This window comes from Musca autumnalis, unplaced genomic scaffold (genome assembly GCF_047663935.1).
Source record: "Musca autumnalis isolate F117 unplaced genomic scaffold, ASM4766393v1 scaffold_1, whole genome shotgun sequence".
Classification (NCBI taxonomy): Eukaryota; Metazoa; Arthropoda; class Insecta; order Diptera; family Muscidae; genus Musca; species Musca autumnalis.
The window spans coordinates 308365307-308437395 of record NW_027411644.1 but is presented as its reverse complement, the minus strand read 5'-3'; the positions used below and the strand labels follow the sequence as shown (position 1 = coordinate 308437395).

Genomic DNA, 72089 nt, shown 5'->3' with positions numbered 1-72089 from the left:
AAGCAAAACCTGCTAATCAAAGTAGAAAATATCACCTTTCTAACGACGTAAAGTAGGTTGTCGTAGGTGATCAAACAACGAATATATCACAATAGTCGCAAATAGAACCAAACTTTTAATTTCTAGTTATAATGACGAATATGGCAGATTTGGATGGGGACTTTCCAAAAACAAAGTCTGGGTATGAAAGTAGAAAATCACATCTTTACAATGATTCAAATAAGGTTGGCGTAGGTGGCCAACTAACGGAGGTATAGCAATTGTCGGTATGCATCCCATTTTCCGATTTTTTGTAATCACGCTACAGGTCGCAATTTTGATCGGATCGTCACGAAATTTTGGGGGTTAATGGGCGACCCACAGAGGAAAAAGTGTATTATGTTTGATGATAGTCGGATAATATTCAGGGGTCGGAATGGGCAAAAAAGTATTTGGAGCAAAGGTCAACGTTGTATTTCAAAGTCAATATCTCTGTTTTTTAAGAGGTATATCAAAAGCAAAACATGGTACGGAAAGTAGAAAATATCACCTTTACAATGATGTATAGTAGGTTGTCGAAGGTGGTCAAACAACAGATACATATATCGCAATAGTTGGTAATTTTCCGATTTGTTTGTAATCACAATTTTGGTTGATGCGGGACCCACAGAGGAAGAAGCCTATTCAGTTTTGTGATGGTCGGATAATATTCAGGAGTCGGAATAAGCTTATGCGGAGAAAACTCAGCGTTTTTTTCTTATGTATGTTTCTTATTTTCTTCTGGTAGGAGTATTCCAAAAGGATAGCCCGTCAATGGAAGAAGAAAAGATCTCCTTTATATTGCTGCAAAGGATGTTGGCGTAAGTGGGCAAACAACCGAGATATCACAAAAGTCATTAGTAGTATATCCAATTTTTCCATTTTTTGTAATAGCGCTACTGGTTCGAATTTTGATTGGATAGTCACGAAATTTTGGGGGTTGATGGTGGCCCCACAGAAGAAAAAGCATATTGATTTTGGATGGGGACTTTCCAAAAACAAAGTCTGGGTATGAAAGTAGAAAATCCCATCTTTACAATGATTCAAATAAGGTTGGCGTAGGTGGCCAACTAACGGAGGTATAGCAATTGTCGGTATGCATCCCATTTTCCGATTTTTTGTAATACGCTACAGGTCGCAATTTTGATCGGATCGTCACGAAATTTTGGGGGTTAATGGGCGACCCACAGAGGAAAAAGCGTATTATGTTTGATGATGGTCGGATAATATTCAGGGGTCGGAATGGGCAAAAAAGTATTTGGAGCAAAGGTCAACGTTGTATTTCAAAGTCAATATCTCTGTTTTTTAAGAGGTATATCAAAAGCAAAACATGGTACGGAAAGTAGAAAATATCACCTTTACAATGATGTATAGTAGGTTGTCGAAGGTGGTCAAACAACAGATACATATATCGCAATAGTTGGTAATTTTCCGATTTGTTTGTAATCACAATTTTGGTTGATGCGGGACCCACAGAGGAAGAAGCCTATTCAGTTTTGTGATGGTCGGATAATATTCAGGAGTCGGAATAAGCTTATGCGGAGAAAACTCAGCGTTTTTTTCTTATGTATGTTTCTTATTTTCTTCTGGTAGGAGTATTCCAAAATGATAGCCCGTCAATGGAAGAAGAAAAGATCTCCTTTATATTGCTGCAAAGGATGTTGGCGTAAGTGGGCAAACAACCGAGATATCACAAAAGTCATTAGTAGTATATCCAATTTTTCCATTTTTTGTAATAGCGCTACTGGTTGGAATTTTGATTGGATAGTCACGAAATTTTGGGGGTTGATGGTGGCCCCACAGAAGAAAAAGCATATTGATTTTGGTGATAGTCGGATAATATTAAGGGGTCGGAATGGGGAAAAAACTTATGGTGAGACAAAATCAACGTTTTATTCATTGTGAATACATCGGCTTCTAGTAGGGGTATTCCAACGGTAAAGTCTGGTAATGGAAGAATAAAATATGACCTTTATATTGGAGTAAAGTAGGTTGGTGAAGGTGGCCAAACAGGGAGATACAATAGTGGGTAATGCATCCAATTCTTACGTTTTTTTTCGTTACAGGTCGCAATTTTAATCGGATGGTCAGGAAATTTTGATTGCTTATGGGGGTCCCAGAGAGAAAAAGGGAATATTATTTTTGGTGGTAGTCGGATTATATTCCCTAAAAGAAATGTTTACCAGTGAAAAGCTTATGCAGAGGGGTAGTGGTGTAGGGTATCTCATGGGCGGCCCCGTCCCGCCTATAGCCTTTGCTCACTTGTTTTATGTAGTACCTTACAATAGAAATCTTAGGTTATAGTAAATACACCAATAAAACAGTAAAGAAAGGATCAAAGCTGGGCCGAGTCGAGTAAATAATACCCTACACCACTACTATTACAATACCATTTCGCGAAATTTTACTAGACCGAAAACCCCTAAAGATGTGACATTAGACCTTGATTTATGTAAAAATCCCTCCGACGAAAACTTTTTTTTTATACTCTTCACTATAGTGTGGAGGGTATATTAAGTTAATCATTTGCGACCACATAAAGTATATATATTCTTGCTCATATATATTCTGAGTCGATCTTGTAATCACTCTTGGGTCCGCTATAATTGAGCTAGAGCGATATATTCTTGCACCCGAGTGTCTTTTTTCCATTTCTTTTAGAAGATGGGCTACATCGCCCCAGCTTTTGGTATAGCCTCCATATAACGTTACCCACCCCCGGGCCTCCCCCGAAATGATTTTCGTTCCCATAGGATATTATCTTATGTTACACATTTTTTAATTTTTGAGTAAATTTTTAAACTATTTTAAAATTTTCAAGAAATATGTAAAGTATTTGGAGGAAGTATTACAGAGAATTATTTAACTACATTTGGTATACTTATTGTCCAACATATTTGAAAGTATAAAAATAATGAAAACTTTAGACTTTTTGAGCAATTTTCTGCAGAGTTGTTGTTAAGTTTTAAGGTGTTGTTTAAGCGTTTAATTGTAATTTTAGGCTGACTGTAAGTGTTACTGAGTTCAGAACAATACTTTTTTTTTGTATTTATTGAACGTTTGTAGCATATTACGTCCAATACTTTAGCTTATAAACAACATCTAGAAAAAACATCCTTGCGATCTTTTGTTTTTGAAACTTTTGAATAGAGCTATGAGTATATAGTCTTTAACACCTTTTTGTAATAAACTATTTTGATCATTATAACAATTACAAATTCTTTATTATGTTTGAAATTTGCAACAAATAAAACTATATCAATCATTTTTTATGATATATTTTTTATTCCACCGCAGTGTCGTCCGTTAAGATTATTTGAAACTCGTCTCTTCCTAAAAATTAGTAAATGTCTATTGTACAATAAAGCACTTTTCTGTCACATTTTATGTTTTGTTCGAGTCATTCCTTTTAAAAGATATTGCGCCCACAAGTCATTTTACTGCGTCACAGTATAATTATCAGTTTTTTCAAGAAAAAATATACACAGACAAAGAATACCGACCTTAAACTGCATTAAACAACTACTTTCAAGGTTTGTTGGGATGTACCCATTTACGAGCTAATACTAAGTTTAGACAATATATTACTAAAACCAATGTTTGGTACATATCTGTTGCTCCGTTCAAGATAAATCGCGCAAACCACTGTAGCTACAATTCTTGAATTTTGGGGTGGAAAAACCAGAAGGAGTAGACCGAAAATCACCATCTACGAACTTTATATAAGGCTCGCAGAAATATTGCTATAAACAATGTTTGGACCAACGCAGTATCCGGTTCGAAAGTTGTCGTGCGCACCAGCCACTACATATGATGGCCCTAGGCGTTCCTTACAGCTTTCGAGCCATTTTCTCTGGAAGTATGGGCATGTCCCTGAAAAAACTTCTATTGTAGTAATAGGGGTCCCGAGAACAATTGTTGCAAAAAAGCAAACCGTTTCCAAAGAGGTCTTTATAATTTATTTATATAATAATTTACATAATAATTTATTTATTTCATATTTTTAATTATAACTAAATTATTAGCATAAAGGAAGTGAAGCCATGAATACTGAGGTCTTAAGCTTACACAGGTATATTTACTAATTATCTAGAGAGGTCTTAAATTGTACTTCTCCGAAAAATTTTAAATACTCTGTGGAAGGTTATCGTAAGAGTGGATCGAATCTGTTGATCTGTTCCAGAATTATCGTGTTCTCCAGGCAGCCACCCAGACGGACGAACATAGCTAAGTCTACTCCAAAATTTCTGAAACAGGTTTCTTCCAAACACACTTTGGCCCTAAAACCATTATTTCGATGAGGCACATTTTGACTAATGGCTGAGAGTATAAAAAATGTAGATTGGGAAAAATTGTGTTCTTGGATTTTTGCTATAAATCTGGGCGCCAAAATTTCATTTTAAAATTATTGAAGATAAGAGTTTTCTTGTTTTCTGATCAATTTATGAGATAATCCACGATAGGAAACAAGAATTTCTATAAGAGAAGTGCGACGATTGGACTCCAAAATAGTCTATTGACAGATGCACGATTGGGCGACAGAATTTGTCAATACATACCCACGATTGGGTACTAGAATTTCATCATGGATAGACTCACTATTGCTCAGCATTAGTTCTCTATCAAGAAAACCACTACCATAGTCCGGTCAAAATAGACATTGAAATAGCAAAAATTCCCACAAAGCTGAATTTTGGTGGAAAGCTAGGGTTTGCCATTAGAAGCAACGTCCTAAAAGTCCCCTTCGATCCGATGTGTGCAAAACAAAATATTCGGGGTCAAAGGTCAAATTTTAAGGGTTTTTAGGTTTTCGGATTTATTTTTTGAAAACGGTTGTTCTAATCAAAAAGTGACTAAAGTAAACATTGTAGACAGAAACATTATCTATAAGATTGACCTTTATAATTTTTTTCCTAGAAGGAACCATTCTTGAGATATAGCTGTTCTAAAAAACACATGATTTTTATGCACTTATAAGGGAAATATGCACATATTCAGACGAACCGGCTAAAATAAGCGAAGTAATCGGGACTATCCCCCAAAAAAATATATATTTTCTTGAAGAGCGAAATTATAGCTATCTTCTAAAAAAAATTCCAACAAAATCGGAGCGTGTTTAGTAGAGTTATTCAATGTTAGATTCATTTTATGCAAAAATAGCCCATTTAACCCACATGTGTAATCGAAAGCCCAACGGGAACGACCCCAACGAAAACTCTCCGATTTTTTTCAAGTTTTGTCCGAAGGTAGGGTCTGTTTCGCTGATTACGGAAATGTATAATTTTCAACGGTTGCAGATCCGGTTCACCGGTTATTCGACCCGAAAGGCCAAATTTTAAAACCGGGTTAGACCCGGTTCTACTGAACCGATTACTGCAAAGTGGATATCGTTTGAAAGCTTACGGAATTATCTAACACATAGCGTCGTTACTTTAACCGGTTCGCCTCAGAATGTACTTACGCGGCTAATTTTTTATTTGACCTTTAGATCGCGATATCTCGAAAATGGTAAGTCTTTTTTAAGAATCATAAAGACCACTCTTGTAGACAATTATTAAATCTACAACTTTTACTTTAGACGGCTTTTGCTAAGTCTTACCGTTTTTGAGAAAAATTAAAAAAACTGAATAATGCCTCCAAAAATGACCTTTGACCCCGAATAACTTCTTTTGCACACATGGGATCGATGGGGACTTTTAGGACGTTGCTTCTAATGGCCAACCCCAGCTCTCCACCAAAATTCAGCTTTGTGGGAATTTTTGCTATTTCCCCCTTATACGCGTGTCTATTTTGATCGGACTACCAGCTTCAGAATTTCTTTGTGATAAGATCTACGATTGGACACCAAAATATCTTTAGGGAATAACTTCAATGGCAGTAACAGTAACAAGATAAAAGACAAGAAAAGAAGACACGTGTCTCGAAATTTGTTTCTTTTATTTATATAAAAATATAAAAAATACTAGTGGATAACGCCATGATATCCGAACGTTCCCTTTGCATAAATCAATTCTCTACTAATCCCATTTTCCTTCCATAAATCACTCAATAAAATTTGAGTGGAAAATTGAAGCCATGATTTTGAACTTTTGTGAAGTAGGAAACAAAGGAACACGGTGCTCTTGAAACAAATTTAAATGAAAGGTGCTTACTCCTCGCAAGTTTTTTGCGGATTCTGAAACTACAATGTTCATAAATAAGAAAAATCAAAAAACAAAAAATTGTCGTTGCGCTTTTTAAATAAATCGCGATTCAAGTATTATCGAAATGGGACTAAAGAAAATGTTGTAGCTATGAAAATTCTCTACATGATTGACTTTTATGTTGTCTTCATAGCTTTTACCGTTATTGAGATATAGAAGTTCAAATTAGGACACTAGATTGACTGTACCGCCTCCTTATAAAACAATGTCATTGCTGCAATTTCTCAACTTAAACTTATATATCTCAAAAATGGTACAACCTAGGAAAAAGTTACGAAAGCCAGTCTTGTAGAGAATTTCTTTAGTCCCATTTCGAAAAGATTTGCAGTATTCAGGCAGAATACTGAAGACCTAAGAAAAACATATGGATGTTTGATCTGAACCTCTATATCTCAAAAATGGTAAAACCTATGAAAAGATCAATCAGGCAATCTTGTACAGAATTTTCACTGCTACAACATTTTCTTTAGTCCGATTTCGATCGTGAAAACCTAAGAAACCCCCAAAAAATGTGAACTTTGATCGCGATTTATTAAAAATCCATGCAGTGATATTTTCTGGTTTTTAGATTTTTCTCATCTATAAGCATTGCAGTTTCAGAATCCACAAAAAATTTCGCTGGTGTAAGCGGTTTTCATTTAAAGTTAGTTAAGGTGCACTCTGCATAAGGAGGCGATACCGTCAATCTATTGTCCTAAGTTGAACATCGATATCTCAATAACGGTAAAAACAACGAAGATGTCATAAAAGACAATCTTGTAGAGAATCTTCATATCTATAACATTTTCCCTGGTCATATTTCGATTGGACTTGTGGTTTCCAAGCAAAATCGTGAAAACCTAAAAAATCCCTAAAAATGTCAACTTGAATCGCGATCTATTTAAAAAGCGGACCGGCGATTTTTTTGTTTTTTTATTTTTCTCATCTATGAACATTGTAGTTTCAAAATCTGCAAAAACTTCCCAGTGTAAGAACCTTCCGTTTCAATTTGTTTCAAAAGCACCGTGGGAAAGATTAAGATATTTCTAAGGTTTTCCTATTTTATACTCTTTCTTTTGGTCTTACCGAAGTGATATCACTGAATTACATAACATTCACTGTAGTTGTGAGTTATTTGATAAATGATACATCCAAAAGTATACGCGATTATTAATATATCTATAGTTTGAACATACATATATTAACTCTGATATATTGTCAAGAAAGTTCTGAAAAAAGGGAAATTGGCCAAGAAGTCTTACGTAATTTTAATTAAAAAATAGTAATGACAATTATTTGATGAGTAATATAAGTATAAAATAAGGTTTACATCATTGCTAAATAAGAAATTTTCGCTAACATGAACTTTCAAAATTTTGGTTAAGGGGGCCCCCCCCGAAATGAAATCCTGGCTACGTCCCTGACGTTACCTTCCGACTTCCTCTATTTTGAGGATTTTAGCTACCTTTTTTGACAAAAGTACCTGCAATTTGACGTTTGACATAGGTCCCTGTTTCTGTATAGCCCCCATATTACAGTACCTCCCGATTTTTGGTATTTTGAGGGATTAAGCTACATTTTCACCGAACAACTTGTAATTTAACATTTGAGGTTCCCGGAGCTCAAAAAAGTTATCCACCAATAAGTGTCAACATAGGTCCATGTTTTGGTATTGCGCCCATATAACGGTACGTTCCTATAGGCATTTCGTACATTTTAGCTACTTTTTTACCAAACTACTTGTTATTTGACATTTCTGGTTCCCAGTGCTCACAAATCTTCTCCACACAGAAAACAATTTTAGACACTTGATAAAAAAATTCAAAGATTCAATCACAAATTTATCGATTTTCCGGCGATAAAAAATTTTCATATTGACAAAATTCGATAAAATTATTTGATCACAAAGTAAAAATACAACTGATAAAATATTTCACATATTGACAAAAATATTTATCAAAATATTCCACAATGTCAATTTGTGAAATATAAAGTTCAATATAAAAAATCGATAAATACTTTAGGCAATACGTGAAATATTTTATAAAATCATTGACATATAGCCTAAAAATTTTTAGTAAGCAATGTTCTGATTCACAGAGAACCCGAAATAATAAATTAAGTTGAACTAAATATACTGAGAGTTGCAGGATTTTTTGGTGCTTTTGGGCCAATATCTCAAGAAGTATGTACTTAATCATGAAAAAATTTTACCATTGTAAAAGGGACCGTGAAAACAACCTTCTGAAAAAAAATCAAACAGATCCCTGACGAATCCTCAAACTACACTTTTCTCAAATTTTGAATGGGAGGTACCCGAAGGACATGATTGATTTGTCCATTTTCCAACTTGATACATGACTGGATGAAATAATACGGTAAATTTTGGACCAAATCCTCCTTTCGAGAGTTATCGTTCACACCAATTTAGAGAATATATTCCGAAACAAGCGAAATATACAGCTAATGACATTGGAAGCACATACTCTTGTTGTTCGTGCATAGTAATTTCTTAACAGATCACGGTGCGCCTTAACTAACTTTAAATGTATTATCATTTGGTACTTTTCGTACACTCATACTTTTTAAAAACCCTTTGGTACATCCTTTTTACTCTTCATCAGTGACCTTCAGTCCAAATTTGAGAAATCAAGCCCTATCCGTTCACCCCAATCAAAATTGTACTGAATTTAGTGCCATTTAGTACTCTTCGTACACTCATAGTTTCCAAAAACCATTTCCTCACACTCAGTCCAAATTAGAGGAATCAAACTGTATCCGTTCACCCAAATCCAAATTGTACCAAATTTAGTACCATTTAGTACTTTTAGCACCCATAACTACGAATTTCCAAACTTATCTCAATCTTACATTCCAACAATAATCTTAATTCTAAAATTGAAGATTCCAGGTCTTTTCGTTCACATAAATACCCATTATACAAAATTTAGTACCATTTAGTACTTTTCATACACATAAGTACGCATTTCCGAAACTTCCCCAATCCTACACTCCAACTGTAATCTCAATTCCAAATCCCTATTGTACCAAATTTAGTACCATTTAGTAATTTTCGTATACATACATAAGTACGAATTTCCTGAACTTCTTCCATATTTCAATCCTACATTCCTACAGTGATCCTTATTCCAAATGTCAGGATTCACACTCTATCCGTAAGCCAAATCCAAATTGTACCAAATTTAGTACCATTCAGTACTTTTTGTACAAATGAGTACACATTTCCAAAACCATATCCTTGTATCAACCCAACTTCTCAACCTTGATTCTCGTTCCAAATTTCAAGCGTCTAGCTCTATTCGTTCAGATAATACCAAATGGTACCAAATTTTTGAAAACCGTTCGGTACGTTTATTCTACATTCCATCAGTGACCCTCATTCCAAATTTCAGAATTCTAACTCTACCGGTTCGCCAAATACAAATGGTGCCATATTTAGTACCATTTAGTACTTTTCGCACCCATAACCAAAAATTTCCAAAACTTCTTCAATCCTACACTCCAACAGTAATCTTAATTCCAAATTTCAGAATTCCTGCTATATCCGTTCACCCAAATCTAAATTGTACTAAATTTAGTACCACTCAGTAGTTTTTGTACCCACAAGTACGAATTTAGTACTTTCCGTTGCCATAATTACGATTTTCCGAAAGTATCCCAATCCCACACTCCAATAGTTATCTTAATTCCAAATTTCACTATTCCAGCTCTATCCGATCACTTAAATTCAAATTGTAACAAATTTTGTACCATTTAGTACTTTTCGTACCCAAAAGTACTAATTTCCAAAATACCTTTATCCTAAACTCCGACGGTAATTACTGAGTACGAGGAATAGCATTTTCCTGTTTTTAATGCGTTTTTACTCCTCAACCACTATAAGTTATCCATTTTTTAACCGCTTTTAAAAAATGTAGCTTATTCGAAATGTATAAGTAGCCCATTTGCCGTTAGGTGGCTACGCCCATGTCACAAACGAGAGACAAACTTAATATACCCAATACCTCAATACTATGGTGGAGGGTATAACAATTTAAATTTAGGTCAACGTTATGGACCTGTTCCCTCAACATTCCCGAAGGGACATTCTCTCATATCACGAGTCTTACGACACCACTTGTAGATAAGTTTTTCTTGGCTGACATCCTCAAGATCTGAGTGCAAGGTGGCCTTGCTTGCCACAGCACCACGGTGGCTTTCATGTTTTGGTGCAGACCTCAGAAAATAACAAATTGGCCTGAGAATGCAAAACCCTTTTGGTGTTTTGCTATTAGTTGGTTTTCTTTTACGGAATTTTGCCGTACTCCACAATATCAGGCGTTAGCTGTCACTAGAAATTTGAAAAAAAAACATTAACCATAACAATTGATAACCTGACATTTGTAGATAACTGTTGCCATCACTACACGTGTCCGTTTTTTTTTTGAATGCTTTACTTTCTGTCTGATAACAGGTTCAAATATCTCGATTTTGACTTTAAAGCTATAACTTTGTACGATTGGGGGTTTTAGGGCAAGAACTTCTGAAAAGCCACGTGGTGTAAAAGATAAAATGCTTTGCTTAAAATTCATAACTACGACACAATGTAAATTTCTGCAATGAGTATATTGAACATTGTATATGCTATAGGACAGGTCTGGGGACAATCTATAATCGAATGCAAGAGGTCATTGATATCCCAACGTTTTGGGGTGTAGATTATTATTTATTTTATTGTTTCCTCACAATTCGGATGTCTGCAAAATGGTATAAATGCCATGGAAATGCAAGAGAATTTATTACAACAATTTTTAACCTCCTACCGTGAGTTACAACAAACAGTGTTCATCAAAATGAGAAATATTTGTAAAATTATCTTCTTAGCCCTCATTGTTGGCTGTATCAGTGGTAAGTGAACAGAGAAAACATACATATAGTATGTATATAAATGTAGATACATAAGTGTATATTTTTTTACAAAATCCTTTACATCCTTCTAGTACAATCTGATGGTGAAGTATACGATTATACATATGAAAATCAGGATAACTGGGGCGATAAGTATGAACAATGTGGAGCGGACAATCCATACTCACCACGTGACATACAAACGGCATTGGTATGTACATATATTAAATTAGTTTGTCTACATTAATTTATACTTATTTGTTTTTAACATGACATTAACGTTATCTTTAGGCTATACCGAAAATCGAAAGATCTCTGGTGTTCCTTAATTTCGACTTACCGGCTACTGTAGAAGCTTACAATACTGGTAACTTCATAGAACTGAAATTCAAGGGCCTTATACGACCACAGATAATCTTTTATGGTGTCATATACACATGCGAGAAAATGCGAATCCACAATAGGCATAATGGTGCACCATCGTCGGAACACTCTTTTGATGGCAAGAAAGGCGATTTGGAATTCCAATACTATTGCCACAATGAAATTCATGGTACCGTTGCTGTAGCTGTATTGGCTAAAATAGATCTGAACATCAAAGTGGGAGTGTTGGCTTCCCTTGTAAATATAGTTGGGAATTGCATTGTTCCTGGTGTCCGAATAACAGCTATAGTCCAACCTGGTATATTTTTAAATTTAATAAACAGATCCGATTTCTATTATTATACCGGTTGTGAGACCAGCCCACCTTGTCAAGCCCCCATTACATTTATTGTTATGGCTGGTATACGTGGAATTGCCCAAGCAGATGTTGATATACTCGCGCTATTGTGTGATGCAAATGGAAAACAGATCGGAACAAATTGTCGAAAACAAAATAACTCACATGGAGAAATTATTCATGTTATACCACAATAAGAAATATTTATACTATTGTAACATTATATATATATATATATATATATATATATATATATATATATATATATATATATATATATATATATATATATATATACTCCGCTACATACATATATTAAATTCTATATTATACACGCACACCTATGTATCAATTACAATTGCATTTTAATCAAATAAATTTATTCCTAAAACACCAATTACACTGTGCAACACTGAAAATGCAAACAACTTCTAGTATGGATTTTTTGAAAGTACATATTTAGACTACAAAAACCCTAGTTGAGTTTTGTCCTGTCAGATCCAGTTCGGATTTTATGGCCTCATCTAAACCGGGCTAAATCTACACTTTTTTGCATTTATCAGGGATTTATCTCAGAAACGCATAGGAATTTGGCCTTGCTATCTTTAGCAATATTGTAGCCCTAATATTGTAGCCCTAAACTAGTAGAACTTATCTCATAAGAAAACTCCATCTAGGGCTTGAAAATCTATAAAATATAGACAATTTTACATAATTGCTGAAATTCTGGTCAGTCTCGGCTAAACTATTGGGAGTTGAATCAAGTAACCTTTTGCAAAAATCTTTCAAATAATGTTCTCAACAATTCTTTAGAACATTCTGAAACTCTAAAATGCTTACTTCATGTTGTTTCAGCGGTATTTTGCATCATATCTTTTACAACACGTATTTCAAACACAGTTCACACCAACAGTTTATTCTCACATTTCGGATTTCACTACATTATTGACATGTTTATTAAATCGTCGTTGAAAAATGTACTGAAAACAACGGCATAGAGGCATTTTACAACAATGACATGTTCTGAAGAGTTGTGTATTACATTCCAGGGAATATTTTTCCAAAAGAAATCTTCAGAAAAAATTAACGGTTTTGGAGATACGATGCGAAATGTATAAAAATTGTGGTATTTTTGCATATATTTTGAAATTGGAGGCAATAAATGTAGTTTTTCGAGTTCATTATTTCTCCAAATATTTTATTCTTGGCCTTATCTATAAATTTGCTTCAGAGGTCAGAAGAAGATTCGCATTGGTTTCAGAGATATAACCCCGAATTTCTTTAAAAACTCAATATTTAACCATGTTTAGATGGGGCCATAAAATCCGAGCTGGATCTGACACAACAAAACCCAACTAGGGTTTCTTGTCGTTTGGGTCTGTACTTTCAAAAAATCCTCAGTTCGAATTGTTTGCACAAGATCACCTTAAAAATGTTGCACAGTGTTATACTACTTGTGATTAATGGTGGGGTTTTCTTGTCAAGTTGGGAATCACAGTGATGCAGGGGTAAGCATGCATACACCGAGAGTCGTTAGTCCAATTATTCTTAGCGAAGAAGTCGTCTGAGATGGTAATTAATTCCTTATAACTTTCATTTCATGACATTTGTGGAAAATTGTTTTAAGTAGTACCTTACAATAGAAATCTTAGGGTATTGTAAATACACAATTAAACCAGTAAAGAAAGGATCAAAGTTGTGCCGAGTCGAGTAAATAATACCCTACACCACCACTATTACAATGTCATTTGGCGAAATTTTTTCTGGACCAAAAAACCATAAAAATGTGACATTTGACCCCGATTTATTTAAAAATCCCTCCGGCGAAAACTTTTGTTTTTATACCCTCCACCATAGTATGGAGGGTATATTAAGTTAACCATTTGCGACCACATTAAGTATATATATTCTTGCTCATATATATTCTGAGTCGATGTACCCATGTCCGCCAGCTGTAATCACTCTTGGGTCCGCTATAATTGAGCTAGAGCGATAGATTCTTGCACCCGAGTGTCTTTTTTCCATTTCTTTTAGAAGATGGGCTACATCGCCCCAGGTTTTGGTATAGCCTCCATATAACGTTACCTTCCGATTTCCTCTATTTTGAGGATTTTAGCTACCTTTTTTGACAAAAGTACCTGCAATTTGACGTTTGACATAGGTCCCTGTTTCTGTATAGCCCCCATATTACAGTACCTCCCGATTTTTGGTATTTTGAGGGATTAAGCTACATTTTCACCAAACAACTTGTAATTTAACATTTGAGGTTCTCGGAGCTCAAAAAAGTTTACCACCAATAAGTGTCAACATAGGTCCATGTTTTGGTATTGCGCCCATATAACGGTACGTTCCTATAGACATTTCGAACATTTTAGCTACTTTTTTACCGAACTACTTGTTATTTGACATTTCTGGTTCCCAGTGCTCACAAATCTTCTCCACACAGAAAAAAATCTTAGCCATTTGATAAAAAATTCAAAGATTCAATCAAAAATTTATCGGTTTTTCGGCGATAAAAAATTGTCATATTGACAAAATTCGATAAAATTATTTGATCACAAAGTAACAATACAACTGATAAAATATTTCACATATTGACAAAAATATTTATCAAAATATTCCACAATGTAAATTCGATAAAATTATTTTATCAGTTCAATATAAAAAATCGATAAATATTTTTGTCAATATGTGAAATATTTTATCAGTTGTATTTTTACGTTGTGATCAAATAATTTTATCGAATTTCGTCAATGCACCAAAATTTCTATGGGGATTTTCCCACGGCGTGTTAGCGTTCAGAGCCAAACTCATTATTTTCAACGGCAGCGCTAAGCGTTTGTTATGAAAGCACAACTAAATGGGAAAATCCCCATTGAAATTTTGGTGCACAGAAAAAAATCCGGCGATAAAAAAAAATTATCATATTGACGAAATTCGATAAAATTATTTTATCACAACCTTAAAATACAACTGATAAAATATTTCACATATTGACTAAAATATTTATCGATTTTTTTATATTGACTTTGTGGAATCATTTGATAAATATTTTTGCCAAAAATATGAGACACGTGTATCGACGTTTTAAAAGTTTACGTCGGAAAGTAACCAAAATAGGCGGGGCAAGTTCAGCCCATTTTTAATTTTTTCGAAATATTCGAGTTAAGATATCTTTGAGTCCTTGTATTTCAGGTATATAGTGTCTTTGGCAACTTTACAGAGGAGTATGTGGGCAATATTTTTGTTAAAAATTTTAACGCTCATGCTGTTCATCAAAGTGGTCTTTTTTGTCCTTTTTTCAAAAATCTTTCAAAAACTCCTTAAAAATGTGATTGTATCAAATCCAAATATTCTACAAAATTGTTCGCCATGAAATTTTACTATAGGTCTCAGAATACAACAAATCTGTAACTCTTGTCTAATCGCCAGGAATCTCTAAAAATGAAAAACACGTTTTAGGGTTAAAGTCGGACTTCATCTGAGTTTATTCAAAATTGTCCCACAAAGCATAATTTTAGAGAGATGATGTCAGAGACAAAAATATTCTTCATCAAATTTCACTATGGGTCACCAAAGAAATGAAATGTCTATTTGCATTTTATAGCATGAAAATATCAGTATCAATTTTGCTGAAAAAGCATGAAAATATTTCCCAATTTTTGTGATGAAAAATTTTTCCTTCTTTTTTCGAGTTGACACATGGAAGTAATATGAAACTTGGTTATAGGTGAAAAGTGTCAAAGGATGAAAAATTTTGCACAAAATTTCACTATGAGTTTCAAAATAAACCATATATCTATGTATACTATTTCCTTAAAAAAGTAGATTACAAAATTTATATATGTATTAGGATGAAATTATATGTTTTAATTTTGGACTGTTTTTACATATTTTTACATAATTCCATACTGGATCAAAATCTAGCAAAATCCTTTACTTTTTGGGAATATTGTTAAAGAAAGAAATGTTCCAAATGAAATTTCATTATGGGTCTCTGAATAAAAGAAATCTGTAACCATAGCATATATCAGCAGCACATGTTTTTGATATATATGCTTTAGGGCCATATTTCCCAATTTTCATACAGATTGTCTTTGTGATTGGATACTGTAAATATCATATTGATTGTTTTTCGTTTCGTTATGTCAATTTCTAAGGTTTATTCCGTAAATGCCACCAAAGTAGGAGTTAGTCCAATCATTGTAGTTTTTTGGACCACACCAAATTGTGCATGTGAAAGCCCATATGACACCTATATTTTCACTGGACCTTAATATAAGCTTATCCTAAATACAGAATTTAAGTTGAAAGTACTAAAAATACGCAAATTGAGCAGGTCCGATGTGGGTTTTCTATATATTTCAAATATATTCACCACAAATATTTCAAAGGTAGTATGAATGGAGCGCACATCTTCTGTATAAATTTGCAACGAAAAACCATCAATATGATATTTATAGTATCCAATCACAACGACAATCTGTATGAAAAATTGAAAATATGGCCCTAAAACCTATATATCAAAAACAAGTGCTGCTAAGAATTTTAAATGTTATGTTTACAGATTTCTTTTATTCAGAGACTCATAATGAAATTTCATTTGGAACAATTCTTTCTTTAACAATACTCCTAAAAAGTAAAGTATTTTACAAGATTTTGATCCAGTATGTAAATATGTAAAATTAACAGTCCAAAATTAAAACATATAATTTCATCCTAATATATATAAATTTTTTTTAGGGAAATAGTATACATAGATATATGGTTTATTTTGAAACTCACAGTGAAATTTTGTGTAGAATTTTTCATCCTTTGACACTTTTCACCTGCAACCAAGTTTCATATTACTTCCATGTATCAACTCGAAAAAGAAGGACAATTTTTTCATCAAAAAATTGGGAATTGTTTTCATGTTTTTTCAGCAAAATTGATACTGATATTTTCATCCTTTGGAATGTAAATAGGCATTTCATTTCATTGGTGACCCATAGTAGAATTTGACGACGAATATTTTTGTCTCTGACATCATCTCTCTAAATTATGTTTTGTGAGACAATTTTGAATAAATTCACATGAAGTCCGACTTTAACCCTAAAACGTGTTTTTTTAATTTTTAGAGATTCCTGGCGATTAGGCAAGAGTTACAGATTTGGTGTATTTTAAGACCTATAGTAAAATGTTATGGCGAATAATTTTGTAGAATATTTGGATTTGATACGATCAAATTTTTAAGGAGTTTTTGAAAGATTTTCGAAAAAAAGAACAAAAAAGACCCCTTTGATGAACCGCATGAGGGTTAAAATTTTTAACAAAAATATTCCCCACACCCTCCTAAGTAAAGTTGCTAAAGACACTATTTACCTGAAATGCAAGGATTCCAAGATATCATAACTCGAATATTTCGAAAAAGTTAAAAATGGGCGGAAATTGTCCGGCCTATTTTGGTTACTTTGCGACGTAAACTTTAAAAACGCCGATACATGTGTCTCATATTTTTAGCACTACTTTCATAAAGTACTCGGCTTTTCCCATCATTTTGAAAAAAATTGAGTTTTTTTGCACAGTGTAATATTATCGAATTTTGTCAAAATGACAATTTTTTATCGTCGGAAAATCGATACATTGTTGATTGAATTTTTGAATTATTTTATCAAATGGCTAAAATTTTTTCTGTGTATGGTGGAGAGTATAAAAAACAAAAGTTTTCGCCGGAGGGATTTTTAAATAAATTGAGGTCAAATGTCACATTTTTATGGTTTTTTGGTCCAGAAAAAATTTCACCAAATGACATTGTAATAGTGGTGGTGTAGGGTATTATTTACTCGACTCGGCACAACTTTGATCCTTTCTTTACTGGTTTAATTGTGTATTTACAATACCCTAAGATTTCTATTGTAGGGTACTACTTAAAATAATTTTCCATAAATGTCATGAAATGAATGTTATAAGGAATGAATTACCATCTCAGACGACTTCTTCGCTAAGAGTAACACTGTGCGACACGAAAAAAATTACCTACATTCTGATACCGCAGCGTGATAGAAGACGAAAAATAAGAAGACACGTGTCTCGGCGTTTTTCCCTGTTACTTCGAATTTCGCGGTTATGGGCCCCAAAGACCTGAGGCCTTGATGTCAAAAAGGACCATTTTGTCAGGCTCACATCTTCTAAACCGCTAAGAATTTTGGTTTACTCGTGGAGGCAAAGTTGTAGCTTTTATCTTAAAGAATAATAATTGTGAAGACATAAAATCCATTCAACCTTATCTTCAAGGTCAAAATCATTAAGGTCAAGTTTCCGTTATAATTTTTTCTCAGATTTTGGCCTACAGATATCAAACCGATCAAAATTGAATCAAACAACCAAATACAAAAATGTACCTTAGATCTCAATAAACAACTTGCTAGAACATACGAACCCTGCAGAAATGGTTCTTGTATTCTTGAATTTTGAACGTTTCGGTATCTATGGACCAGAATCGGAGAAAAAAGTATAAAAATCGAATATTTTATAAAGTTTTTTGCTATTTTGACCTTTAAGAACAGTTCGTAGTGGGCTCTGATATTCCACAAAGTTGCTACATTTTTGTGGTTGAATGTTTTCTTGAATTTTGAATGGTTAAATTTCTATGGAGCGGAAACCGAAAAAAGAAAATAAAAATTGCATTTGTTTTGCTATTTTGACTTTTAAGAACCATTTCTACAGGGTTCGTATGTTCTAGAAAGTTGTTTATTGAGATCTAAGGTACATTTTTGCAGTTGGTTGTTTGATTCAATTTTGATCGGTTTGATATCTGTAGGCCAAAATCTGAGAAAAAATTATAACGGAAACTTGACCTTAACGATTTTGACCTTGAAGCTAAGGTTGAATGGATTTTATGTCTTCACAATTATTATTTTTTAAGATAAAAGCTACAACTTTGCCTCCACGAGTAAACCAAAATTCTTAGCGGTTTAGAAGATATGAGCCTGACAGAGTGGTCCTTTTTGACATCAAGGCCTCAGGTCTTTGGGGGCCCATAACCGCGAAATTCGAATTAACAGGGAAAAACGCCGAGACACGTGTTTTCTTATTTTTCGTCTTCTATCACGCTGCGGTGTCAGAATGTGGTTAATTTTCCATGACACAAAAAATTACACACAGTGTAATTGGACTAACGACTCTCGGTGTATACATGCTTACCCCTGCAGCACAGTGATTCCCTACTTGACAAGAAAACCCCACCGGTAATCACAAGTTGTATAATTGGTGTTTTAGATATAAATTTATTTGATTAAACTGCAATTGTAATTAATACATTGGTGTGTGTATATAATATAGAATTTAATATATGTATGTAGTGGATGTATATATATAAATGTTACAATAGTATAAATATTTCTTATTGTGGTATAACATGAATAATTTCACCATGTGAGTTATTTTGTTTTCGACAATTTGTTCCGATCTGTTTTCCATTTGCATCGCACAATAGCGCGAGTATATCAACATCTGCTTGGGCAATTCCACGCATTCCAGCCATCACAATAAATGTAATGGGCGCTTGGCAAGGTGGGCTGGTCTCACAACCGGTATAATAATAGAAATCGGATCTGTTTATTAAATTTAAAAATATACCAGGTTGGACTATAGCAGTTATTCGAACACCAGGAACAATGCAATTCCCAACTATATTTACAAGGGAAGCCAACACTCCCACTTTGATGTTCAGATCTATTTTAGCCAATACAGCTACAGCAACGGTACCATGAATTTCATTGTGGCAATAGTATTGGAATTCCATATCGCCTTTCTTACCATCAAAAGAGTGTTCCGACGATGGTGCACCATTATGCCTATTGTGGATTCGCATTTTATCGCATGTGTATATGACATCATAAAAGATTATCTGTGGTAGTATAAGGCCCGTGAATTTCAGTTCTATGAAGTTACCAGTATTGTAAGCTTCTACAGTAGCCGGTAAGTCGAATTTAAGGAAAACCAGAGATCTTTCGAGTTTCGGTATAGACTAAAAAGAACATTAATGTCATTTTAAAAGCAAATAAGTATAAGTGAATGTAGACAAACTAATTTAATATATGTACATACCAACGCTGTTTGTATGTCACGAGGTGAGTATGGATCGTCCGCTCCACATTGTTCATACTTATCGCCCCAGTTATCCTGATTTTCATATGTATAATCGTATACATCACCATCAGATTGTACTAGAAGGATGTAAAGGATTTTGTATGAAATATACACTTATGTATCTACATTTATATACATACTATATGTATGTTTTCTCTGTCCACTTACCACTGATACAGCCAACAATGAGGGTTAAGAAGACAATTTTACAAATATTTCTCATTTTGATGAACACTGTTGTAACTCACGGTAGGAGGTTAAGAGTTGTTGTAATGAATTCTCTTGCATTTCCATGGTATTTATACTAATTTGCAGACATCCGAATTGTGAGGAAACAATAAAGTAAATAATAATCTACACCCCGAAACGGTGGGATATCAATGACCTCTGGCATTCGATTATAGATTGTCCCTAGACCTGTCCTATAGCATATAGAATGTTTAATATACTCATTGCAGAAATTTTCACTGTGTCGTAGTTTGAATTTCGAGGAACGCATTTTATCTTTTACAACACGTGGCGTTTCAGAAGTTCTTGACCTAAAACCCCCAATCGTACAAAGTTATAGCTTTAAAGTCAAAATCGAGATATTTGAACCTGTTATCAGATAAAAATTAAAGCATTCAAAAATAAAACGGACACGTGTATCGATGGCAACAGTTATCTACAAAAGTCAGGTTATCAATTGTTATGGTTATTTTTGAAAGTAATGTGTTTTCAAATTTCTAGTGACAGCTAACGACTGATACTCCGCAATACGGCAAACTTCCGTACTGGAAAACGCCACACTATCTCGCGAGTTCATATTACTTGTGGCCACAAATAAAAGAAGGACATCTCGTAGGTGCATCAATTTTGGTACACGTACTTATTCTTGACTTACAATCTCGAGGACAAGAAACTGGGATGTTTGATATAGCCCCCATAGAACCGTACCTCCCCATTTTCGGTATTTTGAAAGTTTTAGTCACAATAACCAACCGAAATGATTGAAATTTGGTGTTTAGTCTTTGGCAGAGGTATGAAACATTCCAACAGAGAATTGTGGATGTATGTCCACGTTTTGATATAGCCCCTGTATAACGGTACCTCCCGATTTTCGGCACTTTGAAGATTTTAGCCTCATTGTCACACCGAAATTGCTGAAATTTGGTATTTAGCCTTCGTTGAGGGTATAAAACTTTCTCCTTGAAAAATGTTCGGTATATTTCCACGCCTTCATATAGCCCCCAAAGGACGGTATCTCCCTATTTTCGGTATTTTGAAGGTTTTAGCCTCATTATCACACCGAAATGGCTGAAAATATTGGTATTTAGTCTTCGTTGGGGGTATATAACTCTTCACCTGAAATCTGTCAGTGTAGGTCTTCGCCTTCATATAGCCCCCATGGAACCGTACCTACCGATTTCGATATTTTGTAGGTTGTGCCCTCAATATCCATCCGAAATATCTGAAATTTGGTGTTCAGTCTTCATATTTTTTGTGAGCTTATTGAATACATCGAACTGCTGTCTTCAAAAATGAGATTTTTATACCCTCAGCCTTTAGCCAAAAATGTGCCTCATCGAAATAATGGTTTTAGACCCCAAGTATGTTTGTACCATATCTGTTTCAGACAATTTTGAGTAGATCTAGCAATGTCCGTCCGTCTGTCCTTCTGTCTGTCTGGCTGGTGCGCACGATAACTCTCGAACGGATCATTCGATTCTGGTTGGTGCGCACGATAACTCTCGAACGGATCAATCGATTCGGTTCAAATTTTGGGTATCAAAATATTTTGTCCAGATTTGAATTAAGTTCGAATATGGGCCATATAGGTCCACTCCTTCAGGTACCTCCCCTACAAATGTTCAAAAACTGTCGCAAAACTTGTGCGCACGATAACTCTTGAAGGGAGTAACCGATTTGGCCCATACTTTGTATATCGTAAACATTCTACAAGAGGAAGATGAAGTTCCAATATGGTCTCAATCGGCCCACTCCTTCGAGTACCTCCCACACAAATTTTCGGAAAAGTTCAGTTTAGGGCCATCTCTCGAATCACTGTGTTTTTTGTTTTAGCAACTTGTATTCACTGCCCTCCATACGACGGTACAAGTTTTATTAGGGGCAAGTCCATACTTCCTGAGAAAATAGCCTGAAAGTTGCAAAAAACCCCTATGACACCGTGTGAGGTGGTTGGAGCGCAAGATAACACTAGAACGGATCTGCCGATTCGGTCCAAAATGTTGGCTTAGTAACAAACATAGTTTGAAGATAAGCCATATCGGTCCACTCCTTCATTTACCTCCCCCACAAAAGTTCAAAAATGTTCGGAAAATTTGTTAATACTTTACTTTACTTTACACATCCTAATATATCTACTAGATATAGATCAGGTTCAAATATGGACTATATTTGTCCAATCCATCCGGTACCTAACACACAAAATTTCGGATAAGTTCACTTTAAGACCTGCTATCGTATCACTTTGATTTTTGTTGAAGCTACTTGCATTCGCTGCCTCAATTACGATGGTAACAGTTTTTTCAGGGTCAAGTCCATACTTCTTGAGTAAACATCACGAAGTGTGTAAAAACCCCATATGGCCCCATATGTAGTGACTGAAGATCCCTTTCCATAATGGTCAATGTAGATCCATTCCTTTTAGTATCTCCTCCGCAAAACTTTTGATCCCTAATCCAAATGAACATTTTTGTCGGTTCAAATTCTCAAAATTTATAAAAATCCCTAAATACATACGTTTTTTGGGAAAAAATTATTTCAATATATACAGGCTGAGGGTATATCTCTGTCGGCAAAGCCGACTGATACTTTTTAATTGTGTTAATTGTTATAATTGTGGTCAAAAACGGCCAATTTTTTGTAAAAAAAATCGAATGCTGACTTTGGCTTTTCACAATTTTTTAAAAAAAATTATATTTTTAAAAGTCTCTCGTCCAAAGGCAATATTATTAGGTACCTAATATGTCCACAAAAATATATGATGATCGGTCCATTCGTTTTCGAGCTTTAGTGGACACCGCAAAACATTTTTATAAAAACGGGTAACTCCCTAAAGAGGTGGTCACTGAAAAAGAGAAATGACATGTTCGTCTGCAAACTTCTGTAGCTGACACCTTCCACAACACAAACAGCAAATAATACCGATATGAACTTTTATACAATTTTTTTCAAATTTTCAAATTTGGTTCACAAAATCGATGTACTAAGTACTACAGATTTGGGTACCTGTAAACACCATATGATCAGTATTTACTTCTAATCAAAAGTAAATCCACGTTTATTACATCCAAAGCAACTGTAAAAATCTATTTTAGAAAGATAAATTACTTTAGATGTGAAAATATTGGAGCATAATAAAAATTATAAATTTTAGTAAAAAAGGAAAAAAAATGCATATTTCCAACAGTTATCGGTTTTGAATCTTCACATGGACAAACCTACTTGACAAATCAATACCATAATTCAAATTCATTCAAATTGAAATGTTTACTATCAATTCCCATCAATAAATTTATATTCCGAAGTACTTGGTTTTGACCATACGGTCGTGACACAGTGTGAAGTAATAGCAAAACACCAGAAGGGTATTGCATTTCTAGGCCAGTTTGTTGTCATGGCGTGTTAGCGTTCAGATCCAAACTCATTACTTTCAAAGGCAGTGCTAATCGTTTGTCATGAAAGCACAACTAAATGGGAAAATACCCTTTGTTGTTGTAAAAAAAAAAAAAAAAAAAAAAAAAAAAAAAAAACAAAATGCATTTGAAAGAAGAAAAGTTCGAGGACAGCGAAGCCGCTCCACATCCGATAAGTTTTAAGAGCCTATACCGAAGGCGAAACATGCATGTCACATAGTGGTCGGTGTGTGGGTTCGAGGCGTCTGCTATCCTTTTTCACTTGCATTATTGATCATTAAGCTCGATTCAAACGAGAAATTAATTAAAAATTAATACTAAAAATGTTCAAATCAAAATGTTAAAAAAATTGCATTTCATTGTGAAGATTTTATCTATATTTTCCAACAGAAGTAAATGTAATTTTTGAATTTGTGGTATAACAGGTTAGAAAAACTTTATTCAAAATTTTACTTGTAATGCACTCTTTGGCGTAACTGCAACATAACGGTACATTTTTGAGGTATTCCTCCTTATAAAGGATTGTTTCGCTTTCATATAAAACCAATAAAACAACATTCAGTAACATTTTTCAATTTACTTACTTTAGTTTGTACTTCGAGTAGACTATAGCAGTGACCACATCTAACAGTGAACTTAATAATAAATTTTAGAATTCCAGCTCTATTCCCTTGTCCAATACCAAATTTCAGAATTTGTACGTATTTCAAAAAAAAAAAAAAGCCTAATCTTAACAACAGCACAGACCCTAATACAGATATAAGAATCCAGCTCTATCCGTTTATGAAATACCAAAATGGTACCAAATTTTATAACATTCGTACACCAAGTTCCCCCCAAACCCAATTATGGTACTATTTAGAACTTTTCGTATTCTTAACGTACGTATTTCCACAATCACATCCATATCTCAACCCTACACAGCAACAGTGACTATAATAGCAAAATTCCGAAGTCCACCTTTATTTCTACACCTAATATCAAATCTAATACCTTTAGTACTTTTTGTACACATAAGCACTAATTTCCGAAACGCAATTCTTATCTCTATTCTACACAACAACAGTGGTCCTGATACCAAAATTCATTTCAATTATATATTTAAACAACTACCAAAAGGTACCAAATTTTGTACAACAGCTCTATCCGTTCACTTAAATCAAATTGTACCGAATTTAGTAACATTTGTTACTTTTCGTACCGGTAAAAACCGAATTTCCAAAACTATCTTAATCCTACACTGCAACAGTATTCCAAATTTAAGGACTTTAAATGTATTAAATCACCTAAGACCAAATTTAGTTCCATTTAGTACTTTTCGTACCCACATATACGAATTCCCAAAACTACCTCAATTAGTTTAGGATAAAGTTCAACAATAATCTTTATTCCACATCTCAGAATTCCACCTCTATCTATTTACAAAATTCGAAAATGTACGAAACTTAGTAGAATTTATTACTTTTCGTACACATAAATACGAATTTCCAAAACCTGCTCCATATTCCAATCGCACATTTCAACAGTAATCTTAATTCCAAATTTTACGATTCCAGCACCTAAATCCAAATTGTACCAAATTTTGTGTCATTTAGTACCCTAAATTTCAGGTTTCCCACTATATCCGATAACCCAAGTGGAAATTGTACCAGACTTGGTACCCTTAAATACTTTTCGTACCCATAAGTACGTATTTCCAAAACTATTTCAATCCTCCAGTCCAACAGAACTCTTAGTTCCAACTTTCAGGATTTCAGCTTTATTCGTTCACCCAAATGCAAATTGTACCAAATGTAGTACCATTTAATATACTTCGGACCCATTGATACGCATTTATAAAACTACTTCAATCCCTCACTCCAACAGTAATCTTAATTCCAAGGCTCTTGATTTTCAGCTCTATCCGTTTACCCAAATCCTAATTGTACCAAATTTGGTACCGTTTTATACTTTTGGTACCCATATTTACGAATTTCTAAAACTACCTCAATCCTACACTCCAGAGTAGTCTTATTTCCAATTTTCATTATTATAGCTGTATCAGATCACCCAAATCCACATTGTACCTAATTTGGTACTATTTATTACCTTTCGTACCCAAAAACACGAATTTCCTAAACTATCTCAATCCTCCACTCAAACAGCAGTCTTTGTTCCAAATTTCAAGATTCTAAATATATCCTATTCAAATTGTAATATGTACCAATTTGGCACCATTTAGTACTTTTTGTACCCATATGTAGGAATGTCAAAAACTACCACCATATCTCAATCATACACTAAAACAGTAATTTTAATTCTAAATTTTATGATTCCAGAACCTAAATCCAAATTGTGTCACATTTGGTACCATTTAGTACTCTTCGTATCCATAAGTACAAATATCCAAAACTACTTCTAGCCCACACTCCCACATTATTCTTAATTCGAAATTTAAGGATTCCAGCTATATTCGTTCACCCAATTCCAAATTGTACCAAATTTCGTACCATTTAGTACTTTTCGTATACCCATATGTATGAATTCACAAAACTGCCTCCATATCTCGAACCGACACTCCAACAGTAATCTTAAGTCCAAATTTCAGGATTCCAACTCTACTGGTTAGCCCAAATCCTAATTGTAACAAATTAAGTACCATTTAGTACTTTTCGTACACATTTCCAAAACTACCTCCTTGTATCAACTCTACTTCTCAACCTTGATTTTCATTCCAAATATCAAGCTGTTAGCTCCATTAGTTGATATTGTTACGAATGTAACTGATAGGTTTAAGTTAATTTAGTTTAATTTCCGTTAATTTAAAAATTTGAATTGTAACGTAGTCTTATTACGCAGTTACTTTATTTAAGCAACAACAACTACCATGTAGAAATCTCTTCATCATTCTAGTTCTTTACCTTTCATTAATGTGCTTTTGTTTTGCCACAATCATGTAATTATTGTTTAGTTTGTTACTTCTTTATTTCTTGCATTTGTTTGTTGTTGTAGTTACGTCATTACTGTGCTTGTTGTCCAATTGTATTTCCCCCCATGTATGTATGTACAGCTGTGTTCAAAATAATAGGAGTGCTCATTCACACCAAGGGAATGATTTTTCCATAAATTGAGCACTTATTGTGTAACTCAATCGATTTTGTAGACAGAAATTTAGTGATTAGAGTTTTTTGATGCTCTGGCTGTTATCTCGAACAATATATAATGATCGGTATCCCGGAAATTCGTGTATTTTGATCCTTGAGCCAAGTTAAAGCCGGTTTCCATTAACTCTTTACGTAAGGGTCGGTTAAAAAAGCGTATCTATAAGGCATTAATTTCTCGACCAAGTGATGTTTTGAGGTCCTTAGCATCTTAACTGCACGCAGAATTGATTATGTGGTTCATTTTTGAATAATTGGATGATTGGCACATATGAGACATTTTTCAAAACGCTTTGTTGAGAAGGAAAATTTAAAGGCAAACTTTTGAAGTTGGCCTAAGATTATTTTCATTAGGTTTTGAATCGTATAATAAACAGTTTTCTAATGAAACTAACCTAAATGAAGTATTTCTGAGTGAAAAACGTAAGTTTATATTGAAAAATATATTACGGCGTATACCAATTATAGTGCAATTCCAGCCTGCCTATCACTAAATGTTTCAAAGTACATTTCAACCGTTCACCTTTTAAACATTTTTTGAATAGAACCGAAATTGATTGCATACACAAGGTTAGCACCCTAAGGACTTCCAAATATTATTTGGTTGGGGATTAAATTCCTTATAGATACGCTTTTTTTTTTGGCCGATCCTTACCTTAAGGGGTAATGTAAACTGTCTTAAACTTGGATCAAGGATCAAAAAACACAAATTTATGGGATACCAATCATTATATATTGTTAAAGATAACATCCATAGCATCAAACAAATCTAATCGTTAAAGCTTTTGTCTACAAAATCCATTGAGTTGCCCAATAAGTGCTCAATTTATGGAAAAAATGTCTGCAAGGACAATCGTCTGTTTTTTGGCTACCTCCAAAGGACTTTTGTTTTCAAACAACAATCAAATCTCATAAAATCTATTGGCTTTACTACTGTTAACTAAAATATTGACAATTTTGATCCCAAACTCAACTAAAACTATTTTTATCGTCCTTCTTCTTCCACACTCCTATTTTTTTGAACAAAAACTTTAAACACGATTTATAATGTTGGTGTAAACAGTAAATAATTTAAAGCAGATTGTCACATTTCTGCTGATGAATTAACTGTTGGGATGTCAACAATGTTAAACAAATTTAAAATAAACCAAAATGGGTAAGTTTAACCATATTTTTTGACACATTTCTTTTTTTGTATGAGCGCTCCTATTATTTTGAACGCAACTGTATGTGAGTATGGTTGTTCGCTTAGTGCGAATGTGCATCTGTGTGTTCGCTGCACAGATTCGAGGTGTTGCCATATGTTTTCTAGAGGACTCTAGAACAGGGAGATTTTGGGGTATAAATAGCGGTAGGAAAGGCAAAATTGAGTTAGTTGTGTTTTAAGCGTCGAACTGAACAGATCGGTTAAAGAAGAGCTGCGTGCTAACTAGAGACAAGCTGTGTGCTTAGTAATTAAAGTCGGTTCCGAATAAGTGTAATAAAGTAAATAAAGCATTGTAGAAACGTAATCTAAAACGAACCCAGTTTTATTTGGTACAAATCGTACTGGGGAATAAAACAACGTCTACACGGATATTAGTTAAACCTAATTCCGTAACAATATAATACCAAATTTAGTACAATTTAGTACTTTCCAAACTAAATACCTATGCATCTCAATCCTACACTCCAACAGTAATTCAAAATTTCAGGTTTCCAGCTCTATTCATTCACCCAAATTCGTATTGTACCAAATTTAGTACATTTCGCACACACATATGTACGAATTTTCAAAACTGCCTCCATATCTCAATCCTACACTCCAACAGCAATCTTAAATTCAAATTTCAGATTTATAGCTCTACGCGTTCATCCGAATGAAAATTGTACCAAATTTAGAACTTTCCGTACACATAAGTACGAATTCCCAAAACCATTTGCTTATATCAGCATCACTTTCCTTACCAAAGTTCAATTTTCTAGCTATATCCCTTCAAAATATACAATTGGTACTAAATTTTGTAACTTATAGTACTTTTCGTACACTTATAACTTTATTTTGGGGAGTTATTTCACTTCGTTGGGGAGTTATTTCATTTAAATTTTTGGGGACTTATTTCATTATGAAATAACGCCCCAAATTTGGGGACTTATTTCATTTTCAGTTTGGGGACTTATTTCATTGGGGACTTATTTCATAACGCCATATTTATGTTAAAAAAAATGGTGAAAATGAGTTGAAGCCACCATGTCTTTTTTTGTTATCTCTCTATTTGTGAGTAAACCACACTTCTCTCGAGCTTCCTGTCAAAGTAAAAGCAGAAGCAAACTAAATAAGGATCATCTCACTGATGTATTACTTTTCAAAATTTCGTCTGCTTCTAGCATTAAATGATGCTGACATTTTGAAGCCAGATTTACAGTGTTTTTTTGAAATTTTCTTCTAATTTCATTCCGCAAACCGGTTTTTATAAAAACCATATATAGGATTGTAGTACTTGCGATTCTGAGTTATTTGATAGGAATATTGTGAATGTAGTCTGCACAGATTCATAGAAATCTGCATCCAAATGCGAAAATTTTGTGCGAACATGTTTCTAAAAATCATATTTTTCGGGCCTAATTTTAACAATTGTTATTCGGTTTCTTCGTACTTGATTGCACATTTTGGTTGTTTACGTTCCTGATCCAATAAATCTTTCCCCGTGAAAATCCATCTACTAAAACGCGAGTTACAAGAAATTCCAAAGTAGAAAAATCGTCTAAAATTGTTTTTGGAAATATCGCGTATTTTATCGCGTTTTCTGCGGTTCGTTTCCACTGCAATGAAACAACTATTACAGCATCTTCGTTTTAGCGGAAAAAGAGATTTGAAAACTTCACTGATAAGGGAGCTACATTCATTTTATCTCAAAAAATAGTGTGTGATGCTAAATCCACGGTTCTTGATTGATCGCCTTGAAATAGATATATATCAATATAGATTTTCATGGTGAACACTGAAATCGGATGCGGACAAAAATTGTATGCACTTTGCGCAAATTAGACATATTTTATAAGTTTTTTAATGCTAGGATGCAGCCGAAGTTTAGATTCACAACAAATTTTTATGTAATTTTATGACCACTAAATTGGCCATAATTTTGAAAAAAGTTGACTTATATTCAATAATTTATCAATTTTGTGTACATTCCGCGAATTCTGTGTAACATTCTGCAGGTATTATGCTATCTACTCGCTGAAGTCACTTCGAGAGAACTTTTTTGTAACAATTGTGCTCATTAAAATAATTAGCGTTTTTATAATATTTTCTTTCGTAAAAAATGAAATAAAAGCGCCATAACTTTTGTCCGCAACAACCAAAAATTGGCTCGCGATCAGATTCGTACTGGCATTTTTTTCTTAACCTACATATCAAAAATCGTTGATGTAGCGCGAAAAAAAATTATCCTTTTTTTCTGAAATGGAATATGAAATAATTGACAACATTCCTGATATACCCTCGTTAGCATAAGTGCTGAGGGTATAAACATTTAATGTAAATATCATAGCATACACATAAATGGCTTTTAAATATATCTACCCAATAGTAATTTAAAACATTTTCCCACACTCCTTATCGTGGATCATCGTTGATAAGAAAACATCGTGAAACAGAGATAAGTGAAGTACTTTTTTGCTGTTGTTCAAATAAATAGACCAAATATTCGTTTTGCTTTATCGTTTCTTTTAAAAGCAAATCTAATTATGACACTTTCAAGAACCGTTTATTTACTATATGTTTTTTATTATTCTTTATTTATTTAACGATTGTTGGTAATTTATCGTTTAATTATTGTTGCTAGTCGAAGCTATGTTTATAAACAGTTTTTATGATCCCATAGCGCTGATTTACAATTTCTTGTCATAGATCAGTTATAAAAATAGGTTAATATTTGAAGTTTGATTTGTTTTAGATAATTATTGTAAAAAGTAATGAACATTTTTCAGTTTTACAATATACATTTTGGTAATAAAATGTAGTACCCTATATTTGGTTAGTTAGACACATTACTTAACATTAACTATATTCAAAATTTGTCTTCGAACCTTATTTTACATGAACAAAAAAATTTTTGCCTTCAGGAAAATAAAAAGATTTTGTTAAAATTTACAAATAATTTCTGAAAAACGAAAAGCGCCGATGCCGAAAATATTTTTAAAGAAAATTTCTCGATTTTCTACAAAAATATTTGCACTATTTAAGAAAATAAAAAAAGTTTTTGTTAAAACTTGCAAACACATTCTGAAAATATTTTTGAAAAGATAACATATTTTTGTTAAAAATATTCAAATACCTTCTGAACAATGAAAAGTGATGCAGGGGAAAATATTTTTGAAGAAAAAAAAATCGCGTACTTTTTACAAAAATATTTGCACTATTTATGAAAATAAAAAGTTTTTATAAACATGAACAAATACTTTCTGAAAAGTGAATGGCGTCGCAGGCAAAAGTATTTTTGAAAAAAAAAATCGAGCGATTTTCTTAACAAGTATTTTTACAATTTAAGAAATACGGTAGAATGGTAAATATTCTACGTACTGGCACTGACATAATTTCGTTTTGAAATAATTTAATAAAATCAGGAGGATTTTGTGAATACTTCGGCATTAGTTGGCACATCGGCCTTCTCAAGTGTATAATTCTCCTTACATTCTAACTTTTACTCTAAAATATATACACATTTTTATAATTATAAATTTCAAAATTAAGCAAAGAAATCATTTTGAAATTAAGAAAAATTCGTTGGGAGTTATGTCCGTGAAGTAAAGCGGACACAACTCCCAACGATTTTTAAAACCTCAGCCTTCAGGTTAGAAAGGGTATATACAAATTGATACGACCAAAAATGTGCCTAATTGAAATAACGGTATTAGACCCCAAGTTTGTCTGGACGAAATTCCATTCAGATAATTTGGAGTCGATTTAGCCATGTCCTTCAATCTGTCTGGCTGGCTGGTGCGCACCATAACTCTCGAACGGATCAACCAAATTTTTGGTATCGTAATATTTTGCCCAAACTTAGTGTAAGTTCGAAGATTGGCCATATCGGTCCACTCCTTCGGGTATCTCCCCCACAAAATTAAGACCATCGATTTGGTCATCGTATTATTTCTTCCAGATATAGATCGGGTTCGAATATGGACTATATCGGTCCACTCTGTCGGGTACCTCCAATACAAAATTCGAAAAAGAGCTCTTCTCGGATCGTTTTGAAATTCTTTCAGTAAGTTGTCCTTGCGGTTCGCTTTAGGACGGTACAATTTTTTTCTTGCGTCATACTTCCTATAGTATTGGCATAAAAGCTTCAAAAAAACCCTAACGACACCAACCAAAATGGCATATCCCCAAGATAATTCTGGCAGGGAGTTTCTGATTGGTGCAGACTTTGCACATCGTATTATTTCATACAGTCATGTATCAGGTTGGAATATGGATTGTATCGTTCCATTCCTTCGGGTACCTCCTACACAAAATTCGAATAAAGTGAAGATTAAGAGCTCCTCTCGGATCGTTTTGAATTTTTGACAGTAAGTTTTCCTTGCGGCTCCCTTTACGACTGTATAATTTTTTTCTTGTGCAAGTCCAAACTTCCTGAGGTATTGGCATAAAAGCTTCAGGAAACCCTGACGGCACCAACCAAAATGACAAATCCGCAAGATAATTCTAGCAGCGAGTTTCTGATTGGTGCAAGCTTTGTAAATCGTTTCAATTTCATCAAGTCATGTATCAAGTTGGAATATGGTCCACTCCTTCGGGTACCTCCCACACAAAATTCGGATAAAGTGAGCTCTCCTCGGATCTTTTTGATTTTGTTTCTGTAAGTTGTCATTGCGGCTCCCTTTACGACGGTACAATTTTTTCTTGCGCAATTCCATACTTCCTTATATAATGACCTTAAAGCTCCAAGAAACCCCGACGGCACCAACCAAATGGCAAATCCGGAAGATAATTCTCACAGGGAGTTTCTGATTGGTGCAGAATTTGCTCATCGTATTATTTCAAACAGTAGTGTATCAAGTTGGAATATGGATTGTAGTGGTCCACTCCTTCGGGTACCTCCCACACAAAATTCGCGTTAAGTGAAGTTTAAGAGCTCCTCACGGAACGTTTTGAAATTTTTTTCAGTAAGATTTTTTTTGTGGCTTGCTTTACGACGGTACAATTTTTTCCGGAGTAATTCAATAATTCCTGAGATATTGGCCAAAAAGCTCCAAGAAACCCTGAAGGCACCGACGGCAAATCCGCAAGATAATCCTCGCAGGGAGTTTTTGATTGATGCAGGCTTTGTACATCGTAATCGTATTATTTCAAAAATGTTTGGTAGATGTCAATAATTTGGTATAAACCCACGTTACGGTATCTACAGATTTTAAAGCAAACTCGTGATATAAAATCAATATATTTTATATACGGCATAATTGTTGTGTTTGGCTTGGTTTTTTTTTGTTTTTTTCTTGGTCAGTGGCTGAGTGACTGATACGTACTTACCTGTTTCTTGTGCAAGTCCATACTTCCTGTGATATTTTCCTAAAAGCTCCTAGAAACTCTGGCGACATCAACCAAAATGACAACTCCGCAAGATAATTCTTGCAGCGAGTTTCTGATTGGTGCAGAATTTGCACATCGTACTATTTCATCCAGTCATGTATCAGGTTGGAATATGCATTCTATTGGTCCATACTTCCAGACGGGCAAAATATGTCTCATCGAAATAATGGTTTTAGACCCCAAGTATCTTTGGACGAAATCAGTTTCAGACAATTTGGAGTCGATTTAACAATGACCGTCCCTCTGTCTTCATGTCTGTGTGGCTGGTTGGAGCGCCCGATAACTCTCGAACAGATGAACCGATTTGGTCCAAAACAGGTTTCGTAATACTTTATCCAAACATAGTTTAAGTTCGTATATGAACCATATGGGTCCACTTCTTCATAAATAGTTAAAACAGTTCCGAAAAATTGTGCTCACGTCAACTCTAAGGGAGTAACCGAATTTGCCCATAATTTTCGCATAGTGAAATTTTTATCAGGCATACTAGATAAGGTTACTCCTTCGGGTACCTCCCACACAAAATTTTGGGAAAAGTTCAGTTTAAGACCTGTGGGCCTATTCTGTAACTTTTTAACGACAGTCGATATTGTTATTTTTTTGAGAAACTCATTTTAACAACATAATTAACAACCTTTGTATTCTGTAAACAAATTTTAACAACTTTTGTTAAAAATGTCATTATAGAAACAACACCAAAATTGTCGTTGTTAAAAAATCGACAAAAATGTTCAATATTGGATTGGCCTTTGGTTTGTGTGTATGTTTTGTTTATGAATACATTCAAAATTGAAAGCTTTTGAAAGTTTATAGACAATTTGTCTACATTTTTACAGAATAGCACAATCGTTACTGCAAACAATTTTTAGTGTCGACAACGTTGTCGATCCGACGATTGTTAAAAAATTACAGAATAGGCCTACTGCTCTCGAATCGCTTTGATTTTTGTTGCGCAAGTTTTTTCAGGGCCAAGTCCATACGTCCTGAGCAAATAGCCCGAAAGCTGGAAACAACTCCATGATACCATGTGCAGTGGCTGGAGCACACGATAACTTTCGAGCGGATCAGCGATTCGTTCCAAAATTTGGCCTTAGTCATATTTTGTCCAAATTTAGTTTAAGTTTTAATATGGGCACTATCTGTGTGCACATTCCGGTAGCTGCTACCAATTCCCCCTGTTGAACGGAGCCGCCGTCCAAACTTTGGATCTCAAAACACTGTGCAACAAAATTAATTATTTTTCAAAATGATGGGAAAATCCGATTCGATTATGAAAGTAGAGTTAAAAATATGAGACACGTATATCGGCGTTTTTAAAGTTTACGGGGGAAAGTAACCAAAGTATTCGCGCCAATTTCCGCCCATTTCTAGTTTTTTTTTCGAAATATTCGAGTTAGGATATTATGGAATCATTGCATTTTAGGTATATAGTGTCTTTGGCAACTTTAAAGAGGAGGATGCAGGGAATATTTCTGTTAAAGATTGTTACCCTCATACGGTTCATCAAAGGGGCCTTTTTTGTTCCTTTTTCGAAAATCCTTCAAAAACTCCTTTAAAATGTGATCATATCAAATCCAAATATTCTACGAAATTATTCGCCATAAATATTTTCCAAAGGTTTCAGAATACACCAAATCTGTAAATCTTGTCTAATAGCCACAAATGTCTAAAAATTAAAAACAATTTTAAGGATTAAAGTCGGACTTCATCTGAGTTTATGCAAAATTGTCACACAAAACATAATTTGAGAGAGATGACGTCAAAGTCAATAATATTCTTCGTCAAATTTTATTATGGGTCACCAAGGAAATGAAATGTCTATTTACATTATATATCATAAAAATAGCAGTATCAATTTTGCTGAAAAAACATGAAAATATTTCCCAGTATGTTTGATGAAATTTTTTTCTTTCTTTTTTCGAGTTGATACATGCAAGTAATATAAAACTTGTTTCTAGGTGAAAGGTGTCGAAAGATAAAAAAATCTACACAACATTTACTCCCAAAAAGAAAAGGATTTTGCTAGATTTTGATCCAGTGTGGAATTATAATTATGTAAAATTAACCGTCCAAAATTGAAACACATAACCTCACCCTAATGTATATACATTTGTAATCTAATTTACTTAAGGATATAGTGTACTTAGATATATGGTTTATTCTGAAACTCACAGTGATATTTTTTGTACAATTTTTCATCTTTTGACACTTCTCACCTAGAACCAAGTTTCGTATTACTTTCATGTATCAACTCGAAAAAAGAAGGAAAAAAAATTTCATAAAAAAAAATTGGGCAATATTTTCATGTTTTTTCAGCAAAATTGATACTGATATTTTTATGATATATAATGTGAATAGACATTTCATTTTTTTAGTGACCCATAGTGAAATTTGACGAAGAATATTTTTGTCTTTGACGTCATCTCTCGCAAATTGTACAGATTCCATAATATCTTAAATCGAATATTTCGAAAAAAAAAACTAGAAATAGGCGGAAATTGCCTTGCCTACTTTGGTTACTTTCCGATGTAAACATTAAAAACGCCGATAGACGTATCTCATATTTTTTACTCTACTTTCATAATCTACTAAACTTTCCTTGTCATTATACCCGACACCACTATGTGTGGAGGGTATTATAAGTTGGTTTTGGCCAAAAAGTTTGTAACGCATCGAAATAATGGTCGTAGACCCCTACTTATATATATCAAAATTAATGTCTCGACGAGCTGAGTTGATCTGGCTAAGTGTGTCCGTCCGTCCGTCCATCCGCAATTTTGATCGAATCGCCACGAAATTATGGATGTTGATGGGGGTCCCGGATGGGAAGTAGGCTATTGATTTTGGTGATGGTCGGATAATATTTAAGGGGTCGGAAGGGGAAAAAACTTATTTGGATAAAAGAAAATGTTTTATTTTCATAGCGAATATCTCAGCTTTTATAAGGAGCATACCAAAAGCAAAACCTGACGATGAAAGTAGAAAATATTACCATTCTAATGATGTTAAGTAGATTCTCGTAGGTGATCAAACAACGAAGATATCACAATAGTCGCAAATAAAATCCAACTTTTCATATTTGCGATTTTAATTATCTCCTTTCGTATCTCCTTAAAAGAAATTTTTTCGAGTGAAAAGATAATGCACATATGTAGTGGTGTAGGGTATCACATAGTCGGCCCCGTACCGACTATAGCTTTTTCTCACTTCTATCTTGCAATAAGTTTATTTGTTCCATAAAGGAATTTTGATTTGATGAAAGCTTATTTGATGAAAGCTAATATCACATGGTCGGCCCTGTCCGACTATAACCTTTGCATTCGTTTTTTTGTCACACAGTGTAATATTTTCCCAAATCTAGTTTTACCTCCGATATAGTCCATACCGGTCTTCTCCTTAGGGACCACCCCCACAAAAGTTCAACCTTTTTTAGGTGCAGTTTAGGAACTGTTCGAAGATCCTCTTTTTACATTTTACCGATGCTACTGATTGTGGTCCGGTTTAAGCGTTTTTCGTGAGCAAGTCCATGCTTCCTTACATAGTTGTTCAAAACCTCTAAGTTAAACAGTGACCAACTGAAGTGACTGGTGGTCACAATATCTATCGAATGGAATGACTCCCAAAATAAGATCCACTTCCACAATGGACTATGTGGGTCCAAGTACATCCTCCGCAACACTTTTAAGCATTAAACCAACCATATTTTTTGTCGGCAAGTTTATACTTCAAAAAAGGACAACAACATTTGGGTAGCTTGTATTAGATTCGATATCCTCAATAGATGAAAGTTTAAATTCACACAAGGGTATATCTGTGTCGGCAAAGTCGACTGATACTTTCATACTTGTTAAATTTGGTATCTGTTCATAGTACAGTAAGGTCCATTCTTTTTAAATTTTTACTCCATTCGAAGTGGTGTAGGGTACAAGCCGAACTTATAATGTAATAGCATACCAATTACCTCAGAGATATCTGTTTTTATTTGGTTCATTTTATATATTTCAATAGATTATTACATTAGGGTTATTGTTCAGTTTGTTTCAGTCAAACAAAGCCCTTTCCGATTTAATTGTATTTACATTTGAATGACATAGAACTAAGGTAACGTTAGTGTAATTAAATCTTCATTATTCTCAGACGCTATTGAGATTACGATCTGTAAAGTTGAAACTGAAAACAAAATGCTAAGGGTTTGGTTTTTGCTCATCTATATCTGTAGTGTGGTGGGTAAGTATTTTATTTTTCTGCTTTCACTTTTATAAGACAAATTTCCATTTATAACACAAATTTCCATCATTCTCCTTAGCTTGGAACTTTAAGGAACAGGATAAATGGGCCAAATTATATCCTAGCTGTGGTTCTGCTAAAAGGCAATCTCCAATTGCCTTCCACACAAATGAGGTATTGTTGTTTTCTATATTCTAAATGATTGCTATTTTATTTAAAGTTTTCAGGCACTTCTTAAAATAACCCCCGTTATGAAATTTAGCAATTATGAGGTAACCCATAAAGCTAGCATTAATAATAATGGACATGGAATCGAAGTACGCCTAAAAGGTGCAGTGAATAAGCCCACAATAACTGGTGGTCCCGTACCCCTAGGTGCTAGCTATGAATTTGACAATGTCCACTTTCACTGGGGTGTAGATGATAGTGAAGGTGCGGAGCATTGGGTTAATGGCAAACAGTATGCAGCCGAGGTACATGCCGTTCATTACAACACCAAATATTCGGATATCAATGAGGCTTTAGAAAATCCTGATGGCGTTGTTGTGGTAACCGCTTTCTATCGTACAGATGCTTCCAAGTTGTCATCTGCATTGAGAAACATTAGTGCGGCAGTACCACCATTACCCAACTCACATTTTAAGCTGGAAAATTTCCAATTAGCCAATTTATTTGGTGGCCTGGCAAATTTAAATAAAGGTTCTTTTTATAGCTATCTTGGATCATTGACCACACCACCTTGTTCAGAAGCTGTAACCTGGATTATTTATGATAAACCTCTTGACATAAATCCTCAAGAGTTGGTATTATTTCGCTTTGTCCTAGATGAACATGGACAGTTATTGGAAAATAGTTATCGTCAATTACAAAAGTTAAATGGTCGCAAAGTATATTTTGTTCAATATTAACGAGGAATTTTGAGATAGGGAATATAATAAATATTTAAATAATGCAAATATACTTTGACTCTTTATACTCTCAGCACGTATTTACCATTTGATACGATTAAAAATGTGCCTTATCCCAATAATATTTTTGGACCAAGTATGTTTGGAAGAATTTTGCCTTACTGCTCCAATTTTGGACGCCATGTTTCGTGATATCTTCTTCAAGTTGGTCTTCTTATCGGAGTTTTGGCCTTCCCTTGAGGCGTATACATTCGAGTGGCTCGTATTCAAATGCCTTTTTGGCGGGAGCATCTTTATCCATCCTGCTGACAATGCCAAGCCAACGCAATCATTGTAGTTCAATACGTTTTACTATATCGTTGTCGGTCGGCTGGTATAGCTCGTGGTTCATACGTTCGTTGGGTATGCTTTCTTCCTGCCAAATTTCGCAAATTAGCAACTCCTTAACAGCATTTAGCTACCGGTCTTGAACAATTCGACGGGAAGTCCATCAGCTTATGCTGCCTTATTGTTTTTCAGCCGTAGACATTCAACATTATCATTTACGATTGGTTCTGGGGTATTTTCATCGCCATCCATATTCGATACCAAAAGCTTCATAAAGTGATCCTTCCAGATCCTTAGTACGCTATCTGTATCAGTTACCAGATTCCCTTGGTCATCTTTGCAGGAGAATGTGCCTGCACCATATCCTTCAGTCTGGTGTTTTACACTCTGGTAAAATTGTCGGACTTAATTTTGACTTTCTGAACTTCTCGAGTTTCTCATGCTCACGTTTTTCTTGCTACTTCTTTTTTTCCTAAAAATACGCTTTTCCTCTCTCCTCTTCTCCCAATAGGTTTCTTTCGTTCTTCGTGTTGCTACTGAATGCAGTGTTGCTCTATATGCCGCGTTGTTTTCTTCTGTAGCTTTACGACACTCCTGATCGTACGATCAATTTTTAGGTGGAGGTTTTTGGTACCCAAGTATGGTTTTTGCGGCAGTCTGAAGGGAGTGGGCTATTCGTTGCCAACGTGCTTCTACATTATCGGGACAAGGAGTGCTGTTTTCCAGAATGCGAGTCAGTTGAGTGGAGTAGGCTTGTGCTGCTTCCGTCCTGTGTTAGATCGCACTTTTGCCGCAATATTAAGACGAGTGCGTACCTTGGCTGCTACAAGGAAATGGTCCGAATCGATGTTCGCACCTCGAATCGATCGGACATCTAACACACTGGACGAGTGTCTTCCATGTATCACAACATGATCAATCTGATTTTTTGTTTTCCCATCCGGGGATATCCACGTAGTCTTGTGTATGTCGAGGTGTTGGTATCTGGTATCTGGCTCACTACCATGTTCTTTGCCGCTGCAAAATGAATCAGCCTCATTCCGTTGGCGGATGTTACCTCATGAAGGCTGAATTTGTCGACCGTGGGACCGAATATATTTTCCCTTCCAATTTTAGCATTAAAATCTCCTAGAACGATCTTAATGCCATGGCCAGGGCAGCGGTCATATATCTCTCTAGGTGCTCGTAGAATATATCCTTGGTCTGTTCGTCTTTTTCTTCGGTCGGAGCATGGGCGCAGATGAGACTGATGTTAAAAAACTTCGCTTTTATACGGATAGTGGCAATTCTCTCATCAACCGGAGTAAAACTGGATACAAGATTTTTAAGCCTCCGGTTTACCATGAATCCAACACCTAGCTCATGCTTCGTTTCATGGCAGCTGTAATACATTGCGTAATAGTTTGTGATCTTTACGTCTGCCCGATGCCATCGCACTTCCTGTAAGGCGATAATATCACCATTGTACTTGTCAAGTACATCCGCCAATGCGTAAACTGCACCTATTCTGTAAAGAGTCCTGACATTCCAGGTGCATATTCGCAGATCATGGTATTTAATACGTTTGCGGGAGTCCTCAGTTTTAGAAGGGTTTGTTTTTCTTCTTTTTCTTTGTTTTTTCATAGTAAGCTGTTTTGACGGGGTGAGTTACTAGCCCAAAGCCCAACCCAAGTTTTTGTCGTTCTTATGGGTGAATGCGGGGCACATGTTAGCTCACTACCTTTAACGGCCGTTAAAGGCAGCTCCCCAGGTGACACCACGGGGAGGTCAGTGTCCACTTGAGATGAATGAGGGACCAAGATAAGTCCTGGGCTTTGCCATATTAAAGCCGGTCAAGACCGTTCCTTGGTATCATTCATCCCCTACGTCACCCGGAACAACGAGATCATTTAGGACTTTTTCCTGTTCTGATATTTACCAGATATACAAAGGAATTCTTTGCAAGAAGATTGTCGTATATAATAGCCAATATTTTGCGGTAGCTATTTTTCGGTGGATATTGCTGTAGAACTCTGTTCACGCTATAGCTTGTAGTAGCTTAATGGGGCAGCCTCCTTATATAGTCTAAGTGATGTTGATATTGACAGTCGGTTGATGTCCGGTAGTATAACATAATGGGTGTCCGGGAAGTAGCATCTGTAGTCCATCCGGATGTGCCTAGTGATGGATCCTGTATCGATATATGGTGATTTGGACGACCAGGCTGTTGGCATGCCAGAAGGTACTGTCGGGTGTGCAATACGTTATGATTCGTTCATGCCTCACTGACAGTAACCTCGTCTGCTCATGTAGATGACCCGTAATTGGCATCTGGACACATCTGGTAGCGATGCGTAGCGCATTATTTGGTATAATCCACTCCGCTGCGTGTCGCTCAAAAATTTGCTGATATCTCTATAAGTTGTCCTTGCCCCCATCGGAGCTAGCTAGAGCTTTATTCCTGATTCTTTCATGCGGGCGGCATGTTTGACACAAGTAAGAAGGTTATCCAATACTACTCCTAGCACTTTAGGCTTCTGAACTGTTGGTATCGCCTTCCACCGACAGCGATCTTCTGAATGCCATTTATTTAATTTGTCCAGGGCGTCAAGAGGTTGGTAGTGAATTTGGCAGGCCACTTCCAAAGTTTGAGTTTGCGTTGTGGTCTCTACCACATTTACGGCCCGATGTAATTGTGATGCTATTTGGTAGCGTAGAGTTTATGACATAATCGAGTAGGACTGAATGGTCCATCACGTCATAGGCCTTGGCCAAGTCCAGAGCTGACATTACTATACCAGCTGCTGGTCTTGTCTGGTACAAGCCATTCGATATACTCGTCGCGATGTCACAAAGGGCGATTGTGGTGTTGTGAAATTTCTTAAATCCACGTTGATGGCTGATGCGTTTCAGGTGCTTTGCAATTTAATTATAATTGACTCCGACGTAGTATCGACGAAATAGTCGCAGGAATATCAAGGTCTCGACGTTGTGATGTTTACAACGTATTGAGGAAGAATCGCACCAGAAGTGAAGTTGGGGAATTAGCTTTCCTATTGCAACAGTATGTTCAATACATACCTATCTAGCTTGAGCCTGACTCTAATGACCCGTACCTGTATGGGTGTAGCGGTCAGGTGTGGAACTACCGAGGTAGAGTTGCTTAACGTATACATTGCTACGACAAATAGGTGTGCTCCAGGTTATAGGCCCTATAACAGTCCTCGAGAATGACCACATGTGGTAAAGTGCTGGCTGATCAGATTGATAGATCTACGCTCTGCATGCTCAAAAAGGACGCCACAGACCAAAATTAGCGGAGAGTGTTACATGAATTCAACTGACAACCCGTCATTTCCCTTAGATCATTTCCATCAGCAGACCGCCTGATTTCAGAACCTCTGAACGACGCACTTTCATCAATCTTGGAAAAGCTAATTGGTTTAGTTTCAGAGATTTCACTAATCACAGTTTCAGAGATCTGAGACAACATTACTGCTGCTGTACTCGCTATATACATGCTGCTAGGAGACGAAATATGCGAAAGAGCGTGATGAGCTTCGTCGAATCAACCCCAGTGACCCCAGAGTAAGGAGGCTGACCCTGGATGTTAACAGGTAAGTGAGAATAAGCGGAGAACATGGCAAAATAATCTGAAGAGTTGCAACATTTCAACTATCGAATCCTGGAAAGAAAGAAGATAGGACCTTAGTCACGTTTGGTGACGTTGTGTAGCCTGATCCGAAGAGGTGCTCAAGTTATTTTAATGGTAATAATGGTATTTATTTTAAACTTCTCCACAAGAGTGGTGTCTTAGACACACCGTTCGGACTCGGCAATAAACTGTAGGTCCCATATCATTAAGCTAATATGAATCGGGGTGCACTCATTGATATGAGTGAAGTCGCCCTTGTCCCTTATGTGATGTTTGTGGAACAATTATATAATGGTATTTATTCCAGGGATCGGAGACGTGTGTATATTTCTTTCTGTTGATGTGATAATTTGGGCTTTCTTCTAGATTACGAAGGTCAGAAAGTTAATTTCAGTTTTTGTTAGAGTCAACATAAATTAGTCGGCCTCCGATTCGCTGTACACCAAGACCTCGCTTTGCGTCGTAGATACGTTCCAAAAAAACACGACTCAAAGTGAAACGACGCAAAGCGAATTAAGATTTTCTATGGAAAACCATGTTAAGTTCGGAGATAGGTTCCAGGCTAGAACAACACTATTTTTTCTTATGCTTACAATTTTAGGTGGAGAAATTACTTAAACACTAGGAACCTTAAACGCCAAATGATAGCTATGTTAGTCTAATTCGGCTAGAAAATTTAGATAAAGCTTCGTGAGGGCTATAACAAAACATGGACCAAGTTTCTACATCACTGGGAGAACTAAATGGCAAATTAATCTAATTCGCTCTGAAAATGTTGCTAAAAAGGTAAAAACAACTGAAATTGGCGGGACCGTTATATCGGGGTTTTAGTAAAACGTGGACTGATGTAGCCCATCTTTGAATTTGATGTAAGTTCAGACCAAATTCATATGTGGGCAAAATTACAGTCCTCTATCTCAAATCATTCGAAGATAGCGGATTACAACAGACGGACGGACATGGCTAAATAAACTTAGAATTTTACGCTGACCAATAATATATGTATATACCTATTTTATAGGGTCACAAATGGTTATTTCAATGCGTTACAATCGAATAAACAAATCTTATATACCCTCCAAATTTTGGTGGAGGGTATAAAAAATTAGTCACTCAAATTTAAAACAACGCAACATCGAAAATCGAACGACGCAGAGTGAAAATTGGTATTAACTAAGCAACGACGCAACTTCGAAAACAACGCAAACTGAAACGACGCAAAGCGAGGTCTTAGTGTAGTTCATTTAGCGTTATCCATGATGCATCACGAGGACGCATACTACCGTTGCACCCCTTTAGCCTAAAGGCTAAATGCTATGGCTAGGAAAACAGTATAGTAAAATATATCTTTATTATCTCGTCCTTGTCCTACTTCTAGGCATAGTGGCAGAAAAAGTTTTTCTCGGCTTTTCATGCAGTAGGTCCTCGATCAGAATTGTTCCTTTCTTTAGATCCAATCAGAATCGTTTCATCATCCATGTATATTTCCCAAAATCGTTTAACTTCTACCGTATTGAAACCAGCCTCAATAAATTATTTCCGTAAAAAAGGCATTAATAATCGTAGTAAATTTGGCATGCGTTTGTGGCATCCAATTTCTGTGATTCTTCGACTTTCCAATGTCATCGTTCTCCTTCAAGCGAATTAAATGCGGTCTCCATGACAAATGACAAACTAATTTTATAATTTGCTATATTAACTTGCATTCTTTGGAAAATTTATTGGTATTGCTGGTTGTGCATACTATCCTCCTCACTCCATAAAGGAAACAAGGGTAGGGAGAAGAAAATGCTTTCCTCAAGCAAACAAACATACTTTGCAATAAAAAAGTACTTGCTTACAAAACCAAATAGCAAACACCCGCTTGTTCTTTAAATTCTGCAAAGAAGAATTCCTTATAAAATTTATAGCACAACATGAATTTTAAAAGGAATTTGTTTCTCTGCTGGATGTTGTTCGAAGGACAGCTGCAGAAGTAGACAATGTTGAGATTTAAGAAAATGTTGTCTTGGCAAAGGGACAAACAAATCCTTTACTTTGTCTCCTTTTCTGGGGCTATCTGCTTGTTTGTGTGAGTGTGAAAGATAGCACAGGAAATGAATTCAAGAAAACACGTAAAAGTTTTCCGCCATTCCTTTTTCGCGTATATCTGAATGTCTTGTCTACAATGACAGTGACTGAAAGTTGGTGGTGTTGCTTTTGGTTCTGATCCTTCACCACTTTCTTACTGAATGAATAATTTCTTTCCAGCGAAACAGCTGAATATTCATTCACTCAATATTCATGGAAAGAAATTTTAATTGGAAAACGACTTTGTGTTGACGTTGTAGTGTGGTGCAGTGATATGCAGTTTCCTCTGGTGTTTGTAGTTGTGGGAAATAATTAAAACGTAACCATGCAAATTATTTACAAAACCAAAGAGGTTTTGTCAAAGCTGTGCAGAATTAAATAAAATATATGTACTGCATTACACTGTGTGTAATTTTTTGAGTCATGTTTTATTAACCATATTCTGACTCCACATTGTGATAGAAGACCAACAAATAGAAGACACGTGTCTCGACGTTTTTCCCTATCTCATCAACATTCGCGGTTATAGGCCTCCAAAGGGTTGAGGCTTTGATGTAAAAATGGTGACTTTTCAAGACTATAACTTCCAAACCGTTATGAATTTCGAAATTACCTCAAAGGCAAAGTTGTAGATCTTGTCCTAAGGAAGAAAAATTGTGAACACATATGATCCATCAAAGGTCAAATTTCTGTTAAAATTTTTTCTCGGGTTTTGGTCTACAGCTATTAAACCGATCAAATTTGAAGCAAACTACCAACTCCAAAAATGTACCTCAGATCCCAATACACATCTTTCTAGAACATACGATCCCTATACAGACGGTTCTTAAAAGTCAAAATAACAAATGGGATTTTTATCCTGTTTTTTCTGGTTCTGGTTCACAGATACTAAATGTTAATGTTAAAAATAATTTAATTGTTCGTGAATTTCAGCCCAATAGACATCTTTCTAGAACATACGATCCCTATACAGACGGTTCTTAAAAGTCAAAATAACAAATGGGATTTTTATCCTGTTTTTTCTGGTTCTGGTCCACAGATACTAAATGTTAATGTTAAAAATAATTTAATTGTTCGTGAATTTCAGCCCTAAGAATCATTCCTAGAATATTCATATGTTCTAGAAAGTTGTTTATTGAAATCTTAGGTACATTTTTGTAGTTGAAGGTATCCTTAATTTTTCGGCGGTTGGGTATCTTTGGACCAGAATCGGAAAAAAGTGTAAAAATTGAATATTTTCAAGAGTTTTTTTGCTATTTTCACCTTTAAGAGCCGTTCATAGACATTCGGCATGTTCCAGAAATTTGTTCATTGGTATCTTCGCTACGTTATTGCAGTTGGTTGTTTTCTTGAATATTGAACGGTTTAGTATCTGTGGACCAGAACCAGAGAAAACAGGATAAAAATCCCATTTGTAATTTTGACCTATAAGGGTCAAGCTTCTTTGCTTAGACCGTATAGTGAGGGCGCCCACTGAGTTGTTTTTGCATTTGCTTTTCTCTCTCACGTACAGTGTAAATGAATGAAAACAAACAAAAACATAATGTGGTTGTTGCTTTTTTCACTCATACGTTCATACATGTTTTCGCTTTGGCTGTATTTCTGTGGTCGTCGCTGCTATAAGGACAGTCTATACAGGGTTCATATGTTCTAGAAAGATGTTTATTGGTATCTGAGGTACGTTTTTGTAGTTGGTTCTTTGCTTCAAATTTGATCGGTTTGATAGCTGCAGACCAAATCCTGAGAAAAAATTTTAAAATAAATTTGACCTTGGCGATTTTGACATTGCATATGAAGTTTGATGGATTTTATGGGTTCACGATTTTTGTTCCTTAAGATCTACAACTTTTCTTCTGAGATAAATTCGAAATTCCTAACGGTATAGTCTTGAAAAATTGCCCCTTTTACATGAAAACCTCAAACTTTTGGAGGCCTACAACCGCGAAAGTTGATGAGATAGGGAAAAACGGCGAGACACGTGTCTTTTATTTTTTCGTCTTTTATCACGCTGCGGTGTAAGAATATGGTGGATAATTGTCGTGTTGCACAGTGTTATTTATAAGAATAATACGTAATATTTCTTAGATTAGGTTCAAATATGGACTGTACCAAAGGCCCAACCATTTGGGTACCATCCACACAGCATTTTTGAGTATCATCTCCACGACTATGGGGCCAAGTATCATCAACCCAAACATTACCACTGCGTATCGAGCACTATCGAACCGACTGCTGCAATACGAGTACTGACTGCTACAACGTTTTTAGTAAAGTTGCAGCTGTCTAGTGTCTTCGCAAAGCCAAAACTGCCACCCGAAGACGCTTTAGTCTCATTTTTCCTGAGATTTTCCTGTAATTTAGTCTAATTTTTCCTAAGATTTTCCTGCTACAACTTTTTTGGTAAAGTTGCAGCTGTCTAGTGTCTTCGCAAAGTTAAAACTGTCACCCGAAGACGTTTTAGTCTCATTTTTCCCTCAGATTTTCCTGTAATTTGCACCTAGGATTCCTTAAAAGGTTGGAATACTACATATTTACTTATTTTCATTATTATTGACTTTTTCCCCAAGTCCTTGTCTCTATCCTAAGTAGACATTCTTACGTGTACAAATATTCATTGTCTTCCCCAGTTGTTGTTTTTTTATTGAGAATCATTCGCCAAATGACTTCAGTCTCATCATTCAAAACCATTGACATGTTCCGCTTTGAACTTTTTGTGGCTAACTGCCTCTCGACGATGTGCTTGTCATCGTCAGATATCAGACGAGAGAAAATTGCTGTTGGCATTTCATTCGAGTGTCATGGCTGAGTGATATCGAAAACGATAAATCTATCAATTGGAATGTGAACGCCTTTTTTGGTAAAGGTTAGCTCTCTTTTTTTTTGCTTTTCATGCAACATTGATGATGATGCTGGTGGTGGTAGTAGAGACATTAAGGAAGAGAAAAGTTAAAAGACATTTTTAAAGTATTCTTTAAAATTTGATGAATTTAAAAAATATATTTTTTTTCTATGGTCACAACATTTCATGACTTCTTCAAAACGCACTGTCGTATCCACCAATTTTAATTTCTGCTTACTTTCTGGTCTAAGCGATACTGGTTTTTCCAGACGTCATTTGAAATTTTTTTGTTTTTGGAAAGTTTAACAGCTTTTAGCCCAAACGGTTTTTGGACAGTTTGACATACGATCATGCGTTGTATTGTTTACAGTGACTTGAAAAAAATACTTTGCATTTTCGTGCGATAATTTTTCACAACTTTCGACGTGGATAATCACGGCTAGAGTGCATCAATCAAATTAAATCTTTGTATGTCGATTATGGTGGTTTTAAAAAATCGATGTCGGATTCTTTTAAGCGGCACACCCCTAAAGTGTTCAGTTTTGTTAGATTTTAAGATTGCCAAAGTTTGAGTACAATCGGAATATGTTAACACGTGCCACTGGCCATGGACCCTATATATAGCTAATACTAAAGTCCGACCGGATTTTATATATCTTTGTAGGATTGCTTGTTTAGCCACAGAAATGAACTGGTAAAATTGTTTCAGCGATTGAACAATAAATGTTGTCTGTAGAGCGATTTCGTGATAATTCGCCTTTGGCTCCATTCAATACGTGGTGTGTGTCAATCAATTTTTCATCGGTCTTCTTTAGGATTTGTCGTAGTGGGAAGATGTGGACTACTGTAGATTTCCCATGTCTACATTCGCATCCCAGCAAAATGTTCGATGCCAAAGATGCCATTCAATCATGGGTGAAGTGATCTGGCATTTCATCTTTTTAGCATCTTCGATGAATTTTATACGAGCGTGGATCCCAAAAGATGCTATTAATTTTTGGATCCAAAGCATGTCATTTACACCAATGCTTTGACATGTCATTTTCACCAATGCTTTGACATGTCATTTTCACCTATGCTTTGGCATGTCATTATCACCAACAATTTGCAATGACATTATTATTACGGCGAGAGTTTTAACAACGTTGGTTGTGGTTTCGAGTCTCCGACAACATAAAGCCTATTTTAATTAATTAATCTTATATATGTAGAAAATTTGTATAAATAAAAACACAAAATTCATATCTATTGGATCGATGGAATGGGTTCAAATACTGATGAAAAGATCGGATCTTTCACGACTTCCTTTGCATTGGTTCAAGTGCTAATGTAAAGATCGGATCTTTCACGACATCTTTTGAACCAATGCAAAAGATGCCGTGAAATCTCGCCATCGCATGGAACCCCTTCCTTAAAGTTCTGCTGGGATTGGTATGACCCGATTCTTCTATTCACCTTAAGTTGTAGCCGTTCATACTATACGCTCGACAGTACTTTATTTACGTGCAATGAGTAGGAGACTTATATATCTATACTTGGCATGAACCATCTTGTCTTGTAAACGGCACATATCAGACTGACGGTTCAATCGTTGGATATGCATTCTTCAACTCACACATATATATATGACTAATGTATACTCCTTATCAGTATGTTGCCACAGGTCTTGAACAGTTCAGCAGGCAACCCATCAGCCCCTGTTTCCTTTTTGTTCTATGTGGCAAACACTCAAACACTATCTTCATCACCACCTATATTCGATACCAAAACCTTGATGAACTGCTCTACCAGAACCACAGTACGCTATGTGTATCAGTTAGGAGGTTGCCTTTGTCGTCCTTTCAGGATGATGTGCCTGCACACACCCTTCAGTCTGATGTTTTACACTACGGTAGAATTTTCGGGTTTCGTTCTGACTCCGGTACATCTCGAGTTTCTAACGCTCACGTTTTTCTTTTCTTTCTTCCTCCTTCTGAAAATATGGTCAGGTGTTTATACCCTACACCACTATGTGGGGAGGGTATTATAAGTTGGTTTTGGCCAAAAAGTTTGTAACGCATCGAAATAATGGTCGTAGACCCATACTTATATATACCAAAATGAATGTCTCGATGTGCTGAGTCGATCTGGCTATGTGTGTCCGTCCGTCTGTCCATCTAAACCTTGTAATCACGCTACAGGTCGCAATTTTGATAGGATCGTCACGAAATTTTGGATGTTGATGGGGATCCCGGAGGGGAAGAAGCCTATTGATTTTGGTGATGGTCGGATAATATTTAGGGGTCGAAATGGGCAAAAAACTTATGTGGATAAAAAGACAACGTTTTTTCCAAAGCGAATATCTCAGCTTCTATACGGGGTATACCAAAAGCAGAACCTGGCCATGAAAGTAAAAAATATCGCCTTTCTAATGGTGTAAAGTAGGTTCTCGTAGGTGATCAAACAACGAAGATATCACAATAGTCGCAAATAAAACCCAACTTTTCATTTTTGCGATTTTAATTATAATGACGATTATCACAGCTTTGGTTGGGGACTTTCCAAAAGCAAAGCCTGGCTATGAAAGTAGAAGATCCCATCTTTACAACGATGTAAACTAGGTCGGCGTAGGTGACCAAATAACGGAGATTTCGCAATAGTCGGTAATACATCCCATTTTTCCACTTTTTTGGAAATCACGCTACAAGTCGCAATTTTGATCGGATCGTCACGAAATTTTGAGGGTTAATGGGGGTCACACAGATGAAGAAGCCTATTGATTTTGGTGATGGTCGGATAATATTTAGGGGTCGTAATAGGCAAACAACTTATTTGGAGAAAAAGACAACGTTTTTTTTCCAAAGCGAATATCTCAGCTTCAATATGGGGTATACCAAAAGCAGAACCTGGCCATGAAAGTAGAAAATATCGCCTTTCTAATGATGTAAATTAGGTTCTCACAGGTGATCAAACAACGAATATATCGCAATAGCCGCTAATAGAACCCAATTTTTTATTTTTGCGATTTTAATAATAATGACGAATATCACAGCTTCGGTTGGGGATCTTCTAAAAACAAAGTCCGACTATGAAAGTAGAAAATCCCATCTTTACAGTTATGCAAAGTAGGTTGGCGTAGGTGGCCACATAACGGAGATATCACAATAGTCGGCAATACATCCCATTTTTTCATTTTTTTTTGTAATCACGCTACAGGTCGCAATTTTGATCGGATCGTCACAAAATTTTGGGGGTTAATGGGGATCCTACAGAGAAAGAAGCCTATTGATTTTGGTGATGGTCGGATAATATTCAGGTGTCGGAATGGGAAAAAACTTATTTGGAGAAAAAGTCAACGTTTTATTTCAAAGCGAATATCTCCGCTTCTAAAAGGGGTATATCAAAAGCAAAACCTGATAATGAAAGTAGAAAATATCACCTTTGCAACGTAGGTTGTCGTAGGTGGTCAAACAACGAAGATATCGCAATAGCCGCTAATAGAACACAACTTTTCATTTTTGAGATTTTAATAATAATGACGAATATCACAGCTTTGGTTCGGGACCTTCCAAAAGCAAAGTCTGACAATGAAAGTAAAAAATCCCATCATTACAATGATGTAAAGCAGGTTGGCGTAGGTATCCAAATAACGGAGATATCGCAATAGTGGTAATACATCAATTTTTCCACTTTTTTGGAAATCACGCTACAGGTCGCAATTTTAATTGGATCGCCACGAAATTTTGGGTGTTATTGGAGGTCCCACAGAGGAAAAACCCCTTTGATTTTTGATAATGGGCGAATATTATTCAGGGAATGTGAAAAAAATATTTGGAAAAAAGACCAACGTTTTATTTCAAAGTTAATATCTCCCTTCTGTAGGAGGTATATCGAAAGCAAAACCTGGCAAGGAAAGTAGAAAATATCACCTTTACAACGATGTGAAGTAGGTTGTCATAGGTGGTCAAACAACAGAGATATCGCAGTAGTCGGTAATGCATCCCTTTTTCCATTTTTGTGCAATCACACTACGAAATTTTGATCGGATCCTCACGAAATTTTGGGGGTTGATGGGGGTCTAACAGAGAAAGAAGCCTATTGATGGTTGTCATACATCCCACTTTTCCATTTTTTATTTGGGTTGTACTGTCGATGCACTTAAATGCGTTTCAAAAAAATTGACCTGTGTTAATGAAGCCATTCAGAGCAAAGGCGTTAAGCTATCCCAATTTTAATATTTTGAATTTTATTAGTCAAAAGCTTATGAACGGGGGTAGTGGTGTAGGTTATTACATAGTCGGCCCCGACCCGACTATAGCCTTGGCTCACTTGTTTTCTGATGTTGTTGTTGTAGCAGCACGAAACCTATGTAGAAATACAAGATTGATACTGGGCTGACAGCCACTGGCCGAAAAACTATGGTTTCCTATGTTTATCCTTGGAACTTAGTGTTGCTACTAACTGCAGGGTTACCCTGTATACCGCATTTTTCTCTTCAGTAGCCTTACGACACACCTGATCGTAACATAGATACTAAGGTGGTAGTTTTTGGTACCCAAGCATATATTTTGCGGCAGTTTGAAGGGAGTGGGCTATTCTTTGCCATTGCCCTTTCAATGGCCCGTGAGGCCAAAGATTTTTTCCTTCGCATTAAAATCTTCTAGAACAATATTATTGTGCTGACCAGAGTAGCTCTCCCTAGGCACTCGTAGAATATATCTATGGTATGTTACTCTTGCTCTTCGGTCGTGGCAAGGTCGCAGATGGGACTAATGTTAGAGGACTTTGTTTTTGTTTTTTTTTTGTTTCACGGCAGCTATAATACGTAATCGTTCGTGATCTTTACTGTCCGATTAGGGCGATAATATCAGCTTTGTAGATCTGCCACGGCGCAAACTGGGCTTACTCTGTAAGAATCTGAGAATTCCAGGTGCAGATTCACAGATCATGGTCCTTAAAATGTTTGCGGGAGTCATCAAATTTTGAGAGATTTCTTGTTCTTATCTTTTTTGTTTTTCATAGTATGTTGTTTTTCTATGCTGAAACTGCCATGTTCATAGATGAGAAAAATCAAAAAAACTAAAAAATCGCCGGAGGGCTTTTTAACAAATCGTGGTCAAAATTCACATTTTTAGCGTTTTTTAGGGTTTTACAATTTTGCTTGGAAACCTCAAGTCCTATGGAAATGGGACTAAACAAATGTTTTGGCAGTGAAAATTCTCTACAAGATTGAACTTTACGATATTTTCGTAGATTTTACCGTTTCTGAGATGTAGAAATTGAAACTGTATCACCTCCTTATAAAACACTGTAACTGCAATTTCCCAGCCAAAACTTATGTATCTCAAAAATGGCACAAACTAGGAAAAAATTAGGAAATCTAATCTTGTAGAGAATTAAGTCTGTAACATGTTCTTTAGCCGCATTTCGATTAGACTTGCGGGTAAAAATGTGACCCTTAAAGATGGTAAAACCTAGGAACAAATCATAAAGGTCAATTCTCTAGACAATTTTCCTAGCTACAACATTTTCTTTAGCCCCATTTCGATAGGACTTGTGGTTTCCAAGCTAAATCACGAAAGATTTAAAATAAACCTAAAAAATTGAACTTTGACCGCGATTAATTCAAAAAGCGCTCCGGCGGTTTTTTTAGTTTTTTGATGTTTCTCATCTATGAGCATTGTTGTTTCAGAATGTGCAAAAACATCGCAGGTGTAAACACTTTTCATTTAAATTTAGTTCAAGGGCACAGTGGTGATGCCCAACCCAAGTTTTCATCGTTCTTATGGTTGAACGTGCGGCACATGTTAGCTCACTACATTTAATGGGTGATAAAGATAGCTCACCAGGTGACATCATGGGGTGGTCAGTATCCACTTGAGATGAAAGAGGGTCCAATAGAAGTCCTAAAAACGAGGAAATTTAAAGACTTTCTAAAAATTTTCTTCGAAAAAGACACGAACTGAAATAACGTGGAAGTAGGAGAAACACGTGAATGGATTGCTTTTTTTCTTTGTTTTTTTTTTTTTTTTTTGAATTATATGTATGAATGTCTGTAAAGCACAATCTATTCTGTGGCTTCTATTACCATAAGCAGTTTTGTTTATCTTGAAAAGATGTGAGCGTATAGCGTACACACACACATGAATACATAATCCGTATGCATAAGAAAGTAAATGAAAAATCAGTTCAGAGACATGTAAGATAACTAAAGTGTCATCAAAGTTCGTTTTCATTTTTTTCTACCACAAGTCCAATTAGTATGCAAGTCAAGTCCAAGTGAAATCTTGTGTGAATTCTCACTGTCCCTTCTCATTGCCTTCAATGTTTTTTATGTAGTGAAAAATACACAACACAAGGGTAAGAGTAAAGGGCAACGATTTCTTGTAATGTCAGATGTGATTTTTTCATATACTTTGCCTCATATAACACACATCAAATTTTTTCTTTCATTCTTCTCCCTTGGGATTAACTTAATCGGATAGAGAAATAAAGTGAAGAATTAAACACATCGTAAAGTTGTTTTCAGTCAGCTTGCAATTACCTTCATCTTGTTGCACACGCCTGCTTAATTAAAATTTACTACCCAGCCCATATTCGATTTGAGCTAATTGAATATTAAAATGCGGTTTCTTTTCATTTGCTTTTCTCCCCCTTGAGAATGTAATTATTTTCCACTAAAAGGTGATAAATTATTTTTGTTTTTTCTGCAAATGGAATAAATATAACAATAATTCTCATTAGAAATGTAACCATTCATGGCGTCAGTACACGAGTCAACCATCAGTTCTTTGCGGCACGCACTGTTGTGACATACATCACTTAAGCAATTATCCCTCAGTAGATTTCTTTTATTATGTTTTCCGTTTCTCCATCTTCGCATTTATATTTCTTGTCTTTGTTGGAAATGATAATGCTAGAGGTGAATTGAAAGGATTGTGAAGAAAACGACGCAAAGTGAAGTAAAAAATACAGTCGATTCGTTGGAGCGAGAATATGTTGCATTGTTCGTCACACTCTCTAATATCATGCTTACATGGTATTGGAAGAATTTTTCCGATACCTCTCACACAAATTTTTAGAATCCGCAAAAAGACCCCAGGTGTAAGCTCCTTTCATTAAAAGTTGGTTCAAGAGCACCGTGTACATTAAGTACGAAGAAGTATTATGTGGGACAACTACTTTCGGTATCTCCCTCAAAGAGGTTCAATATTTTCACTTTAGTGCAGTTTTAGGTCGGTTCCAGGATTGTTTTGAAATTTTCTTCGAAACACAGGACATGTGTTTCGATATTTATTTATCCCAAAACTGCAACTTTTTGTCGTCACCGATTGATAATAACGTTAAAAACTTGGGTTGGGCGTCAAAACACCGCCTACTATGAAAAAACAAAGAAAAAGAAGAAAAGCAAACCCCTCAAAAGTTGACGAACCCCGCAAACGTTTTAAGGACCATGATCTGCGAATCTGCACCTGCAATGTCAGGACTCTCTACAGAGCAGGTGCAATTTGCGCACTGGCGGATATACTTGGCAAGTACAAAGCTGATATTATCGCCTTACAGGAAGTGCGATGGAACCGCGCAGACGTAAAAATAACAAACGATTACGCACTGTATTATAGCTGCCATGAAAAGAAACATGAGCTAGGTGTAGGATTTATGGTAAATAGGAGGCTTAAAAATCTCGTCTCCAGCTTCACTCCTGCTGATGAGAGAATTGCCACAATCCGAATAAAAGCAAAGTTTTTTAACATCAGTCTCATCGGCGCCCATGCCCCGACCGAAGAGAAAGATGAACAGACCAAGGATATATTCTAAGAGCGCCTAGAGAGAGCATATGACCGCTGCCCTGGCCATGACATTAAGATGGATGTCGAGAAGCTGCAAACACAACAGATAGCACAAGCCTATTCCGCTCAACTGACTCACATGCTGGAAGACGGAACTGCTTGTCCCGATAATGTGGAAGCGCGGTGGCGAAGAATAACCCACTCACTTCAAACTGCCGCAAAATCTGTGATTTGGGTACCAAAAACCACCACCTAAAAATATATGGTACGATCAGGAGTGCCGTAAGGCTACTGAAGAAAAGAACGCGGCATACAGAGCAACCCTGCATTCAGTAGCAACACGAAGCGCGAAAGAAAATATCGGGAGAAGAGGAGAGAGGAGAAGCGTATTTTCAGAAGGAAAAAGAAAGAGCAAGAAAAACGTGAGCGTGAGAAACACGAGATGTTAAGGAGTCAGAATGAAGTCCGCAAATTTTACCAGAGTGTAAAACACCAGACTGAAGGGTATGGTGCAGGCACATTCTCCTGCAAAGATCATGAAGGGAATCTGGTAACTGATACAGATAGCGTACTGAGGATCTGGAAGCTCTTAGTATCGAATATGGGCGGCGATGAAGATACACCAGAACCAATCGCAAACGACTACGTTGAATGTCTTCTACCTAGCCAAAGCGAGGTCATGACAGCAATTAATCGGCTGAAAAACAATAAAGCAGCAGGAGCTGATGGGCTGCCCGCCGAACTGGCAAGACCGGTGGCGAAATGCTGATAAGGAGTATGTATCAGTTAATTACCGAAATTTGGCAGGAAGAGAGCATACCCAACGATTGGAACCTCAGCCTCCTATGTCCCGTACACAAGAAAGGAGACAAGTCGGGGTGTCCAAACTACAGAGGCATATGTCTGCTCCCAATCGCATACAAAGTACTGTCGAGTGTACTGTGTGAACGTTGAAAACTCATGATCAATAACATAATCGGGTCATACTAATACGGTTTTAGACCTGGTAAGTACCTTTGAAATTTAGTGAAATTCTAAATTTAGTTGACTAGAACTTTTAGGGAATAGCTTGAAACAAAGTTCCCTTTTCTCATAGAGATGCCAGAGAGTGTCCTCTTTCTGCCCATATATACTTTTGTATCCGTCCCGTTCCGGGTGACGTAGGGGATGGAAGATACCAAGGAACGGTCCTGACCGGTTTTAACATGGCAAAGCCCAGGATTTATCTTGGTCCCTCTTTCATCCCAAGTGGACACTGACCTCCCCGTGGTGTCACCTGGGGAACTGCCTTTAACACCCGTTAAAGGTAGTGAGCTAACATGTGCCGCGCGTTCACCCATAAGAACGTTAAAAACTTGGGTTTGGGCGTCGGGTTAGTAACCCTCCCCTAGAAAAAACAGCCTACTATGAAAAAACGAAAGAAAAGAAAAACAAACCCCTCTAAAGTTGACGAACCCCGCAAACGTTTTAAGGACCATGATCTGCGAATCTGCACCTGGAATGTTCGCACTCTTTATAGAGAAGGTGCAGTCTTCGCATTGGCAGACGTACTTGAAAAGTACAAGACCGATATTACTGCCATACAGGAAATACGATGGATTGGGAAAGGCGTCACAACAACACCTAAAGGTGACGCACTGTACTATAGCTGCCATGACGTAAAGCATGAGTTTGGTTGTGGATTCGTAGTTAGTCGGAGACTAAAACATCTTGTATCCAGCTTCACTCCAGTGAATGAAAGACTTGCTGCAATTCGAATAAAAGCTAAATTCTTCAACATCAGCTTTATCTGCGCTCATGCTCCCACTGAAGAAAAGGATGAACAGACCAAAGATATATTTTACGAGCGCTTAAAAGAAACATATGACCGTTGCCCTGCCCATGACATTAAAATCATTCTAGGCGATTTTAATGCCAAAATTGGAAAGGAGAATATCTTTGGCCCAACAGTCGGGAAATTCAGTCTCCACAGTGAAACATCTGACAATGGTATGAGACTGATAGACTTTGCAGCTGCAAAAAACATGGTAGTTAGCAGTACCAGATTTAATCATCTCGATATTCATAAGGGCACCTGGCTGTCTCCAGATCAGAAAACAAGAAACCAAATTGATCATGTTGTGATAGATGGAAGACATTCATCGAGCGTGTTGGATGTACGATCGTTCCGAGGCGCAAACATTGATTCGGACCACTACCTTGTTGCAGCAAAGGTACGCACCCGCTTAAACGTAGCAAACAAAGTACGAACAGACACAACACGAAAGTTAGACATCGGTAAGCTGCAATCACAACAGATAGCCACAGCATATTCCACTCAACTAGCCCAATTGCTTAATCAAAGCCCTCCTCATCCCGATAACATATCAGCGCAATGGCAAAGCATTGCCCACTCCATGCAAACAGCCGCAAAATCCATACTTGGATACCAGAGACCTCCACCAAGGAATCCATGGTATGATGAGGAGTGTCGTGCTGCCACCGAAGAGAAAAATGCGGCATATAAGGCTACTTTACAATCCGTAGCAACGCGTAGCGCACGAGAGAGATACAGGGAGAAAAGGAGAGAGGAGAAACGTCTCTTCCGCAGGAAAAAGAGAGAGATGGAAAAGCGGGAGTGTGAAAAAATCGAGATGTACAGGAGCCAGAATGAAGTCCGAAAATTCTACCAAAGAGTCAAGCATCAAACTGATGGCTTTGGTACAGGCACATCCTCCTGTAGAGACCAGCAAGGTAATTTGGTAACTGATACAGATAGTGTACTCAGGATATGGAAAGAACATTTTTCAAATCTGTTGGTATCCAATAGCAGCGAAGACGACGAAGATACCACAGTCCCAATCCCAGAAGATGGTATTGAATGTATACCGCCCAGCCAAGATGAGGTAAAGACAGCAATAAATCGGCTGAAGAATAATAAGGCAGCAGGGGCCGATGGCTTACCAGCCGAGCTGTTCAAAACCGGAGGCGACAGGCTGATAAGGTGTATTCATCAGCTAGTTAGCACCATCTGGCAGGAAGAACGAGTACCCGACGATTGGAACCTGAGTATCCTGTGCCCCGTCCACAAGAAGGGAGATAAGACTGTATGCTCTAACTATAGGGGCATAAGTCTACTCCCTATTGCCTACAAGATCGTGTCAGGGATATTGTGCGAACGACTAAAGCCAATGGTCAACGAGATTATTGGACCATACCAATGCGGCTTTAGACCTGGCAAGTCCACCATTGACCAGATATTTACCCTGCGGCAAATCCTGGAGAAGACCCAAGAGATGCAGATCGACACCTACCACCTTTTTGTCGATTATAAAGCAGCCTTCGACAGTCCGCTGCGCTCAAAGGTATTCCAAGCCATGTCTGAATTTGGTATTCCCGCAAAGCTCATCCGGCTTTGTAAAATGACTTTAACTGACACGAGGTCCTCAGTTAAAATAGGAAAGAACCTCTCCGAAGAGTTTGGTACCAAAAGAGGTTTCAGACAAGGAGACAGCCTTTCGTGTGACCTCTTCAACATCCTGCTAGAAAAGGTTATACGAGAGGCAAACGTCAAAAGAAGTGGCACAATCTACACCAACAGTCACATGTTACTTGCTTATGCTGATGATATAGACATCATGGGTCGATCAGTAAAAGAAGTAACTGATACCTTTATAAAGGTCGAAGGAGAATCTGCTAAAGTGGGTCTGGCGGTAAACGGTGAGAAGACCAAGTTGATGGTGTCGACGCGCAATGCGTCCATTGAGCTCGGACCGACTGTGGAAGTTGGTTCCTATAATATTGAGGTAGTAAAAGACTTCGTCTACCTCGGCACCTCCGTCAACACAACAAACGACATCAGTTGTGAAATAAAAAGAAGAATTGTATTGGCCAACAGATGCTACTTTGGATTAAGTAAGCAGTTTAAAAACAAAGCCACATCTCGTCAAACAAAAATAACGCTCTACAAAACACTGATACTACCCGTGCTGATGTATGGCTCCGAAGCCTGGGTACTTGCGCAAGCAGACATGGCAGTGCTTGGTGTGTTTGAGAGAAAAATTCTTCGAAAGATCTACGGACCAATCTGCGTTGACGGTGAATATCGACGTCGCATGAACCACGAGCTGTATCTGCTATACAACGACATCAATATTGTTAAACGTATCGAGATGCAGCGATTGCGTTGGCTAGGCCATATCATAAGAATGAGCGATGATGAACCCGCTAAAAAGGCGTATGAATACATGCCACATGGCGGTGCACGCAGAATTGGCAGGCCAAGGAATAGATGGCGCAAACAAGTGGATGATGAGATGACAAGGCGCGGTATTCCAGTGTGCAAAGCAACAAATAGAGAGGAATGGAGATCTCTTCTTAGTTCGGCCTATAGAACAAATGTTCTGTAATGGGCCAGCTAAGTAAGTAAGTATCCGTCCCGTTCCGTCCGTTTAACATTTAAGCAAGTAAGTAATGATATGGTACATCCATTTATTATCAAGTCCGGACGGCTGTTAAACAAAAACAAATCAGATCAAACTCAGATATCTTATTCAATATCGGGTCTATGAATCATACTTTTCCCTGCTTTCTATTTTTATATGTTTTACACGTGTTAGGTAACAATTATCTTTTTCATGAAAATCCACCACTGTGCTCTTGAAGCAATTTTAAACGGAAGGTGCTTACATCTCTGAGGTTTTTGCGTATTCAGAAACTACAATATTCATATATGAGAAATATCAAGAAACAAAAAAATCGCTGGAGCGCTTTTTAAATTTTTTTATTTTTCTTATCTATGAACATTGTAGTTTCAGAGTCCGCAAAAACTTCCCAGATGTAAGCACCTTCCATTTAAAGTAGCTGTTTTTCAAACCTGTTTGATAACTTTTAGTGGCCATAGAATAACTACATATATATTTGGTTTGACATGTCCTTGTTAAAATAATGGTTTATTGGGTACATTTGTACTTAGTTTCGGCTACCCAAAAGCTTCGCTCTTTGGTAATGGTAGTTTTTGCTGTTATCGAACTGTCTGCCCGTTACAATAGACAGACGCTATATAGCTTCCTATTGCAGTTATAAGCAAATGCACACACACCCTTCACCCTGTGTGGTGTAGGGTATCACATTAATTACAAATACCTTTCTTTTGAACGCACTCTTGTCAGACAAACAGAAAACTGCAAACCATTGTCGTGTAATTTTCCCCCAACAACATAACATTGCAAGCATTTACGCGGTGATGGTGTCATTAAAAAGCACAAACATTGTCCCAAAGGGACATGAGCACGTATTCAATTTATTCTCCCATCCACCCAGACGAAGAAAAGAAAACTGAAAGTGATAAAAAACACGCTGTCGACTGGTTGCTTTTGTGTTTCATATTTTCTCTGGAAATTAAAGAATTATTAATGTTCATAATGAGCAGCATAAACTCAAAAGGACAGACGAGAGTAATTAATGTAAGTACTTTTCGCCGATCAAAGGACATGAAATCAATTATTGTAACAATAGAATTAATTGACGAGGAGGTAGAAAGGAAGCTTAAACGGACTGAAATATTAAATATGCAGTTGTGTGTGATTGAAATGATATTAGCTTATGTAATAATCGAAATAATTGATAAATACGGGGCTTTTTTTGGTAGTCCGATACCGATAGTTTGTTCATTGCACGATATACTTGTATGGTCTGCTCCCGTAATTTATTAAAAATTACGGAATAGAGCCAGTTTTTATCAAGTTTGAATATAAACTATGTGAGAGAGATCCGGAGCTTGTTCACCGGGAACAAGCGTTTAAACATTTGGGCATAAGTGTTGTTTGAAGATTGCTTTGAACTGTTCATCAAATGTAATCCTTGTGAGATAATTCAACGAGGTACCTGAAGAAATTTGACCTAAGAAGAGTACTACATGATTTTAATGCTTGATACCTTAATAAGTACTGAAATACGCATACTCGATGATACTGCAGCAAGAGGCGTTAGGTAATAGCGGAAGGATACTCTACTTAAGGAGATTCTATAACTTTAAAGAATTCACAAGGATGATTAAGGATTAATGAGCCGATCTAAATTGTTCAATAACTGTTGCAGTTGTTACCTTGACCGTAGTCCTGCACTCCCTACACATTTTCTAAAATAACAATAACAACATAACAACATCATCCCTGCCTAAGGTGGTATCCGATTTCTTTTCTTTTACCTCTATTAACTTTGATTGCGAATGACCAAAATTAGCGGCCACAAGAATGTATAATTTTGTCATGTCCATGGCGTTTGATAGGCCAATGTTGAAATCCCAAATCATGAATTTCAACCATCAGCATTGGCGTGCTTAATGATGGGTATACCTTCGTCTATGTCCGATAACAAAAGTGCAACTAAAGCAAGATCAAAATGAGAGTGCCGCAATACTTAGTTTGTTCAATATTCATCCTGCGAAAGTGAACAATCTACCAACCGGCAAATATCTTGTTGGTGTTGTACGCTGACGATTATTCCATTATTATTTCCGACCACCTAGCCCCCATAAATAATTTCTTGTAGGAATGCAATCTCACATTTACCCCTACAAAGTCATCCGTATCACTTTCTAGTTCTTGTCATGAAAATGTATCAAAGGCATATGACATCATGATTCCAAAGGAACAAGTGCGTGACATCATATAGAAAAGTATGTATTGGGAAGGTTGAAAATCTAATCATCATTTTAATCAGGGCTATATCCGACGGTTATGTTAGGGTGAAAATTCAGATATCGATGCCAGCGGTAGGAAGTCAAGTGGTTAAAACATGTGAAGAGCCCGGTCGTCGGTTTAGTGGTCAACAATTAAGTCACTCTCGAAGACTGGCGCCGTTATGCTGACTGATCCTAAGAGTTGCACAAGTTATTTTAATCGACAGCTTTTCGAACACCCCAGGTTCGAAAAGAAGTGTACTACGCCGCATTAGATCTCTTCCGGTCGAGCATGAATCGCCACAATTTACAATGGATGATGTTGCGGAAGTCATCAGGAACGCTCAATCATCAAAGGTGTTGGGTCCTGGTGGAATATCCATTACAATACTAAAACATCTGGATGAACCGGTACTCGAGTATCTAACCAAAGTTCTCAAACTGTTCAACATCGTTCCAGAAGTCTGTTAAGTCGATTTCGTCTGTGTCCCCGTAGTTAAGACTCTTATTCCTTCCCAGCTTCAGCAATATCCGGTTGCGAACACCAGCATGTAAGCTCGACTTATCAACAGCTTATGATAATGTTAGGCACTCCACGCTGTTTGAGGACATTGTGCAGACAACCCTCCGGCCAAGGTTGAAACGTTGAATAATCAATTATGTTTGTGGACGTCAGTCGTACGTGGAATTCAGGAAAATTAATTTCAAGCCCTGTAGAGTGAAGTAGGGAGTTTTCTAGGATGGGGACTTGCAAACTGTTTAACTACTAGTTCTCCTGTATTCCATCCCCCTCCAGAGCAAGCATTTACGAGTTTTGAAAAAATTGTATTCAAAAACAGATTACCAGCCAAAGTCATGAATAGAGACTGAGAGAACTAAAGAAGCTCTTGTAAAAACCTCTACAGTGAAAGATAAAAAAGTATAAGTCGGCTTTGCCGACAGAGATGTACCCTCAGCCTATGCGAATTGAAACTGTGCTGACGGAGATATACCCTCAGACACTGAAAAAAACAGAAAATAATTATGTCGTATATAAAATATATTGATTTTGTATCACGAGTTTGGTTTAAAATCTGTACCTACCATAATGTGGGGCTATACCAAATCATTTACGTTAAACTTTGTTTGGAAGAAATTTTTCAAAATTTTTTTTTTGTGCAATATAACAATAGCCATTTTAGTATATGCCGGCAGGGATTGGGAGCTTTTGGGCCATTATCTTAGGAAGTATTGACTTACTCCGCCAAAAATTGTACCGTTGTTTATTAAGCCGCTAGAACAACCTACTGAAAAAAGAATCAAACCGATGAGAGAGGAGCTCTTAAACATCACCTTTTCGGAATTTTGTGTGGGAGGTACCCGAAAGAGTGGACCGATATAGTCCATATTCCAACCTAATACTTGAGTGGATGAGGTAATATGATGTGCAAAGTCTGCACCAATGAGACACTTCCTGCGAGAATTATATTGCGGATTTGTCATTGTGGTTGGTGCCGTCAGGGTGTCATGGAGCTTTAGGCTAATATCAAAGGAAGTATGGACTTCCGCAAGAAAAAAATTTTACCGTCGTAAAGGGAGGCTCAAGGACAACCTACTGAAAAAATTTCAGAACGATGCGAGAGGAGCTCTTAAACTTCACTTTATCCGAATTTTGTGTGGGAGGTACCCAAAGGAGTGGACCACATTCGAACCCAATTCACATCTGGAAGGAATAATACGATGTGTAAAATTTGGACCAAATCGGAGCAATCGATTTGAGTGTTATCGTTCACACCATTTTACAGAAACATTTTGAACTTTTATGGGAGAGGCACCCGAAGGAATGGACCGAACTAAAATATTACGATACCCAAAATTTGGTTCCAATCGGTTAATCCGTTCGAGTGTTATCGTGCGCTCCAGCCAGCCGGACGAACAGACATAGCTTAATCAATTCCAAATTGTCTGAAACGGATTTCGTCCAAACATACTTGAGGTCTAAAACGATTATTTCGATCAGGCACATTTTGCCCGTATGAAAGTGTATATACCCTCGTTAGCACAAATGCTGAGGGTATAATTAAAAACTATCAGTCTGCTTTGCCGACAGAGATATAACCTCAGCCTGTGTGAATTGAAATACTTTTTCTACAAAAACGTATGAATTTAGAGGGTTTTCAGAATTTTGGACATATATAGACAAAACTATGGATTAGCATAAAAGCTCAAACGTTTTGCGGTGGAGGTAACTAAAGGAATGGTCCAACATAGTCCATTTTGCAAGTGTGTCTTATTTTGGGGGTAGATATGGCGACCACCAGTCATTTCAGTTGGTCAGTATATAATTTGGAGCTTTTGCACTTTTATATTAAGAAACATGGACCTGTCCACGAAAAACATAATATCGCTGCAAACAGGGCCACAAGGAGTACATTCAGTAAAAATTGCCAAAGGATCATAGAACAGACCTTTAACAGCACTTAAACCAACATGTTGAGCATTTGTGTGCGTGGTACCCTAAGAAGAGAACAGAAAGTGGACCGATATAGCCCATCTTCGAACTTATACTTAGTTTGAACAAAATTTTTCGAAAGCCAAATTTCAGACAAAATCGGTTAAGCCGTTCGAAAGTTATCGTGGCTAAACCGACTCTAAATTGTCTGAAACGGATTTCATCCAAACACACTTGGGGTCGAAATCCTTTATTTCGATGAGCATAAATGCTGAGGGTATAAATATATATTCAGAGTAAAGCTCAAAAGTGGTAAGGGGAGGCATTGATGGAATGCATCGGCTTAGTCATTTAAGTGGGTTTCCGTATAACTTAGAGTTTTTGGACCACTATGTCAGGAGACATGGTTATTCTATAACCACTGGAATAAGTAGTTATTCTATGGCCACTAGAAGTTGAAAAATAAGCAAAAAGGTAGTTTAGGTGGAATTTATTTTCAATTTAAACACACTTTATATTGTTATTTTACTTTGCTCTCTGCTGGATTTGATCACTCGAACTTTTGATTTGTAGCCGAACACACTACTCATTAAGGGTTGTTTAAACGCTTACATGTGCACCACCAACTTTTCTTTATTTTGTTAACCAGAAACTTGCCTGCCGCACACAACCCTCGGATTTGTAATCGGACACACACGCTCTGTGCCACCGTACTCATTACTTAGTCAGGAGTAAAATTGGTTACAAAATGACTAACGGATTCGATTTTTTGCTGGGTGTAAACAGGAGTAGCATCGATATAATTTTCCAAAGGATCTTTGAACATATCCTAAACTGGACTTCAACAAAAATGTTAAACTTTTGTGAAGTTAAACTACATTTGAACAAACTTTTAAGATATCCAAAATTTGGACCGCTTTTGGTAGGATGTACCGGATGTTGTCCATCTTCAAACTTAAACTAACTTTGGAAAGAATCGGCGGATCCGTTCGAGAGTTACCGTGCGCTCCAGCCACTACATTTGGTGCCATAGGAAATTGTTACAACTTTCGGCCTATTTTCTCAGGAAGTATGGACTTGCTCTTGAAAAAATTTGTACCGTCGCAAAAAAATAAAAAAAAATAATGTAAAAATTTTGGTACAACATCTGGCAACCTTGACAGCTATGACATGGACCTTTTTAAAAATATATTAATTTTTGTTTCATTCGAACGCGATCTTTTTAAGAATAGCTTCAAAAGTCGAAACATTTGACTAATATTTTTTTGTGTGAGTACAACCTATATTTAAGTGCAAGTAAATATATTCAAAATATCGCGAAACTTATACGTATAGCAAAATATTATAGTGATTTTAAATGAATAGGTAATAGCTTAATTTTCATTAAAAAATAGTGTTTTAGCGTGACTAAGGTTTTAGTCATGATGACCACCAGTGCCCACCTCGGGTATAATTTTCCAAAGTAGTTCATGGGTTTAATATTATTCAGTATTAAAATCAGCTGCCATCTAGTGCCAGATTATAAATGGTGGCCCGCTAACTAAAGCTACCCCAGAATAGGGTTTCTATGGATATATTAGCGTATAACTCTGTTATCTGACTACGTAAATTAACATAATTGGCATCAGCGCCAAGATGAAAAAATCTTCTACCAAACTTATATTAAAAATAAGATCTATATTAAAAATTTTACCAATTTTCAGACAAAAATGTTGATTTTTTAATCCGCTGAATTGGTTGGATTTTTTTGTTGCTTTTGGAGAATTTTTTTTTTCCCAAGCCTATTTTTGCACCATAAGATAATCGGGACCTTTGTTCATGTCATTTTGTATTAACAGCATAAAACAATTCTTACCGTATATCCCCTCCAGAGGGGAAAGGGGGGAGAATGTTATGATCGTGGTTTCTTAAAACACTCTTCGCAGCAGCACAAAGCTGTAGCCGGCGCATTGGTTTGATTTTTACACTCCAAATATTTTTGGCCACTTTCTCCATACAAGTGGATCCACTGTGCGTCGGTTCGAAAGCAGCTCTTAAACTGCACTTTTCCGAAATTTTACGTGGTGGGTACTCTAAGGAGTGGACGAAATATTATCCATATTCGAACCTGATCTATGTCTCTTAGAAATATTACGATGTGCAAAGTATGGACGAAATCTGTTATTGCCTTCGAGACTTATCGTGCGCACCATTTTAGCGAAAATTTTTGAACTTTTGTGGGGAAGGTACCCGGAACATTAGGAAGGCAAAAATTTTATATAAATTGTCTCAAACGGATTTCGTTCATACATACTTGGGGTCTAAAACCATTATTTCGATCATATACTGTCGTTAGTCTGAAGGCTGCGGGTATAAAAAGAAACTCCTGCCCCATTAGATATACATAGATATTTTCATTAATACGCATTTTCAATCACTTACTCCTTAAACAATTTTCTTTTCTTTTTCTATAACTACATCTACAGATTATCCCCACTTCGCTTCACTTTGACACCTTTATAGTGTCATAATCGTTTGTTAAATGCATTAATGTCATTTTTGTTTTCTTTCACACCTTTCCTGCTGTCAACTGCAGCATTGTTGTAAATTCAATAGCGTTTCAGCATTTTTCACACACACACACACACACTTCTTTTTCGTCTTCATCATTCTTCTTCGTTATCCTTCTTCATCTTCATCTCATCATCAACAGGATTACTTGCAATCAGTGCAATTATTAAATCACATCCATTCGTCATATTTACTTGGCATCAACATGCCTGGCTTTTCCCCTTTTCATCACATTCTTTACCTGACATTTTACTTTTTATTCACTTTAACAATCTCATTTAATGTGACATGTCTCTCGCTTTTGAATTTTTATTTAGTTTTCCTTTTTTGCTGGGAAATTTTTATTTTGATATCTTTACAACATTTGCATATACATACATGCATACATTGTATATATACATTTATAATACTGCACATACATATATATTTATCTGTTCATACTTGCATATATCAGAATATATGTAAATCCATAGGCCAATGGATGCTGTAACCTTATGTCAGTCATATGCAGACACTGTATTAAAAATAAACCAATCCTTGTCCGAAACTTTGGCAAAATGTTTGTATAGGTGTTGGGTGTGTGTGCAAAATGAGCTAACTAACATAAACAAGTAAGAAAAGCGTTAAGTTCGGTCGGGCCGAACTTTTTATACCCTCCACCACAAATTTCAGCCATTTCGGTGGATTAATGTGGCCACAACCTTCAAAATACCGAAATTCGGAAGGTACCGTTCTATGGGGGCTATATGATGGACCTATACCTACAAATTTCTGGGGGAAAGTTTTATACGCCTAAAGAAGACTAAATACCAAATTTCAGCCATCTAGGTGCGATAATGAGGCTAAAACGTTCAAAATATCGAAAATCGGGAGATATTGTATTATGGGGGCTATATCAACACGTGGACCTATATAAACATTTTATGGTAGAAATGTTTCTTAGCCTCTGGAAACACAAAATACAAAGTTACAACCGATTCTTTGGTCAAATGGGTCTAGTACATTCAAAATATATTAAAATGACGCGTACTTTATAAGGGGCCTTATGTGGGGCTATACCAAAACGTGGACCTATATAACCCAACTTTGGTAGGAATGTTTTCTGGCCTCTGAAGACACAAAATAGCAAATTACAACCAATTCTGTGGTCAAATGGGTCTAATACATTCAAAATATATTAAAATGACGCGTACTTTATATTGGGCCTTATATGGGGGCTATACCAAAACGTGGACCTATATAACCCAACTTTGGTAGGAATATTTTTTGGCCTCTGGAGACACAAAGTACCGAATTACAACCAATTCGGTGGTAAAATGGGCCAAATATCTTAAAAATTCCTTAAAACGACGACGCGTCACGCGTCATTTTGTATGGGGGCTATACGAAAGCGTGGACCTACATAGCCCGCTTTCAATACCAAAAGTCCTACGTAAATATAACATATTTTCCCAAAATTTCATCAACCTACGTCAATCCGTTCGGACGCTAGAGTGATTTCCACAGACGGACAGACGGACGGACATGGCTATATCGATGTAGAATTGCACGCTGATCAAGAATATATATACTTTGTGGGGTCTACAATGATTATTTCGAGTAGTTACAAACGTAGTGACAAACTTAATATACCCCCATCCTATGGTGGAGGGTATAAAAATATACAATCTTATACATAAGGGGCAATGTCTGTATGTACATATGCTTGTTCCGTATAGACTCAAAAACGGCTAAACCGATTTTCCTAAACATTTTAGAGAATGTACAGGGAGCGCCCGTGTTGAAAATAGGCTATATATTTTGTTGAATTTTGGACGGGGCGAGGTACCTCCCATATTTAAAAAACGCTATTTTAGCATGTCCACTTTTTACATATGTTATATATTCAAAACTACTGAAACGATTTTCCTGAAAATTTCAGAAAATGTACAGGGAGGATCCGTTGCGTTATTATATATTTTCTTGAATTTCGAAGTGGGCAGGTTACCTCCAGTAGGCCCGATTTGTTAAAACCGCTATTTTTGAATAACTTACGGATGTCCAAACAACCCCCTCTGAACTTCCCCTCTCCGAACCATCCTGTTCCGAACTTCCACCCTCCGAACCACCCCAATACGAACTGTGTAACGTGACTGATACATGTTACCGATTATATACATATGCTATTATTATTTTTCCTTTCTTTGTTGGTTTTTATATTGCCCAATTTAATATATACCCCACCTTAACGTTCTATGGCAATTCCCGTTAAAGATGTACTTGCCATTGGTATAAGTGCATCAGGAAATATCGAATATTACTTGACAACTGATATTATATAATTATTTAGCTACAGTGTTAAGAAATGTGAACTATTTTCAAGCTGTGGGGAAATAATTCTCAATCACTTTACTTCACTACCTAGCTAAATCGTTCGGTTTTTTACACCAAGGGTCGTCAAGTGCTTTAGTTACCCGAGTACGAAGTATTTGATTTGTGGCAGTGTCCGCAGTCGGAAGATTTCGTACAAAACCAAAGGCCTTGGTTCCTACGATTCGTTCGCTTCGAAGTATTTGATTTGTGGCAGTGTCTGCAGTCGGAAGATTTCGTACTAAACCCAAGGCCTTTGGTTCCAGCGACTCGATCGCTTCCGCGATTAGTTCGTTTCCTGCGCTTCGTTCGTTTCCTGCGATTCGTTCGCTTCCTGCGATTCGTTCGCTCCCGCGACTCGTTCGCTTCGAACATATTCAATTGTATCTTCTCGTTTCAGACCGACTACACCGAGCCGAGTGCCACCAACCCGAGTACCATTGATGGGGACCCCGAGCCGAGGGCCATTAATCTTTTTGCCGAAGCCAAGGGTAATCAACACGCCTATTAGAGCCGAGTGCCACCAACCCGATTCCTCAAGCCGAGAGGCATCAGCACGAGCAGGCCGCGCCGAATATTGTTCACCACACTACATCAAACCGACTCCAACGATGAGTGACGTCAGCGCACCGACTATAATCAACCCGCTTCCACCCGGTCCCCACCACCGAGTCCCCCACCTTTACGAGAACCAATACTTCCACGGGCCGACTCCTGTCATCCGTACACGGTCGGGCCGACTGCTATCACTGTGCCAGCTTCAGACGATCTCGCCAAAGCCACTGAACACATTAGCCTGACACTAACCATACGAAGCCACCCTGCCGAGATAAATAGTCGTATCAAATAAATAAACCTAAGGTACCAAGAGAGGTGATAATAAAGAAATTAAATCATCATAGCTCGTGTTTTCGTTTAAGGTTTTGTTGGTCCTTGATTTGCCCCTGGCAGCAACTGAATTTACTTCAGGTCTAGTTAAAACCCTCTTGAATCTCCAACCCTAAGTACCCCTAAATATTTGGTTGAATTTCAGAAGGGGCGTGGTACCTCCCCTTGGCCCTATTTTCGCTATTATTGCAAAACTTACGAACGTATCAGTTAGCTAATTTACGGTAAATCTCCGACCCTAAGTACCTACTTGGGGCCTAAAGACCCGACCACGCCCACTTTTTTAAATATGTTATATCTCCGAAACTACTGACCGCTGGTGAAAATAGGCCACATACTTTATTGAATTTCGAAGGGATCGGGGAACCTCCCCTAGGCCCTTTTTTTAAAAACGATTTTCTTGCAAAACTTACCAGCGTATAAGTTAGAAAGTAAATTTACGAGGAAACGGTCGATGAATCTCCGACAATAAGTGCCTATTTGAGGTCTAAAGACCCGACCACGCCCACTTTTATAAATATGTTATATCTCTGAAACTACTGAACCAATTTTCCTAAAAATTTTAGAAAATTTATCGGGATGACCGTTGGTGAATAGGCTACATATTTTGTTAAAATTTCGGAGGGGGCGGGGCAGCTGTCCCATCCCTATTAAAAAAAAAAACTGTTTTTAAACAAGTAAGAAAAGCGTTCAGTTCGGCCGGGTCGAACTTTTTATACCCTCCACCACGAACTGTATTGAAGTGAATAGGAACAATTAGTTTTATTTCGCTTATGAAAGTATTAAACTCTTCCTTTTGCAGGAGTAGTACATATATCTGAACTGATAATACTCCCTTCAAAACAGCTAATATGGGGCGACATTTTTGTTGTTTCCAAAACACGGGCCAATATTTACAATTTTCCGAATTGAGCGAAATACATAAAATTGGGCAAAACCGACTAGACCTAAACCTGGATATTCTGGATTTGGATAGTTAACAACATCGGCAGTGCCGTTCTATGGAGGCTGTATAAAACGTTAACCTGCACCGATAAATTTCTGAAGGAAAATTTCGTAACTCCAGCGAAGACTAAATACCAAATTTCAGTTATTCCCATTGAATATTGTGGCTAAAACTTTCAAAATACCGAAAATTGGTAGGGATCCTTATATGGGGGCTATATAAAAACATGGTACAATACCGGAAATTTTCAGGTGGGAAGTTTTATACCACCAACGGAGATTAAATATTATATTTTACCCGTTTCAATAGGAAATTGATAACACAACCTTAAAGTACCGAAAATCCGAAAGTTATTTGAAGAATAGGGCTTATACTGATAATTCTCTTCTCCAATATTTTATACGCCCATGGCAATTTAAAAACTAAATTTCAGTCATATCGGTGGTATATTGGGGCCACAACTATGGGGGTATTTGAGGACGTCGACCTATACCGGCACATTTCGGCATGAATGTTTTATACCTCTATCAAAGACTTAATACCAAATTTCAGCTATTTTGGTGGAGAACGAGCTATATCTAGAATTTCGGGATGTACCGTTCTATTGGGGCTATATGACAACTTTCAGGTGAAAAGTTTTATACCCTCAACGAAGACTATGTACCACCTTGCAGCCATTTCCGTGTTATAATGAGGCTAAAACCTTCAATGTACCGAACATTGGGATATACCATTCTATGGGGACTAAATGAGGGCGTGTGACCTATACCGAAAAATTTCATATGGAATGTTTTATACCCCAAATGAAGACTAACCACCAAATTTCAGCCATTTCGGTGGAATATTGAGGCCACAACCTCCAAAATACCGAAAATCGGGAGGTATCGTCCTATGGGGGCTATATGAAGGTGTGGACCTATACCTATAAATTTCCGGGGGAAGGTTTTATACGCCCAACGAAGACTAAATACCAAATTTCAGCCATTTCGCTGCGATAATGAGGCTAAAACCTTCAAAATACCGAAAATCGGGAGATATCGTCCTATGGGGTCTATATCAAAAACTGGACCTATATAAACATTTTATGGTAGAAATATTTCTTTGCCTGTGGAAACACAAAATACAAACTTACAACCGATTCTGTGGTCAAATGGGACTAACGCATTCAAAATATCT

The 72089-nt window shown here is 36.5% G+C and overlaps 3 protein-coding genes across 3 annotated transcripts; 2 read left to right on the top strand and 1 right to left on the bottom strand.

The window, feature by feature from the left end:
• The first annotated feature begins 11013 nt into the window (after nt 1–11013).
• Nucleotides 11014–12026, top strand: LOC141392655 (uncharacterized). The gene is made up of 3 exons (XM_073965562.1): nt 11014–11108; nt 11201–11319; nt 11400–12026. Exons 1-3 carry the CDS (start codon nt 11054–11056, stop codon nt 12024–12026), a joined length of 801 nt encoding a protein of 266 aa, XP_073821663.1. The 5' UTR covers nt 11014–11053.
• Nucleotides 12027–19213: 7187 nt separating this feature from the next.
• LOC141392639 (receptor-type tyrosine-protein phosphatase zeta-like) lies at nt 19214–20185 on the bottom strand. The gene is made up of 3 exons (XM_073965561.1): nt 20131–20185; nt 19921–20039; nt 19214–19840 (listed from the first exon to the last, which is right to left on the bottom strand). The coding sequence occupies exons 1-3, from the start codon at nt 20183–20185 to the stop codon at nt 19214–19216; spliced, it is 801 nt and encodes a 266-aa protein (XP_073821662.1).
• A 17219-nt stretch (nt 20186–37404) lies between these two features.
• On the top strand, nt 37405–69978 carry LOC141391420 (putative carbonic anhydrase 3). The gene is made up of 4 exons (XM_073964316.1): nt 37405–37541; nt 37621–37715; nt 37769–42372; nt 69480–69978. Exons 1-3 carry the CDS (start codon nt 37496–37498, stop codon nt 38447–38449), a joined length of 822 nt encoding a protein of 273 aa, XP_073820417.1. The 5' UTR covers nt 37405–37495; the 3' UTR covers nt 38450–42372; nt 69480–69978.
• Nucleotides 69979–72089: the final 2111 nt, after the last annotated feature.

Coding starts and splice junctions, on each gene's coding strand:
- LOC141392655 (XM_073965562.1), top strand. CDS start 11,054: ATGAGAAATATTTGTAAAATTATCTTCTTAGCCCTCATTGTTGGCTGT. Junction 11,109..11,200: donor CATTGTTGGCTGTATCAGTG/GTAAGTGAACAG, acceptor ACATCCTTCTAG/TACAATCTGATGGTGAAGTA. Junction 11,320..11,399: donor GTGACATACAAACGGCATTG/GTATGTACATAT, acceptor CGTTATCTTTAG/GCTATACCGAAAATCGAAAG.
- LOC141392639 (XM_073965561.1), bottom strand. CDS start 20,185: ATGAGAAATATTTGTAAAATTGTCTTCTTAACCCTCATTGTTGGCTGT. Junction 20,040..20,130: donor CATTGTTGGCTGTATCAGTG/GTAAGTGGACAG, acceptor ACATCCTTCTAG/TACAATCTGATGGTGATGTA. Junction 19,841..19,920: donor GTGACATACAAACAGCGTTG/GTATGTACATAT, acceptor TGTTCTTTTTAG/TCTATACCGAAACTCGAAAG.
- LOC141391420 (XM_073964316.1), top strand. CDS start 37,496: ATGCTAAGGGTTTGGTTTTTGCTCATCTATATCTGTAGTGTGGTGG. Junction 37,542..37,620: donor CTATATCTGTAGTGTGGTGG/GTAAGTATTTTA, acceptor CATTCTCCTTAG/CTTGGAACTTTAAGGAACAG. Junction 37,716..37,768: donor TTGCCTTCCACACAAATGAG/GTATTGTTGTTT, acceptor TAAAGTTTTCAG/GCACTTCTTAAAATAACCCC.